Here is a 72,089-nt window from a genome sequence, read left to right on the forward strand (position 1 = left end):
TGATAAACGCACCTGTTGTATTACTTTCTATTCCTTAGAACAATGCTACTACAGTTGTATGGTCTGTGCCTCCCATATGGCGTATTGCCATTACAATAAATACAAAAATAGAATTTGCCGAAGATGAAATCATTAATTTTTTTTACAATACTGACTACTGGCAGACAAATTTTCTAAATATTACTGTTACAATGCCCATAGTGATAACTGCTCTTCTCATGGTCGACACTGTCTTGTTTTCATGTACAAGTTTTCCATGTAAAATGTCACTTTTTGCTATATGTTTTCTTTATATAAAAAGACACCTGAATAGTATGCCGAACACTACGATTTCAGTCATCTAATTCATTGCCTGTTTCTTTCTTACTTTTCTGGCCTACGTTTAACACGTGGTTTTGACAGACATTTTGGGACGAAGAAAAGTTCAGTTCATCGCATAAATGACAGTATCGAGATGGAGAAGTACAGTAGCAGATTGAAACTTCTGCCATGTCGTGGCATAATGATTGGACCCCATAGAATCGTTTTACTTACTCAAAGAAAACACAAACCACAGAACAATAACTATGCATAATACGTTCTTGTTTTAATCAATGTCGCTGTCGTTATTATTTTTAAACGGGTACCACAATTTACACCTGTTCGAGATATCTACTGTATCAATCTGAGGTGTGTTCTGATCGTTAGAGACCAATTACTGAATAAGGTTCCGCATTGTAAATTATAGTACTGAAGCCCATCACTTCTCACTACCTGGCATGGTCTCCGTTAAATTGGTACGATAAATCACGATACATCGCAGGGATAATCCCCGATATTATCTTCCATCACAATAAATATATCTAACGATAGATTTAAAAACCAAGTTGTTGCTGAGGGGAGGGATAAATTTGCGGAAAGGTGTTGCTTAATTAGAGGCGCGTGCCAGTGTTCCGCGTCCTCCCCCTCCTTCGTTGTTACATATCGACCACGCATATGAGCTCCTAGTTGTCAAATTAAACTATATGACGTGTAATCAAACACCCTGACGGTCGCTCATTGTGACAGCGCTGCCGCACTCTGCCATTAAATTCCACTTTACGTAGTAAGTCGACGGATCGCTTACACTTGATGATATGCATTAATTAACGTTATAGTCGAGGAGGGGGAAAGATCGGACAGGGGGTAGCTACCGTCCATATGGAACGCCACGCCCTCACCCTGTGCTATTGGAAAACAATTAATTATAAAACCGGAACGAAATCTACACTCCTGTGTGAACAGTCAGGGACCGGTGTCACCTGAATACACATACCATTTATCTACCAGTTGACAAGTATTAGAGGATATGTGGGAAATATCTGGTTCCTAGTCGTCTATGTTCGAATCATGGACGCATACAAATGGTTCCACGGAACAGGTTTTCATGACTCTATGAAACTACTCTCTGCCCAAAAACAACCGTAAATATTATTCTTATGAAATAAGCTTTGATGTCCATTGTCATATATCTAGTACTTTTCGAATACATAGAGATAAAGATAAATTGTTGTAGGGTTAGGAACCAGGACCCGTCAGTAACGAACGATATACTTAAGATCGTCACTAGAAATACTTGTCATTACATTTCCCTTAAAAGAATATGAAAAAAAAAACCAATTTCGGAATTTGGATTTCATCGTACTTATGCATTACAAAATATATCTTTTTGTGATTTTAAATCAGCGAGAACTGATTCCCTTGTTCACGGTGTGATGAAAGAGTCGCTGACACGTCAATAGTCAGGTACCCCTAACCAGGAGTCACCGGGGAGTCCGAGAATCGGGCCTGCAGTATGCATTATCGTTGTAGGCGAGATTTTTTCTCGTGTCTTCTGCCATGGAGATATTGCAGGGACCCAGTGTCATTATTGTGATTCTTGGAATCTTGATATTTTCCTTTCTTTCCTATCTGCCCTTTCTCTCCTGCTCTTTATTTCATATTCTTGGTGTTCTTCATGACACCAGTCCTCAAATGACCACAGCTGTTGCAAAACCCGTACAAATAAAACAAAAGAAAACAATTGTTAGGTAACAGTTTCGATGGTTGAAACAAAAATCGGTTAATCGTGATGACTTACCAGGGACAAAGCGATTTCCTGCAGTGTACTGCTACAGTCTATCAGGTAATATGTAGTCATATGGTTGAAAGTCAAATAAGAATGTGAAGCGCAGCAGTATTCGGTTACTGCATATTTCGGAAGATGATCTGTTTTTTTCATGAAAGACGGTTGTAGTGTTTATGTAGGTAGGGTTTTGCGGTAGTATGTGGTAGTATTTACTGGGAAGATGTGGGCATGTATGACAGGGGTTGGTGGTTGTCTTTGTCGGGGGTAAGAGGTGGTGTTTGCAGGGGTTAGGTGTTACTGTTACTTTGCCGAGGGTAAGTGGTAGTTTCGTATATGACGTCAGTTAGAGTAGATTGTGATATGATGGAGTAAGCGTTAGTTTTGTATATCACGTGATTGCCGTGTTATATATACTGTGACGTCAGTAGATGATAATCAAATGACGTCACACATTCGTAGATTACATTATGACATGAAGCGAAAATGATTCGAAGGAAAAGCATTTTTGCTGTGCTATTTGCAAAATTAATGGTTTATGCCATTAAAAGAGCTTTTAATTCGTTTACAATTTATATGCAATATAAAACCTCGCCAGAGGCTCACAAATATAAAAAAATGATCTGAAGGTTTGTTTTAAATATCACATATCAAAAAGAAAACCTAAGATCCTATGAATGATAAAGGGTAAAGTGGATGTATTCGAATTCAGTTTCTATCCGGTGTTTTTTTTAATTTAAAATAGAAAATCTGGAAGCACAAAATAATTTTTAAAAATTGGTGTATTGGTAGTACATGTATATAGCATTAGAGTGTAGTGTATACGGCGGTAGTATGTGATAGTATACGGCGTTAGTAGGTGGTAGTATACGGCGGAAGTAGGTTGTAGTATACGGCGGTAGTAGGTGGTAATATATGGTGGTAGTAGGTGGTAGTATACGGCGAAAGTAGGTGGTAGTATATGGTGGTAGTTGGTGGTAGTATATGGTGGTAGTAGGTGGCAGTATGCATGATGTATGGCCCTCGTTTGAAGGAAAGATTGCCTCTTCAACCAAGGCCATATTGGTTTAAATACCAATCATATTTTCTAAGTAAAAAAAAACACTGCATTGTTTGGTTGTTTGAATAAATAACATTGTAAATAGCATAGACATTCCTGACGGAAACACATCGTGTCTTATTCATTGTTCTGAGCGAGTACTTGTCATTTGAAGCACTTGGTTGTTTGATTTTGTTGATAAAAGATTCTCTGAAAAACCTCATTGAAACACTTAATTTTTAATTTCTTGGTATTATGTGCGTCCTTGTCTGAAGAATCACCTCAATTTCCATGTCTTCAACATTGTAACATCGCTTTCTTGTTTGCTGTCTACCAATACGTAAACAAATAGGAGAACGGCAGTTCTAGTGGAATATGTTCAACATGGAGACAAGCTATCTGGACAGGGAAAACGATGCTTTATCTCCCTGTCAGAGCTTATAAACCAAATATAGTGATGCTGTTGCGTATATACAGATAAGACTATGGCTGAATTAAGTGGTAGAACGTGACGAGAGTAACTGGTAAACACGTATATGACATATTTGACGGTATTAAGTCACGGTATTGGACGGTAGTAAGCCACTGTATTGGACAGAAGTAAGCCACTGTATTTGACGGTAGTAAAACACCGTATTTGACGGTAGTAAGCCACAGTATTGGACGGAAGTAAGCTACTGTATTGGACGGTAGTAAGTTACTGTATTGGACGGTATTAAGCCACTGTATTGGACAGAAGTAAGCCACTGTATTTGACGGTAGTAAAACACAGTATTTGACGGTATCAAGTCACAGTATTGGACGGTAGTAAATTACTGTATTTGACGGTAGTACGTGACAGTAGATGACGGTAGTAAGTGACAGTAGTAGTGGTAGTATGTGACATTAGATGACGGTAGTAAGTTACAGTAGATGACGGTAGTAAGTGACATTAGATGACGGTAGTAAGTGACATTAGATGATGGAAGTATGTGACAGTAGATGACGGAAGTATGTGACAGTAGATGACGATAGTAAGTGACAGTAGATGGCGATAGTAAGTGATAGTAGATGACGGTAGTATGTGACAGTAGATGACGGTAGTAGGTGACAGTAGATGACGGAAGTATGTGACAGTAGATGACGATATTATGTGACAGTAGATGACGGTAGTAAGTGACAGTAGATGGCGATAGTAAGTGACAGCAGATGGCGATAGTAAGTGACAGCAGATGACGGTAGTAATGACAGTAGATGACGATTGTAAGTGACAGCAGATGACGGCAGTAAGTGACAGCAGATGACGGTAGTAAGTGACAGTAGATGGCGATAGTAAGTGACAGCAGATGACGGTAGTAAGTGACAGTAGATGACGATTGTAAGTGACAGCAGATGACGGTAGTAAGTTGTAGTATTTTATAGGATTAGAGTAATTAAACAGCGTTTTCAAGAAAAGCAAAACCAAGAGAAGTGCACTGAATGCAATCTTGAACACTATTTTTTGCGATATCTTATCACATCAAGATCTCACGAGATAAATAATACACGTATACATTTACATATACATCAATTTAAAACAGTTTAAAAGCATGGCGCCATCGTAGCAATACTGTGGGAAAATAATGAGTGCAAAATCTAGCAGATATTTTGTTTACATTCATATGACAGGGATATCCCAGTTTTAGGAAGCTTTACTATCTTCACATTAAATGCATTCGTTTGTCTGTAAGAAATTACGCAAATCCAAAAATGAAACTTGTACGTTATGTGTTTTTGCTTCATGAATTGATGTTATTTCAATATATCTTAGTTTTTCTTGTGCCGCCATCTTGTTGAATTACACCGTATTAAACCAAAGCTCGGTCGTGCACCAATGTGTCGATAGAAATACCAAACCTGATTTACTCGACTGAGATGTGTGTAATCTATATATCTTTGATATTTCTAGAAACAATTTACTGAAATAATGTTGAGTTCGGTACCGGTCCACTTTTGCGGATCCCGGAGGTGTACGTCTGTCGGTGCGGACAGCCTTCGTGTCTCCGTCGAGTCCCAATCGGATACTAGTCTCCCGGAAAGTTACCGCCGACCTTATCTGACCAGCTCGCCGTGCCAGCCGAGATAGCCAGTACCCCCGCGCCCCCTGATCGTAAAACACTGTACATTCTTCTTGATTGTATTATAAACATTACGGCAGAAAACGTTTCCGCATGAAAAGGATGGGGTAAAGTTATAGTATTGAAGTATATTGTAAAATGATATATTTTTTATTTGCGGGCGTACTAAGGTTGATGCATTATCACACGAGCGTCTGAAGACACCCCGACGCGCCCTCGCCATCCATCGCCGTCGTAAATACCAATTCATCCTGCTATTGATCAAAGGATTGGGAAAGCATACAAGTCAAATCAAATATGAGGAAATATATATGTCTGGATTACAGCACACGGTACAGCCAAAAGTGTCCAGGTTTTCCAAAAGTTTCACTGATTAATTCTGTCTGTCAGACTTCACCATGGCCAATATTTCCACGCACAGTGGGTCTTATGTACCGGTGGATTTAACAAAACAAACTGAATACGTATTCGCCTATATCGGTCCATCGGCCAAAAATATTCAAAGTAGTACAATTAATTATTTCATATCCTTATTATGTCACGCAAGTCTTATACAATACAAACGGATGTAAACTAACACATGTATTTTTAACAATAACGGGAATGTATAAAAATATGGAATGCTGACGTAGATTGAATAGCTCCGTGTCTGGCAAGGAACAGGACAACATGATTGTGGCATTGAATTGTGTTAAAGCGATTTAAAGTACATCCTATAATACGATATTGTTGTGTAACGATACCTATAGAAGTGGTTAGGAAATCCTCAATAAAGGTCGCAGTTCTTGCGTTGTCTATTGGGCGTTTCTCATTTTCAGATACAATTCGAGATTATATATCTAATAATTAAATATCATTTGTTGATAATCAAATCAAATTCGACGTCTAAACAAACCGAGATATGCAATAAAATGCCGACTTCAATCATTTTTGTTGCGAAAAAAAAATATTATCTTATTTCTGGCACCTTCTGGTAAAACGCGTGTCAATGCATGTCACGTAATATTCTTTATCGACGTCAACGATGACGACGACGACGACGACGACGACGATGATGATGATGATGATGATGATGATGATGATGATGATGATGATGATGATGATGATGATGATGATGATGATGATGATGGATGCCAATTGTTGTTTTATTGTCCAACACCTGCAAGTATCGGTTTATTAAAAATGTTTAGCAAATATTAAGATTTTGATTTTTTTTTCCATTCCCAAAAAATTTAGAGATTGTAAAGAATGTTCGCGTGGATTGAGCGCGAATATCGTGGAACACTTGTGATGCGATGAAACGAGAGATAACTAAGATTTTGTTTTGAATGGTGGATGGAAAAAATAAAAACCCGATACATATCTCCTGTATGTGTACATTTGTTAAAGAAACATGTATTTGAAGTTTTGTCGATAGAGGTCCGGAGATAAGCACAAGTACCCAGTCAAGTGTTCACATTATGAAATTTTTAAGTTTATAAAGTTTTGCATCAGAGTTGATAAGATAGTCTTTTATATTGCTTTATACTTGCACACATATTTCGTCACAAAGGGGGTACCGTTGGGGGCGCGGCGGGGGGTCAGGCGAGCACCTGTTCCGATGGAGTGCGTATGTGCAATTAAATTTGAGCGAATCCCCGAGGCTACACCTACAGTTGTATAGCAAGCGTCTCTGTGATCCCGAGTCCGTGTGGCTGTTACGTTAACTAGTCCGACTAATGAGTTATAAACATACATCACTATTTGTTAATATCTTATTTTAGTTCTGAAATATTATATAAAAAACGGCATTGTGTGTTCATTATTTATATCCGAGTTAGTTTCAGTCACGTAATCACTTTGTCGTTTGAAATTATTGAATACTTGGTTTTGATTTACGTACACAGAGTATAACCTTTGAATTACAAGGTGCAATTTTGACCATTGCACCTTACAGTCCAGGTTTGTTGCGACAAATATTGACACGTCAACACTTTGGACAATAAGACTTTGAACCCCTTTGACCACAGACTTGGCTATCTAAGTCCAAGCTATGGATCATAGAATGTAAAAATCTATCAAAAGATATTCTTCTTTTGAGAAAGGGGAAAGGTCATTTTCTTAGAGAGTTGATATAAATTGTAAAAACCAACGTTGGAAATATGACCGACAAGAGAATACAAAAGATATGTGAGTTTTTACAATATGAATATTTGAGGTATTTTCAAAATCCCAAAAAAGTACATGCAGAGCGTGTCTTTGATGCTATTAATTCTGCTGAATTTTGTGTCACAGCAATGTCTTGTTTGTCAAACGAGATTCAAGTGGGCCCCAAGGAGATATATAAATACGATTGTTGCTCAAGTTTGTAGTATTATGGGATGTTTCCGTTTTGAGTAGCTGTATTGGGGTCTTATCGTCGGTATCGCGGTCCATCTGGCACGGTCACTTCCTGTGACAAGGGCGTACGTAAGTTTCTGACCCAATTCAAAGGACGATCCGGAACAGAGTGATCGTTGGCGAGTTGCTAACTCTACATAGATATATTTGTGTATGATGTCTACACTGGTTTGTTCGGTATATTAATGTATTATTTATGCACGTAGGTGCATTGACTCAAATACTTTCAGAAACAAATATAAGAAAACTATACATCTCCTACTTACAAAATCTCTTCTTTAGAGACCCGAACATAAATGGAATTTTAAATAATTGCAAAAAGCTTCATACAAATATTCCATTTCTCTTTCAATATATTCTATAACAAAAGTAATGACTTTTCATACAGATAAAATTATTATCTTTAGCATTGGTCATATTACTTGTTTATGATAAAGATAAATTCGCTCCTCCATGTGACTATTTGCAGATAAAAAAATGAACATCAAATTATTACTTCCATTACAATGATAAGTTATACGCCTTATGCCTGGTCCAGTGTCGCCTATCTTTCTCTACCAAACATGAAAAAAAGAATAAGATAAAACAAAAAAATATAGAAAAAAGACTTGAGAACATGATAACACGATTAATGGCATTGATTTCAATTCAAAGAAATTTGTGTTTGAAAAGTTTCAAGTTATTTTCTCGGTCCTCAATATAGTAGATACTGCATTTGGTCATATGAAAAAATATCTAGTAAATTCCAAAAAAGGCAAGATCTGCAAAGCATAGTTAAACAGTGAATACAAAACAATATCTTCACAAATTGATATTATCGTATATTTCCAATGTATTTTGGGTATATTAAAAAAAACACAGCTGTTTCGTCTAGGCACGACAAAAGGAAACAGACGCAAGTCAGGTACATTTTGAAATTTGTGAAATGTGTAAGTTTTGCAGAGGTACTTAGTAGTATATTTTAATACAGTTCCGTATCATGTGAGCCAGACATGTAAGTTTAAATTTCTGAGAAATGTGGTTTTGGTTTAACTCCGGAAGAATGACGTCATCATAGACGTCATCCAACTCGTGAAATATTTCAAATCTTTATCAAATGCATTTCGTTCTTTAATTTGATGAGTGATCATGCATGCACTGTAAGTACTATTCTATATATTACATCAACATATGTGTAAAATATGAAGTGTAGATTAAGATACTTTGAATAATAAGACCCGCGATGTCATATAAAATATATAAAAACTACGAGATAAATACACATCGACTAAAGGATTCATCTCTGCAATGTTAAATATACTTATTGTACATACATAAGATTTTTGTAATCTTGATATACCTATATATGATTCAGAATAAGCACGGCCAAATTATGATGATACATTCAAATAGTATCGTAGTCCAATTACGACGTCATAGGAAATAGAGATCAGGGAATTCATTTCAGCGATACAACAATCCTTCTTATCATTTTTTTTCTTTAGATGTTTGTCCATAATTTATGCATGTTGATATTAAGATCAAGTTTCCAATATTGAGACTGCATCTGTGTTGATCGATCACCTTTACGTTGTGAACGAGTTGCTTCCCCTAGACAACGAAATTTAGTTATCGAGGATTAAATTTATGACAATTTCCAAAACATTAAAAATGTGTGTATTTGCTTTCCAGAGTCAACATGTTAAAAAGCGGACAGTTCTCTGTAGCTTATCTCTACATGCATATCTTTTTTTTTTTTGCAATATTTCGCAATAATTTTTTTCATATTTTCATGCACGCTGCTTTTATTGTATACTATCTCATCTTTATATAATCGAAGGATATACCACTGACTCAAATAAACGAAATCTATATATCTCACGACGATCAGATACGGTTTTGATACTTGATAAGTTCCTGCCTAGATATATTCCTTACGCAAATGTTAAAATTTTAAATAATAAACCTTACCGTGAAATATTGCTGTATTTATATACGGCACGTGAAATACGTGTCACTAACTGTGCTGTAAGATTGCTACCCTAGGGTTTCATAGATCGCGCTCATGATACAGCCCAGGACTAAGTTCTTGCTATCTTTCCCGTATCGGGACCTGTTCCGTCTTGGGAGGGGGTTCCTTCTGCCTTCTGAAATGGACCCTGCAGTATTAACTATACAGTAAGGAAACTGACTTATTTGTTGTGTTATGACATGGGCAGACAGATTAAGACATCAAGTACCGTCAATTTCTTCTCATTTGGATCCAATCATGTCACATCGACATTGCCCGCCGGTCCGTGATAGCTCACCCTATGCGCCCTGTGTATCCCGGGGGCAGGGGCTTATGACAAACTTATCATATTTAATTGCTCGAAAACGTCGATTTCCTCTGGTTAGGTGAGGAAGTAGGATAGCCTATCAGTAGTGTACATGATTTTTCACACCCCAAGTGAGAGATAGCCTTGTTACCTGCTCTAATAATCATGTAATTATTCTGATTAGGTGCGCGACAAATTGGATGTAAACCTAATCAAAAATGGTATTTATAGGACATCTATTTCAGATCATCATCATAACATACTTCTCATCCAGTGTGGTTAGTCGTCTAATTCTCCTCTCATATATCATCTGCTATCGATCAGGTAAGATTTCTACCAACCCAGTAGCCTACTTAAAGCCATTAAATCACATCCTCTAAATTTATTCTCGAATACATAATATATAAATAAAAAGACAGGTGACATATTGTATTACACCTGAATTCATAACAACATTAGTGAAATACATTAGCAAGATTTCTATTCGTTACATTAAATTCGAATGCATTATTTGTCGCTAGTAATTCATAAAAATGTATTTTATGAGTCCTTTTTTGTGAGAAAATTATGAAATTGTTTGAATAATTGTGACTCATTTTTGTATTTAAAAGCTAAATAAAATTTTAAATGACTTTTTATTACTTTGAGCATTATCATTATTTCTATCACATAAAGTGTGCATTAATCTTTAAATATTCGGCATTTTGTTCAATTTTGCTATTTCTTTTTTGTTTTTGCTTTTGTAAGTCCATTAAGCCGTGCCAGAGTGATTGTTATTCTGTTGATAGACCGGGAAACTGTTTCGTTATTAATGAACAGCTTTGTTTCGTGTGTCAGTGTGTTTTTCTCATATGACTAGAAGATGAAAGGCTAGAGAAATGTGAAATTTATTTCTGTGTAGGGGTCCATCATACATAAGTCACAGATGGACAGAACGCTGGTGGTGAAACAGTGCATTCTGTGCAATAAAACCTAATAGTAAACAAAATGCATTCTAGTCTGTCACTGTACACTAAGTACAGGAAAACTTAAGTGACGTTTTGCCTTCTAAAAACCTAAGCTCATTGATTTATTTTTTGGGGTTTTTTTATCATATTTACTAGACTCTGACGTACGATGTGATGGAGTGGTATTGTTAAAATGGTGAGTTCCTTAGTATATAAATTTTCGATATCCGGGAGGGGCGCCGTGAAAGATGGCAAATAATGATCTGTTTTTGAGGCTTATCATCAGTGATAACAGGCGAGGACCGCGCCGGTAAGAGCTAAAACTGGCCCCTCTTTTGTAATTATTCAACGGAGGGTGGACGCGAGCTTAGCGCTCTGTTTCCCTTGTACGCGTTTATTTTCCATCTCAAGTCATTTTACGTACAAAAACAAGTTGACATTAGCATTTCAAATCATTCACTTGAAATAAAAAGTTGAACTATTCATAATGCTTCAACATGATTATGGGCGTGTGTAACTGTTTCTTTTCCCTGTGTAATGATTGGTCTGACTGAAATACACTCTTATGTTTATTGTAAATAAAACTCCGCCCAGAAGTTGTTAAAGAGGAAGGCGTCTTGCAATAGAGCCGTACCATTTATTTGATTGGCAAACAAAATTCTATACATGCACTCATGTGTACCGTGTGTCGCAGCTTAAGGGCGTGGCTTAGGGCGGAGTTTCAGCATACGTCAACCGCAACAATGAAACGTGAGCTGTGATTGGCCAAACGATACAGTTGTCGCGCCACAGCGGTCTCTCCTTGGTGTAATGACCGGCGTCGTACAATTGAATATGTTGCGAATCTACTCATGAAACAACGTTTACTCGTATGCGGATCACATTTAACATCGCTGTTGAGCGGACAAAACTACTATTTATACATACAGGACTTGTCGAGCAAGCGGATGATACATATCTTGTATACAGCATGGTGCAGCGCATTGGAAAACTTACATTGTTCATATAGTTTTGAGCTTTTGAAAATGTGCGTATTTAGATCTATATATTTACTTTTATCACAGTGTTTTATTAATCCCTAGGTATACGTATGTATGTATGTATACATACAGCACGTGGTTCGGCTATATGTTTATCATACAATCACTGATACATACAACATTATCCGTGAACCGTCATTGAGTGTTATCATCACCATGTTATCTGCTACTGTTATAACGGGGGCCTACCCAACGGTACCGCTACATTGACGATTTCAGATAAAAATAGGATTTTTTGGATAATTTTACTATTCTATTTTTTATCTTGCATGCGTAATGAGTGATTATAAAATTGTTTACTTTTAAGAATTTAGGGATAAAAAATGTTTGTTTATTTTTCTTATGAGGTTGGAATTTACGGCGTGTGTTAACCGGTATGATGACTCTGTGATAATATTATATATTGTCATTGAAATTATTGTATTTTATTGCAGATAAACTAGTTGGTGATAACGAAATATTGGACAGACCACGGGAGAACTCCCTATTATACAGATCCTCGTTGGATTTTACACGGCTACTCAAATCTTCATCCGACCATTTCGGGAGATAAGCGATCGGGACTTGAGAGTAAATTTTCACCAGTTGTTGTGACTTAACTGTGTCTATTTACGATGGAGGTAACCAGTGAACAACACGCTGCCTCCTGGTTGCGAGGGCCCGAGGCCCCACGGAACTATCCCGAGAACACCTCCGGATTGCTGCCATCAGAAGATATTGGGGACATGTTCACCCCCCATTTTTTGGACTCTAACGGGGGTCACATGAACCCTGCGGGGTATTACCCCAACCCCCGGGCGATGGGATACCGACCTTCTCATGGTAAGAAATTCCACATAAAATTGTTGTAATATCTTAATAAATAGAAATTAACAGGACATAAAAAATGCGATAAATAACAGTTTATAATTTCTGAATAATTCATTAAGTAAACAGATGTCTTTTATAAAGAACCCGACACACAACAAAGATCTTCATGTTTCAGTAAAATATTAAATTGATCAGCTTAAGGAAGTCTACCTGTTGTGGACGATTTTAGAAATTTACAGGAAAGTTAAGGAAATTATTGCTATAAGTGACTATATACAAATTTTCATTTAATTTGAAATTGAAACCTAAATTCTTCTCTTGGTTACATATATTATAAATGTGTCAATGAACACAATATATACAGTATTTTCGAAATATATATCTTTCATTTTTGTATTATTTATTTATATATACACACATACACCCATGTTATACCCAGCTCGGTGTCTCCCTCTAGAGAACTGTAGTTTATCCTTGGTCTGCCAGTTAGTTTCGAAAACGTAAACATTTACATTTTTGTGTCTCGTTTCACGGTAGAAATATTCCTATGATATATTGTAATTGAAGCGAGTTAAACCAGCGGTGTAGGAATTAAAGTATAATCTCTTTTTAACAAATCGCGGAAAGAAAAACAAATACTAAATCGGATTGCAGTATAGTCACAGAGACTTTTACCTGTCTCCGACATAAAAACATACAGACATTCTCTCAGACAGGTGACTTTTGATATTTAGATATACAAAATGTTAGGATGTATTTCTGAATCATTTTGACATTATACGGTGTTCAAGACTTCTATAATTCTGGTGACAAGTCCTACTTCACTTGTGTCCAATTTCGGGTGAAGAGACTGTTGAAAAACGGAAGCTATTGAACAGGATCTGGTCCATGTATTAGTCTGAACTCTTACAGTAGTCTCCAGAAGTCCTACAAGTGTAAACGATCGGTCGACTGCTATATAATTCTCTTTTTCTTGTATATACGGTAGGTCTCTAATTTCAATATAGCATGATCAATAGTAATTTTTGTTTCAAGCGTAAACTTCTCTATGAAGAATAAAACGTGTAATTGTTTAAAATCCAACCAGAAGCTACCTACCAATTAACTTCACTTGATTTCACGGCAAAAAAACTTATCATTTTACAAGACTATAAAAATTATGTAAGCTTAATAAACAACATATTTTTCGGTTAAAATTAAGTTATGAAGTAAAGGAGACAAAAATAAAGGAAACAATTACAAGGGGCATTTGTTTGTAATACAAGTAAATTGTCATTGGAAGAAATATAAATATCATTTAGATTTTATAATGTACAAAATAATTTTTCAATAAAAGTTATTTAGAAATCACTGTCAATGATTTTTAAAACTTTAAAACAACTGACATTTTCACAAAATGTGTTGGTTTAGCACCAAAAAAGAGAAAATCGCTGCCTAAGATAATTGTGTTAATTCGTTGCCTATTTTCTGTCGAGGAAGTATGTGATAATTTGCAGTCCGGCGTCACCAGGGTGTATATTGTCAGCACAACTGTTTCAGCTTCTGACTTCTAAGTATACGCTCACTAACTGCCCCGTCAGGAGCATGGGATACCGTTTCATTTTCAATTTCTCCGACAATTACTCTCAGATTGTTTTACACGGCAAATTAAATACGTCTATATAAATATAGCTGCCTTTAAAACAATTGACATATAAAGGGGTCAATTATGAATTCCTCAATATTCACGGCGACGTTTTCCCCTCGTTCATATAAAACATTTTCCGCGGAGAAATATATTTGGTGTCTGTTGATTTCACTGCTGTTCTAAATCAAAACGAACTATATATAAAACTACCAAGTTTTGCTGTCATTTTCGTAGCCCCTTTCGATGTATTAGAATTAGTTTATTAATTACACTCTCCGGAATTCCAGATGTTTTTGCTGCCAAACGTTTTTAGACGCTGTCACAAATTACTGTAGGTTGTGAAAGTTTTGACTGTTTCAGCAGCGAAGCGATGGGTTTATAGTGCCCAATTGGACCCCCGCTGTATGCTGGTTTCTCCTGACTCCCTGGGACCCAGCAATCTCCCCATGGGCGGGCCAATTAACCCCGTCCCCGGCCTGTCTCGTCCCAGCTCCCTATATCGGGCCCTGACCACGGTACAAACCCGTCTGGTACTCCCTCCTTTAATCCAGACCCTCTTCTGATTCTAATTACCCGCCAATTAATTTAATTGAAAGACAATTTGCCTCAATTTAAAGGTAGAAATCCTACAGTAGAAATGTGTTCCTACTTTTCCACTACATTTCTCAAGCTGCCTTCTCGCTTGTCTTGTACCAATTGAAAGGGAAAAACACACAACAGCACCATGATATGCGCTTCTGTAGAAAATGAACATGAAACCTAAAACCAAGTCATGGAGCGTGGGATTTATCCGTCAAGTCCCCCTTTTACACTCCCCATGTAGGTCAAAAATGAAAAATCTCAAAAATGCCACATTTTTCATGTAAGTGCGAAATATGACTCTTACCAATTAATTTAGTTGGAGAACTTGTCTAAACACTCTAAGGATAAATATTTTTGTGATATAAAAATCATAAATATTAATCATATTTTTGGGGAAAAGTTTTGTGTCAGTGAAAAATGAATATAGGCATGTGTACATGTACCTTATCACACGGTTAATGTCGAAATAAGCTATCTCGAATTCAATAAATATTTTCATAATATTCACAGAAACAAATTTGCTACCATGTACAAACAATCAGTATTGATAGAAAAGTTTGATATCCCTCAGACACGCCACACTTCAAAGCTAACAGACGGAATAATTTGAATTTTTACAATTGTACAAACAAAATAATGATAGAAATAAAACAACATTTACAACTAAATTAATTCTAGGCTAGAATATAAATGATTTGTTTCCACATTCATGGCTTCTTCCACTCGAATCAATTTTTAAAATAAAAATCAACATGTTTTATCTCAATATGTATTACATATATCCCCACGCCATGCAACAATGTAACAGGGTAAAATAACATTAATTGACAAAAACCCAATAACACTAAAATACCTTAAATGCTTGATATATGTTTGTTTTAAATTCCATAGAGTGTTTGCTGTCATTGTATCACTTTTAGATAATTCTAGGAAAAATCTAAATATTATTTGATTTTATAATAAAAAAAGACTTAATGAATCAGAGATAGAACCATATAATACAATATAAAAAAGAAAAAATATCATTACACCTTACGGAGACACGAAATTACTATCCCGAATTAAATTTATAGCTTTTTCAATTGGATTTATATTACATCAGTATTGCAGACGCTAGATGGAAAATGTTGTATTGTAGTATTTAACAAGTGTAATTCATGTTTGAGAAATGGGTTTGAAGGGTCATCTCATATATGAGTTCAGCCTCATTTGAAATGTAATAAAATTTTTAAAAATACATTGTCATGTTAAATGTATCATTTCAAAGCGTTCGCATAATTACCAGCTATATCTTTACAAAGCCATATTGATGTTTCGAATAAAAATATGGCTAGGATTACAAAAATCTATAAGTACACGCAATTGTTTACCATTTAATATGTAAATCAAGAAAGATGTTAATATTTTTGTTTTGATCAGTTACAGGTGGGAGTCAGGTGTGCAGACCACATTTCCACAACCCCCTCCACAGCTGGTTAACTGACAGTAAATCCATGGTCCCCCACGCCGCCCATCAGTGGATGAGTCCCTTCGCTGGCAAGTCACTCTCACACCCAAATCCGGCCGCGCCCCTCTCTGTTCACCCGGCTACCTCAAACGCTTCCAGTTCCTTCAACTTCCCACCTACTCCACCCAAAGACGGTACTCCTGAAAATGTTGCCACATCTACAGAATACACCCCGGAAAACAAACCGTCACAAAAACACGACTCCCAGGAAAATGGCTCTTCCTTCTTTGGTAGTCACGGGGGAAGCCACACCGCACACCCAGTCCCCACGTACCCCTCCTTCGGGAGCTCGGAATACCCCAGCGGCCCCCTCGGTTTCCACGCAGCCAGTGTTTTTAAAGCCACCTCTGCACTATCCCGACCCCGCACAAAGACAAGATCAAGTGCAGGTAACTATACTTATATTTTCAGATTTCCTTTCATATTTGGTATGGAAAAAATATCGTTTATGTAGTATATTTAGGAAGGTTATCGATGCATTTTTTTTATTTCGATCTCAGGGACATATGATTATTTTTATCGTGTTTTATATTCATAGAAACACGTTAAATTAAATGTATAAAAATGAACTAAGATTTTTTATAGCCATACTGGTAATAAATGTCTGCTTTACAACAGTACATGCGACAACAGATCATTAAAGAAAGCTGTAGCAATAATCTACAGATACATTCATACATATATAGTAGGACAAAAGAATAATTCTGACAGTTTAAAGTATTTATAACATGTGACTGTTGTATTTTGGAAATAATTTAGACTTTGATTCAATCTGGAAGGACGTCTTATTTAGTGGTGCATCAGATAAAGCTTAGAAAATTTCCTGTTACTTTTACTTGGTATTAAAGTCCTTGATCTAAACATTGTTGACAACACTCGAGGTGTTCCGGGTTGTCCGGATGACATACGGAGCGACCGGTAGTCGGTTTGATAAATAGTATAAACCTTGGCCGATGTAGTACAACTATATCAGATAACGCGATCTGAAAATATATATATAGACGTAAAAAAAATATATATATATATATATTTTACATCTATATATAATAATATTCTTTTTATTATAACCATGAATGTGAAATAAATTTTAATCACATCAACAATAACAAATGCAATTCAAATGTGATTATTCTTTAAAATTTTAATTGAATTCCCACAGCTAGTCATATTTCAAACAGTCGATCATAGGAGTTCTTTAGCGGGCGTGGCACTGTTTTAGTATCCAACTTTATTTCAAATGATTGTTTTAGCATAACCACCATCCAGCATCAGGTACATTATGAAATATCATGGTGGTGGTTTTATAAAAAGCATATGTTGCCCGTTAGCGTGAAGTCTGTTTCTAATTATGAATAAAGGAGAAAACCGTGTTTACAAATGAATGTGCTTGTGAAGGCGAGATATACTTAGTCAGATTTCGCCTCATAACGCATAAGTGGCCTGTTAATTGATTAACATGTGTAGAAATGTTAAGAAGAATCCCCAGTTAGCATATTACTGACAGCATCAAGTGGCCACTCCTGCAAGACATGCCCGATATACATCTGTTTTCGGATAACAATTATAAAATTACATATCATAACCCGAAGATATTTTATTGTATTTATCGAAATTGATAAAATCTTTTTTAGAAAAATTATTTTGATTTCGACCAGGTTAATATGATTCCACCCTTGTCTAGTAAAGGCCAATTACAAGGGAGGGGGGGGGGGGGGTGTTAAAATGTATTGAGTAGTTCAGAGTTGAACTGACATGGACAGGCGCCCTTACACTCCTTGTCTTTAGTCAGCAGCAAATCCTGTTCTTAGGACAACATTTTTAATTATTAATAGGAACCCATCATTACGCTTCCAATTCTCACAAGGCGTTGACGCATCTGCTGAATCCGATGTTTCTTTGAAATTTAAGTTTAGAATCAATAATTATGAATCCCAGGCGTTCACAGTACAGAAATATATTCCCTACAAATAGTGTAAACGATAGACACACCTCAGTTTTCTAACTGTCAATGGCTTTTTGGGTTTGTCTTCGGAAAATTCTACAAATAAGCGTTTTATGTAAAAATGAAATATAAGTATATGGAGACAATGTGTTAAAAGTGTTTCAATCAATACACGTTTTCAAATATGCACAAGATACACGCGGGCGTTTTCGTTGGCATTTGTGTATTCTGTTGCAGTAAACACGATGAACTTGTGTTTCTATTTAACGAATAGGCGAATTTATTTAATCTAATGAAAAGAGGATAAAGGACGAATTTTGTGCAATGAAAAGGTGAAATTCCTAAAAGTGCTGAGAGTGCTCCTCTCATACATCATTTACTAATTGGCCGATATGCTAGTTACTCTGGTTAAATAGGCGTTTATGCAATTCATTTTTTTTTCTTGAATGGGAAAATGAATTATGTCAACATATCTTATGATGTGATATATGCCCTTAATTCTTTCATAAATCATAAATGTATTGCGCTCGCTGTAGGGTAATTCAACCATGCACAGATTAAACAAATAACTCTTAAATTCTACTAAAGAGGAGTCTCGCCAGGTTTTAAAAGTATTATTAAAAACACCTGTTTACTACTGCTTCTTTATTGAATGGGAAACACTTGCTCTAATGAATATTTAGAATTATTTATAGATATTTTTACTAATCTTATAATAGTAGTAGATTTATGTTCACTGACTCTGGTCACAGTAGGTGCCCATGTCCTGAATTCACTTCCCATAGAGCCCGTGCCTCATCGTCTGACCCGTGCCTCAGTGCGCGGTTGGGTGTGACACCTTCACTTTTCAAAAAAAAAAGTTGAAAATTCAACATAGTGGTCGAGCCGTGAGGCTTATAACTATGGGCCTGCTAATTAGGGAGAGTAGAAAAAGAAATGTATGAGTTTGTGTTAGTGCTCTGTGGGTCAAGTACTACTGGCGACAGGTGGCTGTCAAGACGGCCAGACCTGGCCACCCTAATACAATCCGGACCCGCCATCCGGCTCCGCTCAGTAAAGTACTTATGACTGGTTACGTGAGCCATATGATAGCTTGCCTCCTTATGAGCACAGCAATTAAATGAATACACTCATGATTATATACAAACTGCTTCTATATTTTACATGTACATTTACCGACACTCTCAAGTACTGAACACTTTGTCATAATGAAAAACGAGCAGTTATTTCTCTGATAAAATCGTTTATGTACTACAACGTTGTCAAACTATCTGTCTTTTATTTACAATGTTTACTGGCTTGTTGATATACCCAATTACAGAGGTTTTACCTTTTTCAGTATTTGTTTCAGAAGGAAGAGAGTGCGTCAACTGTGGGGCTACATCCACGCCTCTTTGGCGGAGGGACGGAACGGGGCATTACTTGTGTAACGCCTGCGGTCTCTACCATAAAATGAACGGTCAAAACCGACCCCTCATCAAACCGAAGCGACGTCTGGTGAGTAATTTATTAATTATTATAAACTTGCACACATGCACACACATCCAGGATACACTCAACATCATGATGACTGAAATAACACTTATTTTTATTCATCAGCAATTTTATCATTTCCCCTGCGGTTATTCTAGTTCAAAAACCGAGTTATTTTTCATGGGCTTTAAATTAATTGTTGTCCGAATATAACGCTAATTACGTCAATATCAGTAGAGAGTTTGGAAATATTTTAGCTACGAGACCTAATAATACATTTTTTGGAGGGCTTATGTATACTTCATGTAAATTTAATGATTAGAGTATAAAACATTGATTTATACGTTCCTAGTTCATATATCCCTGGCTCAAATTCATATACCGTAGCAATTGTTAGAAAAATCATAACTAGGAAATACTGTTACGCATTCTCTTTGAGGACACGTCCCGCTGTCGAGGTACACTGTAATACTACCGGATACAGTAAACCATGCAAGTGGAACCCGGACGACAACGGGAACTAGAATTTTAATGAATATGCTACAACAAAGTATTTCCCTCGAGTAATAACACGCATGCAAGCGAGACCATCTAACAAACATTAAAAAAAAACATTTTCACACTTGCAATTATAGCGCGATCGAATTTTTTTTATTATGACGTCATTTACGTTACTTGACGTTATCATTTTTCCGTTTTGGAACGTTGGGTCTAATCAATTGCATGTGTGTTTCTAACGCAATGTGTGTCAGCGTTTGTGGTTTCAGAGACACTGGGGTGTAACTTTATAACGGCGAGACATCCTATATTCCCCACAGCTTTTAACACCCTGTCAGCTAGAAAGCAATATGTTTATTTTCACTCGAGTTTATTCCTTGTCGAGATATGCATGTCGAAAAACGCCCCATTCGTTGAACAAATCGTCAAGACTAACAGGAGAATTTACATACGGCTGATCGATCAATCAACAGCCCAACATTAGCCATTTCTTCATAAATATTTCGTTAAAGATAAGCACTGTTTTCTTTTAATCTGATAAAAATGAAAAGAAAGTTCTCATGTCTCCTGCTACATTTTTACTTTGAGAGAAATCAAGAAAAAAATATTTGGAAATGTTTGTGTAGGGGAGTCAGGGGAAGCGAAGGACATGTATGAAAGAGAAAGGGGATTTGGATGTAGTAGGCTGTATAACACGTAGTAATAGGTACACAGGCGTCTGTGCTTTTTGCTTGGTTGACTGAGGAATTCCCTTTTCGTGACAGCAGGGCCTTTACACGAAAACAGCGGTGGGTGGGCGCTCCTGTCTAGGACTCTAGTCCTGGCGCCGACCAAAAGTCGGATTTACTTCAACACACTCTGTTTGGCTTTAGGGTTACAAGAAAACTTGCTGTGTTATAAAAAAGCGAAATATATATATATGATGACCTCTGGTCAGATTTAGACGAAATGATAATAATGCTGGACATTACAGTCATATCAACGGACACTTGTTAACTTTCTATATATAGATACAATAATCCTATATCGGTTCCCCTTTTCTTATCGACCAGAAGTTTATTTCTTAACAATATATATTTTAACACTTATTTAAATTTCTTTTGAATGCGATAACGGTAGCTAAACGGCACGTGCCATGAAGAGTGTTACGGAGAATGTATAGATTGTATTGATATAAGGATTAGTGAGGAGATACAACAGTAAACGGAACTCTTAATACGGCTGTAGGTTCAATTTGTTTGGTTTGATGTGATAACACAAATAAATCGAGTCCTTAAGACGTGTTCTCTCGGTAGTTGTCAATGGAGGTGGTCTAAGGTGTATTTAATCTCTCGACCCAGCTCGCTGGTAGAAGGCGTGTCTACACACTATCGTACAATGAAAACTTGATATAAATTCATACCGTTTTTATAAAGTAATTGAATTCCACTGAATCGGTCATACGAAAGATAATTCACATGTACATACACACTAATCGCTAACTAATTGTGTTAAACAACTCCCCCATCGTCAACACGTTAACATCGGCATATAAATTCTTCCACAAGTTTTCTAATGCAGTGATACCTCCGGATGAACTGGTCAAGTTTACAAATACATGACTGTTTGATTTCTTTGACCAGCTGTTTACACGTACCCACTCAAATCCCCGTCTCGGAAGTATTTAATAGACTTTGCCTCTATTTCCTTCATAAGTAGAAACTATTTATCTCAAATGGAAGCTGAGCTGGTTGGCACCGGCCCCAACACTCCCCAAGATTCATAACATGCCACAGCGACATAGGAGAGCATCACTCAAATCCTCAGGTTGTTGCCAGGCATATATATGAAACATATATATGATTATAGCTAAACCTGCCCCTGATGTATGAACGTAATAATATTTTTCTTGTCTCTAAAAAAATCTATTAAATGAATAATTTATCGATATGTATTTTAAGAATGATGTGGTGCATGTTATTAAGTGATAATGTAGTTGTTACTCCAATAACAAGTGTTTGAAAAGGCCGATTCATTGTACGACGGTTGTATGGACGGAAACAATATGAATATTTAAACTGTCATAGACGAAATATATATTTTTTTATTTTCCATATCAAACCATTCAATACGTTATTATCAACAACACGTAAAGCTCAGTTGTGAATAATTCAGCCAGAGTTAAAAATTACCGACTCTAAATTTTTTGGTCTTCGAGTGTTTGTGTAAACTCTATTTTTATTTCATAAGATAGGAAAATTATAAAATAAAATATTGCGCTGCAAACCATTAAGAAAGAAAAAAAAAGATGAAAATAATTCATGATATGCAATAATAACATGGCTCAGCTTTATCTTAAACATCTTATCAAATATTTATATATCAATAAAGTATGTCATGTTGACCTGCACGATAGTATCAGTGCCTGGTTAGGTGTCAATATTCGCGTCTTTCTTGTGACATAACAAAAAATATCTCTGTGATATATGCTACAATATATTTTAACTATACATTCAGGGTGAATCTTTGATTCTTTGTATTTCTCTCAAAAAGTCGGAAAAAATCAAAGAACTGAATTTAAAAGTTGGTGACTATTGTCCTTGAGGCAGAGTAGTGTTTCGTTATGTTGGTGTACACATCTGTATCGTATCTGATCAACCCTTGGGCAGGGAATGCATCGTCTCTTTTTAATTTCTCAACAGACAGAGTTCAAATTATAAGGCCTCAGGTTATGATTTATAAAACCGTATACGTATTGTAACGTGGCCCCGACCAATATGCCAACCTAGTGCCATGGCGAAGCACATTTGTTTGTCTTTCTAGATAAATATCACAGTAAGGAACAAACAACATCGTGTATGAACCTTAAAATTTATCTCTAATATGATCACAGCGAAACGAAACAAAGAAATATTTAAAAACAATAGAAATAAATATTTTGTTCCGTTCGACGGGTTAAATGTCGGGCATTTTATTCCTAAGAGATAATATGTTTAAAACAAGACAACCGATATACATTTGATCACCTATAGTCAATTTTCTTTAGATTCAACGTTGAGCAAATACAGTATTGAATGCTATTGTTCCAATTTGATCAGCTAGAACAACGGCTTTGTACACGATCTCTTTAGCAGAGACCAAAGATGGCATATTTACCGATCTAGATTCGAGATTGGAGGTGCAAGATTGGGCGATAAGAAATGGAGAAGTAGACTTCATGTGTACGGTCGACTTTAAACAATCAGATAGATACGATAAGGTGGCAGTTTAAGGCCCAAATCATATCGTTTTATCTAGTGGGACATTTTGATACATTCAAAAGAAAGAAGATACTAGGGTTGTATATATCACAAAATATCCATTAGAAAATACTGAAACAGTACAACGACACGCCATGAGCCGTGACGTTTTCTCGTGACGTCAGACAAAGCACTCGCTCGAGCTTGTTTGAAGTAAATTATGTCATCATAGACGTCTTATCTTGTCCCAATTTAGATATGGACTAAATAATATCAACTAAATCTAACTAAGAAACACACCACGATTTTCAGCTCCAGTGATCAATGTTTAAGAACGAATACAAATGTTTGTTTGTTCGTTCAATTTAAACAAAAATGTAGATGAGGTTCCAAGCAACCTATGAGCCGTGCCATCTGATTTGGTCAAATCGAATAATTGAGATCTGTCTATGAGGCAAACTGTAATTTAAACTTACACAACGGTATCGTCTCGGAGCTGTCAGGAACGGACAATCGTACAATTTGTCGTTGATATTTTTCGATTTTAGATTGTTAATTGACGATTTGAACAATTTGGTATTAAATTATCGTTTTGATTACACCTCGATTGAAATCTAATCATATGATTTTCTATCATCGTCCTTAGTTATCGCTGTAAGCCCGTGGGTGGTATATTTGATGAGGTCTTCAATCGGAGCTAATAAGAAAACGTCAACACTATGGCATAACACAACACATAAAAATAATAAAGAAAAAGTGATAACATCTATTCTAAAACGCAAAATTACAATTTTTTGTATTAATTAATTCTTCATAAAACATACCAAAAATTTTGGTCTGACGTGCAATAAATTTTATTTCAAGTCGGTATTTATTTTTTATCCTGAAGTTAAAATATTATATTTATTATATATATGTGTGTTTGATTTGGGAAATCTTAATACTTTAGAAAAGTGGAAACTATTAATTATCCTTTCACTACTTTCGGCCTTAGGCTATTATAAAACGCTCTGATCAGTTTGTGCAGGCTCCAAGACGGAATAATGCCCTTCTACAATATTAGTTTGTTAAACACGCCGTGTATGGAATACAGCGTTCATAAAGCCCTGAAGAAGTTGAACTTGATAAACAGGCATTTAACAGAATACATTGACACTTTGGAAACAAGGTATAATAGCTGTGTGTAGCCGGTTATAGCCCCAAACAGTTTACCTCTCCTTTACCGGTGGGAATTTGCCAATTTAACGAAATGAATAGTGTTTGTCTTCTTGTTGCTTTAACAAAAATATTTTGGTTTGAAACAATTCGTTCTTTGTGATGCGCCTCCGTACAGCGTGCACCCTACCCGGTAGCACTCCACTCATATTACGCCGCATTACTGATGTGAGCATAGGCCAGACAGGTCACTGTCAAGAATTGTCTTCTTCCGTCACAAAACAAAGATCCGAGCGTGTGCGTAAGATGGGTTTTGTATAGTTATATGTCAAGCGAGGGTAAGAAGGCGTGCGGTTTCCGTCTTCTTTTGTTAAAAGCCATGTACAGGTAAAAGGCGCCGAGTGGTTTGAAGGTTGTATACATTTTACTATCATTTTACATACGAAATTCAAATATTAAATTTTTTTATACTCTGTCACACAGTGGGCCCGGAGGGTGCTCATGTCTTTCTCGAAACAGCATTAGGGGCGCCATGAGTGTCAGCAAGGCGGAGTAGTGATTTTAGTGATATGTTGTAGCTAAAGGGGTAGAGCTCGCTGTTACAGATCATTGACTCTCTCTGAAATGTACATTGAAACGGATATATCCAATATACCACGCTGTATTGTATACATACATACAGAATGTATAGCCGTGGGATAACTCGGCCACACTGAGTTTCCTTATTTTCTTGTTATTTTGTACTGTATAAACTAACACGACATTGCTATCCGCGAGGCAGGGACTTTGTGTGTAAACTTAGATCCAGATCCGCTATGTCTACTGCTCTATAATAATAAACCCGACTCGCATCTCTCTCTCTATCGGACTTAAACCTTGCTATCACCACCGTTCATTAGACAAATCGACCCGATCGTTATAAAATGTTGATGTTTGTTTGTAACAGATGTGAAGTCCTAACGTTGGGAGCAAACCTATTAGGAACAGATTGTACTAGTCCTCCCTATACACCAACACAGTGATTCATAAAATATAACTGTATACAGCTGATCTGTTTTATTTCCACAATTTTTGTCATCATCCATGTATTTGAAATACAAATCTATGATAGTATCTATACATTTTAATGAATCATCCGGCTGCTGATGTCTCTAAATGTGTGAAGTGTTTATCGACAAAATCTATCTTTATTTCTACACATTGTCGTCGCCACAGCCATGTTTTCAAATATTTTTTTGTGATAGATCAAACGGGTACTGATGTGTTATTATCATAATGGTGATTTGATGTTTTCTGTTACAGTCCGCAGCTCGAAGAGCAGGAACAAGTTGCGCCAATTGTGGAACGTCAACAACGACGTTGTGGCGACGTAACGCCAATGGTGATCCAGTGTGCAACGCATGTGGTCTTTACTACAAACTCCACAACGTAAGTCTAACCTTTAATAAGGGCTTATAATTTCTAAAACTGTATTCCAATATTCTAGTGGTATAAATTGGTGTTTCGGACCAAGTTCGCAACTGAGTCAAATTGCCAAAATCAGAAGGCATTCTTGAATTAGGAAGTGGTGGGTGTTAAATTGGCAGAAAGGGTTGGAAGGCGGCAATACATGTTTAGGGTGTGTATCCGACAATCCTACACGAGCCTATAAGGCCTTACTCATTGCTTCAGGGCTTCATCCAAAACTGAGACATAATCGAAGTTGACAAAAGCAAGGGTTGTATTGTATAATCTACAGCTGTGCATGGCTCAAGGTTTTTGTTTTATCGCTCAAATTCGTCGGTGAGTCAAACGTCTGGTGTTCTGTGGTCAGTTCCTGCAGGGTTGATACTGACCATCGGTCACTTATCAGCCTCGCCATCAGACTGGCCTCCAGAAATATGTAATCTTGTTTGTTTGAAAAGATCCAGATATGTCATACACGTCCAGTTCTATTGTGCGCTTGACTGGTTCCAGGTTTTTACTTTGTTTCATGGCGTAGAATACATACCTAACGTCATGCTAAGGAAACAAACATTTTTATCAATTAATCCAATTTTCTTTTAAATACATATGCTAATTTATTTGTCATCATAACTCATTTTGTAATTTATTTATAATTATAAATTATTTAGAAAATTATTATTGTATACTGATCGGGTATGTAATAAAAATAGGTCATTTTTGGCAATTTGAAGTATTATAAATATTGTATATATTTTTTCTGAACACCATATAGATATTTTCTACTAAAATCCATTAGATAGATATCAGCAATACACCTAACGACTTGGCAGTACGCAATTCAGTTAGGTATTAGGGATTCACAAATTTTAAGGTATATGGTTTGTGCATTTAACACTGTAAATATTTCGCGGGGAGAATACAAAACACACATTAGGATATAAGAAATATGAAAAGTATACATCTTGCTCGCTCATTCATGAACAATGATTACTGTCACTTGTCATAAAATTCGAAAAAATACTGCTTACAATTTTAAAAAAAATCTCGAAGCAATTTTATCGGAATATCTGTGGTACATAGCTTTTAAATTAATCGTATTTCATTAAAAAAATACAAAGAATTTTTTACTCATATTATTGGCTGATCAACTATCGAAAAATTTTGATTCAAGATTTCAATTTTGATAATATCATTTCGCAATTTTGTAAAGTTCATTGGAGCAAAAAAGTGTGTTTATCTTGGGTTGACTTTCAATTTTACACTACTATGACGAACAAAGGATTTGTACTCAGCTCCGGCCCCTGTCCCATTAACAGCTCACACTTTCACGTGGGCAAAGATTCGAAAACTAGGAGGTTACTACAACGTTGTAGATGAAAGTGGTGTCGCTATTTTCCGCGCGTAATCGGGCGTGACAGTGCGGCCATGAAGTCATTCTGCCGTACCTGGCACTTTCGGTCCCTCCTGTTTCAAAGCATATCCCCATTACCATTAACTTTTGTCGTTAGCTATGTCGACAACCAGTAAACTTTCCAAAGTTTCGCTGCGAGCTAAGATTTCTCTAGCATTATGTTTCTAAAGAGACATAGCGTGTCTCTACCATGTATTTCACGGACCGAGCGCCATTCCTCAGTCGATCGGGCTCTGGGCACCAATTTTCTTGTCAAAGTTGATACTAGTGACAGACGGGCTTTCATGTATTCTTCCTATACCTTTACATGCGTTCAGTCTAACCGACGTACGTATTTCATTAATAACCATTTTACTTGCTCCTAGTTTTTTTGTATTGGTGTCGGTATACGCATTGAAAATATTAATTTGTTTATTTCCGTGTATACTCATTGAACGGTTATGTCGATCCTCGCCTCCGCCTTGTACCATTGAAAAGGCCTTGCATGAATAACAAAAATAAATTCATGACCTAAAAAAGCGCTGTAATTCATCATTATTGGCTGTAACTATCTGTTCGATAATGACTTCTGTGCTCTGTGTAGAAAACTACCCCTGAATTCACCTAGGAGTTGGGGACAGTTTACAACTCTGGAGAGACAAGCTTCATGCAATTCAGACATGGACTGTTACATCGCAAGAAATTTACTTGTATTAATTGATAATATCGTGAGATTCCGTATAAAGAATGTTATCGTTATGTCTAGTCTTATCGCCTCTAACATCGGTGACTGCCGGATCATAATCATAAAACATAATACATCAATAAATAAAATGACAGGAAAACATAAGACACATCCATTTTTTATGTTAACTTGTACTGTGTTTTCCTGGTCTCGTACGTCTGGCTACAAAGCCCATTTAGTAATCAAATCAGATGTGTTGACAATACAAAGCAGAAATCAACGGCAACTGAGACATACCAACAATCAGTATATATACCCCTCATTATCAACGTCCACCACTAGCTCGCCAGTCATTTGTAAGACAAACGGTGCAGGTAAAAATTAAAAATGAATGAGATCAATAATAGATAGAGATCGATGATCGGTCAGATGGGTTGGTTGGTGGGCTCTAGGGACGGACGATAGAGCGGTGTTACCGAGACTCGACTCACCTGCCTACAGAGTGGCAGGCTGAGCAAGTTAAATGAGCAAATATGATTTATATCTATATTTCTGAACAGGAAGAGTAACACTAGTGGAATCCCAAGGTTGTTTACAGAACTGATAAGTAATTCGACCACAACACTGATACAGATAGATATAAGACACGATAGATTTATAGACGTTCGCAAATGGCAATCTCATGCTCTGATTGGTTCGAACGTGCCGCAACAGTTGTTGTAAACATTTATAATCAACACACATATTGCCGTACGTCTGGTAGCCATTCCACTGAGCTATAAACGCGAGCATCTCATTGTTTCTAATAGCGCAGGTTCCATTAACGCATTAACATTTAGGGCCTATATACAAGTATAACATTATCCATTTTCTACATATCTCGAGACCTGTTATATACGACTGGCTGACGGACTATAGGAAGTGACCACTAGGATCTGAGAATGGAGACAGACAATAGCGTAGCGGGTTTATTCGACCTTAGGTCGGATGGAAAGCGAAACAGACACAACAATTAAATGTATTTGATTTGTAATATATAGAGTTAAATCTCATTTCATTAAATAAGTACAGAGAAAAATGCCGTACCGAAGGTTAAAGTCGCCACCTTTTAAAAACGTGGTCCGGATCAAAGGAACAAAATTCCAACATAAGTATGTACGATAGAAAGTAACAGACTCCTTGGAGTCGACATAAATATTTTACATGGTCGATTGGATTTCAATTTTCGGTCTCTTCTCCATTTAAGAAGGGAGCTCTCATTTGCCCTTGGTGTACATCACCTTTGTACCTTTATTCTCGAAAGAGTTCTAGTTATTTCCACCCCAATCATTGCAATATTATATTTACTACAAACATGCCTTAGTGATCAGCTTCTATAGGGAATATGACATAATTACACGATGAGGCCTTTTTTGAAAAGCAACAGCCTAGGGGTATTAGTTTCCCTTCATACAACCTGTCACAGAGTACTAAATAGTCGAACCAGTTTTGTCGAGAGCTTGCCTTTTCAGTTTTGTCTACTTTTAAATTCAAACAACGGTATTGATTTCTCTACATTGAAGAGTTCACTAAGGCCAACAACTGCGGCAGTTCCGGTTTCAGCTCTGTGGCGACATGAAGTACATAACTTGCATAGCTTTTCAGAAAATGTACAAGCAAACTTCTCTCCGTTTACATCGTTCTATTATGAGTGGGAATTTCATACAGAAGCATTTTTGTGTATCGGATGAGGGTTTTTTTTTCTACTTTTATAAATAGAGAAATAAAATCGAGTTAAATTTACAACTAGCGTTCCCATGCAATATATCTGCAGTTTTACTACACGATATGGAGGTCACACACCCGATCTGATTTAAATCTCGTGTCAGTCTGTCATTACCAGACTGTCGATGCATTCCCGAAACACGGCATTCACGATCTACCATTGATCTGAAATTAAATGTAATACATGGAACAAAAACACTTTTATACTTTAAAAACAAATTTGTCGATCATTTAATTCGGCACATTGAACAGGTAATTTTAGTTTCTTACATAATTATGTTCAACTTATATCAATCTATTGTGGAAGAGAAAGTTATTCACGGAAAAGCTCGCTATTAATTACGTTATCAGTTAGTTTCTGCTAATTATAGCTCATCATGGTTTCACGGTCAGAAGGTTCCGAACTCATTGGATTTATTTCGAGATGTTCCCGATAACGAGGCCACCGGCAGAGAAAGTACAGTTGTGACAGAATAGGGACAGACACTGTCTCGACTCCGGCGACATATACACGGCTAGAGTGAAAAAATTCAAATGTTTTGAAACTCATGCTTTCAACTAGAACATTTATCTGTAAACATTTTCCCTATCCTTATATAAATATTCCTTATTTACGAGTTCACAATACCGAATCCCTGGTTATGATTCAGCGGTACGTTATTATCTTGGCACAAATAATTGCTACAGTGGTTGAAAGGTTCTTCTCCATTATATCATGGCAATCCTCTTTGGGGTTGGGAAGCAAATTAATTGTGGCCCGTGCCTTACACATGTCTGTGAATAATGATTGTGAAAAATGTCGGTCCGACCAACAGGTAACACTGAGACTACAGTTAGAATTGACTGCTCGTGGTCCGTGTATAACCGGCGGCCGTAGGAACAATACAACTCGTATTGATTCTTATAGGGAAAACCATTGACTTTTCCTGAAAAAAAATAATTTATCAAATGTGACTGGCAAGGTAGAGCGCATTAACATGCAGACATAGCTTTGGTTTTAAGTCGGTCGGTGATTGGTTTTCGATTCACAGTCTAGATCATCAGCGATATGTTACTATTACTTACATATCAGGCTTTGTCACGACGAGGGTTTTATGTTCAGGGGATTAAAACCAACTATCATGCCAATATTTCTACCCTTCAGAATCAATCAGGATCTTCTCCATATGGAATATTTGCAACTTCAGGCAAATGACCAAAAGGAATGTATAGCACGGTAACTTAAAAGCTCGGTGATTTTTCCAGCAATAAAAATTAAACCTGGATTAAAATGACAATCTGTGCTCCCACAGGAGGAAGGAAAATGATGTCTCTTGGCAGAAAATGGCGATCGTTTATTTTCTATTCAGTCAGTAACGATTTAGGTATCTGGTGTTGCCTTCCTTTGTCCACCCGATATAAACACGACCCGGACTGTCCTGATTACCGCACCATGAGGTAGCGCTACCTGACAAAGCTAAATGGCTGCTCATCGACAATCGCGCACCGACCACACGTTAGCAGAGGGCAATCAGCTAACATGATGATCACTTAAGATAATTAGGCTGCGGATCTCGTACAAAGACGGGGTTTTGCCTCTAGTTACCCATGACAGCTTTGTGCTTAGTTACTGCAAATGTTGGTTTAGGGACATTGTATCAGCCTTCTGGTTCAATGAACAGACTTTTTCCGTGTGTGGCTCGGATGAGGGTTGTCACTGCCCCACTAACAATCTATGTGACAAATCGCATTACATCAAGTCGACAGAGTCCAAAGATCTTCCAGTCAAAGTGACAACTCCCTGACATGGTATACTTTACCGTGTGTCTCCCTCACCCCTTATGCTCCCCACGAGATGCCCTGACATTGTATCCATGTTTTTGTTCCTTTGTAGACATTTCAGAAAGGCATGTCGGGGTAATTTTTCAGTGTAGTTCTGGCATCGGGCCCCCGTCGCTTCAGATCCTCCTGACTGTTCCCTTGTTTATGTGAAACGTCATTGTCTTCAAAAGTAACCACAAATTAGCGTTTTCCTGACGTAATTGGTAACGATTTCAAGTTTCAAATAAAACTAAAATATAAGTCTGATTCAATGTTCGTAAAACTGCATTGTACTAGTACTGGACGACAGGTCCGACATGTGGGCTGGCCAGGAGTGCCGAGAAATATGTTTTAATTACCGTGGGGCTGTATGTGAAGAATCTGACCGAGTTGGCAGTTTGACTCTTTGAAAAATGGTTCGAACAAACGGAGCTGTCAGGAAATAAAACAAGCAAATTGATTTGGTGTAGAATAGTTCTGGTTAGCGTTACACTCTGTCGGTGTTATATGAAACTTGTCATTGTTCTTCAGCGTTGTGTAACGGAAACCGTCATAAATGTAGCCAGAGATGAGATGGGTAAATATCACTTGTGAATAGGGCGATGGTAGTCACAGACATAGTAGCTAATGATTTGTGTGTTTTATACTTTACAGGTTAACCGACCGCTCACTATGAAGAAAGATGGTATTCAGACGAGGAACAGGAAGATGTCAACTAAAAGCAAGAAGAAGGGAAAAGGTATGCAGATGGCCGACTTCCTGAAACCACTCGACAAAACCTTCGGTGGATTTCATCCCAACATGAATGCTATGCACGCCCCAATGCCAACATACATGGGCGGTAGCTCGTCGCTTGGAGGGTCGTACATCTCCCCGGGATCGTCTCACATGCAGGGAGCAGGAGGTATTGGACATGGTAGCCTTGGAGGAGGATTCAATAACTTTTCATCATCCATACCATCAAGTTTTGCATCATCATTTTCAAGTATTCCAAGCATTTCGTCGTCAGGCTTTTCCTCGGGATTAAACTTATCCACGACAACAAATATGGTGGGCGCGATGGCGTGAAGGTGATCGGTAAAAAACCCGCCGATAAGTGCACGTGAACAATAACGCGCAAACTCCGGTCAGCACAGGCCGGGGTCAATAATAGCGTACTCAGGATGGACGGCGCTCCGGCCTCCAGAGGCCTACGCTGGAGCGTCAGGGTCTAGTGGGAAAGTGTGTTCGTTAGATCGTGAACCGGTGCGTTTTTTCTTTTGCCTGAAACACTCTAGCTAATTCCCTTGGACAGAACACAGTCTGTCATACGATACCCTCGCTCACGAGAGGTAACGAGAAAAAATATACGAGAGCTGTTTCATCTAATCCTGAGAAATGACAACATAGGTGTTTCGAATGCGTGCGAACGTCTCATCTACAGTGGAAGGATCTCAGTCACGAACTACCACTGCATAGAAATATTGTTATTGCCACGGATTATGACAATGCTGGACTCTATCCGGATCTCCGATTTCACCAGCGCTCACCTTAACGTGATTTCTTTGAACAGTAAATCTAGGTAGTGATATGTGTTGTCGTCGTGAAGGTGACATGGAGGAACTCTCTCGGGTAAATCGACCCAGTGGTGCCTCATAACCACACAGGAGGGTCAGCTCGCGTCCCGACCTCAGCATTTCACGTTTCATAGACTATGGCGGACTGCTGTAGGTCTCGATCACTCCAGACTTTAAAAAACACATTTTGAATTCTTGTGTTATTGTAGAGGGATGGTAAAGGACTGTTGTTGGCCCTGTACTTCGTCAACTAAATGGTGCTTGTCCTAATAAACACTGTGTGTGGATTGGTTGAATAACTGTTGCCTAATATGGGATTACTGTAGTATGGCTAGATCACGCGACATTTGGGCCGCTAACCATTAACACTAATAGACTGCGTTCAGCTAAAGTGCAGAATTGTGTTTTTGCTCAAAATGAGGAGAATTTTTCAATTAACAATATATATAAGTAAACTGACCATTGTTTTCATTGCATTTTCAGATTTCATGTCACTTGTAAATATTCTATTTATTATCGTTGGTTGAGAGAGTGGTGTGCCGAAGAAAGACAGTGATTAACATAACATTTATAATTATACTGAGCTCGTTTTCTAGTCCCACAAGTCTGAACTGGTTACGGTTATATAAAATTTAATGTGTTGTAAGAATCAGGCATATCCCGAGTGCTAGACTAGATATAGAGTGACGTCATCACGATGACGCATTTCACTTCCATTAGTGAAGTGACGTCATCATGATGATTACTCGCTCCCGTTTGTTATTGGTGGAAGTGTCACAGAAATTTTGTATGTGTGCCTTTTAATAATAATGTTGTACATTAAAGAGAGTAAAAAACCGGGAGGGCAAACTCGTCCTTCAAATATACTTCTGTAGATGTATTTATCCTTGAACGGATCTACTTGAAATCCAATGTACAGTAGTAGATTAGTTTGTTCTCAGTCAGGGTACATTCCATGTCGAAGGCGGACAGCACTGGCGAACTTACTACGCAGCTTTCGTATGAGGAATGTTGTATGTCTAGCATGGTCAAGATTGTACTTCAACTACATCAATTTATAAAATATGTTCTTAATACAACAAATTTATGTGCAATATTTTTTATCCATGACAAAAATCAAACGCAAATCCCATCCATTCAAATATGATTCTGTTTTATTATTTATTTATCAGAACTCCGGTTTGATAATTGAAAATCAACAATGTTTTTGTTCAGTTATATCAGTTTTAAGGAATCGTATGATTTGGCCATGTTGTACATTTCTTCACTATTGTGGACATAAAAAATATTGTTAGCTATTTTGCTGTTTTATGCCGTGTATAATTAATTGAATGATAATGTATAATTGAAAAAAAATCAGAATTTTCCATTATGACAAATAAAAAAAACAAAATAAACAAAATGTGCACTCTTTGTATTTATTTGATAGACTAGTGTGTCGTTTCACAGGAACAGAATGTAACCTAAATACAACAACGTACATATGGTTATGATACAAACGTACAATACATATGAGACATTTTCAGTAGGCAAGGGTTCTGTTGTGTAAATATAAATATGCATTTTTTCTGCATCCATTTTATTACTATGGCAATGTTTCATAAATTTTCAATTTTGTTAATTACGTTTCAATATTTTACACCATGAAATATGATAATTGACGTCGTTACAATATCAATTAATAATATTAATTATGATAAAAATTCATATATGAAGTTTCTTTATATCACATAAAAAATCACCTATTTGAAATGTGATTAATGACTTGGATATCTAATGTATTGATTAAAAACGAAACCTACATTACAGAGATACAAATACACCATGAATATACAGCACAAAGTAATCTGTGCCCAATCCCTTTGTTATTCTGGGCAATAAAATATGTTTAAATCAAACAAAGTAATCGTGATATTCTTCACTTACTGCACTTTCACCTGTAAATAACTTGTCGTGTACAGGTATCGAAGTATTTGACGATTTTATATGGGTGCTGTTAAACAAATACTACAAAATTATCAGGTGAATATTGTTTAAGTCCGTAAGCAAGCTATATATATCACGTAAAGGGATATCTATCCTGCTTATGGGATTTTACTTACTCAATTAACAGAGTAATGTAATGTTGTCCCATTACAATAAGAGATATTGAAAAAAAAAGATAAACAAATATTGTAGAATAAATAATTAATGTGAAAGAGTAAAAATTGTAGAATTTATAGGTCATAACAGATATGACCCAGTAAGTTATATCAGAGACGTGTAACATATATTACAAGACCTTGAGTAAGTTAGTGAAATATGTAAAAATCGATGAATACCATGAATTTATAAGTGAATATTAGAAAAGAAGAACTTACAAATGTGAATATATTTTCTTTTCATTTTCCTAATAGTTATGTATCAAATTAGGAGGAAATTAAAAAAAAAAAAAAAACATTGAATAAGACTTTAGATAAATCACATCAATGTAATTTGTCTTTCTACACCAACAGGTGTAACAATGTTTTGTACACTTCAATGTCAACATAGTACTTTTCTTACCAAGGCACCAGTCTGGTGGATGATGTGCAGCGTCCAACTTCCCATTTATTGATATCTATTTCAACGAATAAGAATATTGTATCATCTTTTCTCATGTTTGACTAACATGAGGATTTTCAGATTACTATTATACATATATATATTTGTGTACATATTAACGCATGGTTTTATCTGCACTCTATCTCTACAAACAATACATACAAATGTGCCTACAATGGACACTTGAATACAGCTCGATCGCACCGAGGCAACCTATTTAGGAAGAAAGTACTTTAGTTTTCTAAAATTAGAATTCGTCGTTCAAAGATAGATGTGTCTAGTTATAACGATCAGTGACATTAAGGATTCTGCTTTATTTCCCACGTGCTCAATGCAGACCTTTATTAATTTGTCCATATTTAGTAATGCACGTCAAAGAGCGGATTTCCGTGCTTGTGGAACTCCCAAGTCTCCGTCTCCTGGTCCAGTGCTGATGACGGGTATCGTGCAAGGCGAGTCATGCGTGTCTGGTGAACATTTAAGAACAGTGTTCCATATTTCATCGTTAGTGTGTTCCTACATCTTAATCTGTAGCGTTCCGTCAGTAACGCGTCATTTAACATTGATTAATCAACGACATTCAATTATCGTCGGCCATTTTCTTCTATATTTATAGCAGCTTATAGGAGTAGAGTATCATATATGGACGGCACACGGTATAAATCATCAACATGCACGGCCCTGCTCGTGTAAAGTATGGCCTAATGATCTAGTGAAATGCATATTCACAGCATTCGCTTTTTATATTGGTCATTGTTTTATTCATAATATCCCTGAAAAAAAGTCGTATCTATTAGAAAAAAAAATAGAAGGAATTGTTGAAATATAGCCGACGGGTGATGTGTGTGCATGATGTCTGATATTGAAAACATTGAAAATGCAGACTAAGGTGATTTTCATGCGTGAGAAGAACAAGCAAGGCTGATACAAATCTCTTCTTTATAGCCAATGCATTAAAGTCCATTGTCGGACTGAATCTACAAAGATATAGAAGTACAGCCGTTTCCTTAACCTCATTCTAACTTCAACACTTTTGGCCCTTAACACCACCCAAGTTTCATAGAAGAACGAAACAGTTCGGTGAAGTTTTATTAATTAAATGTGGAATTCACTTCATCTTCTGATATATATATGTTGTAACTTCTTCTTACTTGTGTGTCCTTTGTACAGTTATTGAAGGACAATTCAAAATACCAAACTACCATGAAAACGGACCGATATATCACCATATCAACATCGCCGTAGATACGCGAGATACGAAACAGCAAATGATGAAAATCCGACTTGTTTGAATGAGGTTAGATCGATATAAGTCTTTATCATATGATAGCGTCTAAAGCAGGGACAAAAATAACATAATCAATATACAGTTGTTGTTTAATTCTGACCATCTTGTACACGAGATAACGTTTGAAAGTCGTTGTTTTTTCAAGGAGATTTAATAAAAAAAACCATTTGTCACAGATGTCTTATTGAGACAAGAAAAGAAAAGAAAAAAAAATTTTTTTCTGAAGTTTGAAGCATTCAGAATTCATATCTTTGCCAATTCAATGGTATTCTGGGTAATATCTCTCCCCTTTGTTCATTTCCTGTGATGAATTATATGAATTTATTCTTAGTTATGTAATATTTACTATTGATTATTCTCTAAATATGTTATCATTTGAAGCTTATTTGATATATATATACAATCACGACACATGACGTACTTTCTTTTATACAAAAAATTATTCTAGACAAGAAGCGCATATTTCAGTAACGGGGGTCCAATAATTAAGATTTTGTTTAGAAATAAAAAATGAAATCATATTCTTTTTAAAGTTTACAACACGTGCTTTACACAGTAGATTGTAAAGGGGGAAATGATGGTCACGATAATTTTACAAATAGAAATAGGAATTTCTAAAAATATTTTATTTAGCAATCAACTGGCGCATGTATTTGGTAAATACATCACTCACTGCCATCTCAACCCAGACTACAAATAAACATACTAAGCAGTGTAGAAGATAGCCTGTCAAAAATTTTAGGAATGTAATACACGCTAAATATATACAAAAAACTTGAAAAAATGAAATTATTTTTACCTTTAAATATTAATTTTCTTCATGACATATTTTTTATCATTTAAATGTATTAGTTCTTCATTAAGATATTGTATGTAAAACTGTTTACCAATTGTCATTCCCTTTTTAAAACAATTGATATCAGAACATCGAATTTAAACAATTTCATTTTTTTGAGGAACAGCCACGTAACCAAACTCGTTGAACTATTACGAAGATAATTTATGATGGTAACATTTCTCACGCAACCTCCAACCAAAAGGTAAAAAAATGAATGACTGAAATTTTACATCTACTATAAAACTTGAAAATAAAAGAAGTATATTTTTCATATGACTGTAAAAATTCTTCCGAAGCACAAACATGATATAGCAGAACACAACATTACAGACATACGGTTCTTTATTCCTTCTGATACTTTCCTCTGAGAAAACTTCGTGTTCACACAAATGATGAAATTGTATTAAATTCTATTACACCGACTGGAGGTGTTGTACGATATAGGAGAAGCCTGGCGCTTGACGGGAGCCGACCCACTTGGTTATTTTGCCTTCTTCATGTATTCTAGCCGTATAAAACACTCTCTGTTTCACCAACCGATGGGTGTGCCGACGATGGTAGTCGTAATTTGAGAAAAATAAAAGAACACTTGTTTAGGGGGTGTTCGGTTGTGCAGGGGTCACAACCTGGTGTACAATGTAACCATGGGAACTCTATAATATATACTAGTATATATAAACTTACATATCGAAATAAATGTATTATATATATACAAATCGGCAGAAAAAACAGATTTAAGAAAAACATTTAAGACACAAGTATAGAGTTACAGGAAAAGGGGTTAAGAAATAACTCACAGGCGAATCTTTGACCGTAGTAACATTAACCGTTAGGGATGAAGGTAAAAAAGTATATTATGTCTAAATACATGAAAACCCGGATTTTACAAAAAAGTTTACTCAATATACCATCCCCATAAATGATCTACTGTGTTTAAAACCTGACTCGGCTCCCCCTCCCGGCATCTCTCATCCTCCTGCCCTTCAACTGTCTCTCACGCGTGTCTCCTGTCAAGGTAAATGCACTTTCTGCTAAATATTTATTTTCATATCTTAGCGATCTCTTAATCGATAAAGTATTGTTGATGTTGATCGAGTTTTGTATGAATGACATATCGAGACACCAGGGGAAAGTTTGATTTTTTTCAGTCTGCATAATTCAATGGATGATTGTAGCCCAGCATGTTTTGCATGTTTCTCTAACAGAGATAGCGGAGATAACGGAAACTGGTCCCGTGTCGGTGTCACGTGCCAGAAGAGATGTCAGGGGCGTGGCCGACGAAGGATAGAGCCTGCCCCCGGGCCGGGATTCTATAGTATACAGTTACCTAACACTTGGTGGTGGGCAAAACAAGGTAATATTTTGATGTCCATATGCTTAGCATGTCTAACTCGCGACGCACATGTTACCCCTAGGTTATAACTTTGTGACCCCCGCGGAAACAGACATGTCCAAACTTAGATGCCCTGATATGCTATTTTGACAGTAGAAAAACGTTGCAAGCATGACACTTATTTTTGACGATATTTTAGGGATTTTGCAGCATTGTCTTGTGTAACTGTTTTTCTTGACTTTTTGGCGTGTCAAATTGTGCGTCATATTGATGTTTGCATATGTCATGTGTTTTATCACCGAAATCTATGCTTCAAAATCAACAAAGATATTGTCATAAAATAAAAACTTGCTAAACCTGATGCCATCGAATGATGCAATGCAAACACAGACCTAGGAATGAGATAATTCATAACATAAACATTACTAATTAAGGACTCAATTACATTATATCTTAAACATACACTCGACTCTTGGAAAAGTTTGAATTAAAAAAAAACTGATCATAGATTTGCTATAATACAACAGGGTATAAATTTGAATTTTTCAAATTTTTTGTATCATCAAAATATTGTCTTACCTGAGAGAATGATTATCTTTCTATAGTTATCATTGTCCATTTTATTCACTGCTCTACAATACACTCAATATGTGGCACTTAGTACACCTTAGACTTCGCTTGTCTACATACGGTTCTCGATAACACGATATAACTTTTAGCATTGCTAAATGTTTCCGATGACATTGTAAAGAGTTAAAGTGAGTGTCGCTTGTGACATTAAAGAGAATTTCATTTAACTTTAATGAGTGTCTTTAGAATGAAGTTAAAGTAAATTGAATGACAATATTGACATTATAGATGATATAACACAAAGAATTCCTGTCGACATTATGTTTGTTGACAATATAAAGAATTCCTGTCGACATTATGTTTGTTGACAATATAAAGAATTCCTGTCGACATTATGTTTGTTGACAATATAAAGAATTCCTGTCGACATTATGTTTGTTGACAATATAAAGAATTCCTGTTGACGTTATAGATGTTGACAATATAAAGAATTCCTGTCGACATTATGTTTGTTGACAATATAAAGAATTCCTGTCGACATTATGTTTGTTGACAATATAAAGAATTCTTGTTGACGTCATAGATGTTGACAATATAAAGAATTCCTGTCGACATTATGTTTGTTGACAATATAAAGAATTCCTGTTGACGTTATAGATGTTGACAATATAAAGAATTCCTGTCGACATTATAGATGTTGACAATATAAAGAATTCCTGTCGACGTTATAGATGTTGACAATATAAAGAATTCCTGTCGACATTATAGATGTTGACAATATAAAGAATTCTTGTTGACATCATAGATGTTGACAATATAAAGAATTCTTCTTGACGTCATAGATGTGGACAAAGAGTTCCTGTTCACATTACAGATAGTAAACAATTTCACTGATTTTAGTTAACATTATTGATATAACGGAGAGTTCACGTGTCCCTGTTGACGTTATAGAGTTCTTGTGAATATAATTGGATTGTTGATGTTGAAGAGCCTGTCGTTAACGTTATTGAATGTTCTTATCTACGTTGTCAACATTACCAAGATCTCTTTCATGTTAACAACTATTTCATGTCATTGATGCAGCGATCATCTTATTGTAATTACGTGCCTCTATTGTCATTCAAGAATTCAGGTTAACATTTCCAAAGTATTCCAAGATATTAAAAAAACTCTCAAATATAACAGAATTTACTTGTTTACATCAAGAAGTTACGGTTTATATAATCAATTCTCCATGATGATATTGTAAAGCTGATGTTAGTATAGTGAGACGTCCTTGTTGACATGAAGGGTATATTTTTAAAATTGTATGTTACAATTACACCCAAAGAGTTCACCAACATGGGAAGCTTTTCAGTGATGAAGTCCCTTTGGGTGTCCTTCTGGACAGTAACCTTCCTGCTTCCTTGGCCTCTGATGTACATATATATATATATATATACATATATATATATATATACATGTCTCTGTTGATTAGATAATTTAAGTGTTTGTTTCCAGTATAACGATTTCTGTGTAAGATATCGGCAGTTGATAGATAAAATCTTAACTCAGGGTTTCGAGGTAGGTTGAAAAACAATGGGGAAGTTAAATGGTTCAAGTGACCACAATGATCCCTTCCATTCCTTGTGCAATATGTAGTTAGATGTGTTCTATGCTTATTAGTGTGGTTGGAGGCTGTGTTGTTGTTAATCATGTCAATTAGAAAAGTGACATTTCAAACTTGGATTGACAAGGATTTATGAGAATGCCTTCAATGAGGCAAGATACGCCCTACCTTCCGAGACACATGGTCTTATTACCCTGGGGCTTTTCGGGGGAATATGCAATCTTTTCTTTTGGTCAACTTTTTGATTTGGTTAGTAAGTCGATATTTTGTTGTCCTTTTACTACACATAAATCTGTAGGATTTATCCCAATTATAGTAGGACGGAAGACCAGATACCGGATACAATTTAATCAACTTAATATAACAAAGAACATGTGTTGCCTAAATTTCAATTCACTCAACAGAATTAATGCATTGATATCGATGTGAACAATTGAAGGAATTGTTTTTAACCGAGACAAGTATTTAAATAGCTGGCGTAATGTGCAAGTCATACTTACTTTTAAGATAAATGGGTTTAGCCTGTAGAGTGTCAGCTAACCTGATTGGCAGTGAGTATAAATATCAGTCATATAATAAACGACTTACAGACTACTCCATATCTGTCTTCTTTTTTTCTAGCATTTTGAAAGTGCTGAATAAAACAGTGACCATTTGTTTCATTTTTTTAGAAGAAAGTAGAAGTTAACGTTTATCATGAATTCTAATTTGAATTTGATCGTGATCCCGATATCTCTCGAGCTATTTCAAAGGTTCGCAAGAATAGGGAATTACCGGAGGATTTTCTTAAGAGTATCTTAGCAAAGATTTAAGCAGACGGAAGGGAGTTACGACACGATAAGAAAATAATTTAGCATAGAAATATCTAGGATTGTGATATGCAAAAGAAAGTCATCGAGGACACTGTTTGAAATAACAAAACCACGCGTCCTTAGGTACTTCAACACAGTAGCTTTTGTTCCGTATCAGCAGGCAAACAATGGATGACCTAACTCACCAAAAATGATAAGGCCAATTTCCAGTGAGCAACAAACACGGAACTTTTCATGTACGGAAACGATTTTGCTTCCGGTTTTCCATGCTGGGATGAGCGACGCTTAACCGAAAATACAAGCGAAAAATATGAAACAGACTGGATTCAGCATAAAACTGGTGATCAATGAAAACAACAATGTTTATGTCAATCTGGTGTCTACGTTTCTAAAGAAATACTTATTATTATTATTATCAAATCAATCGGATATAATTACCGCGCGCGCAGCCGATACACCATTGATCAATGTGACCAGATGTCGGTGCACGCGGGCTTTAAGCTACAACCAAATGTTTATTTGTTCTCATTTTTTTTTCTAGCCTTGAAATTGTGTTTCATAGATGTGTAAAGAACAATTAAAATAACAGCTGTAGAGTTCAAATTAAAATAGAGCCGTTCAAGGCTTAGATTACAGAAAACAACCGGTGTTATTTTGTCATCTGTGTATATTGATATGTCAATTAACTATTAACTAATACATACGAATACTTCATCTTTAAGGGAAAAACGTCGTTTAAAGGTTTGTGGTATAGATTGATTTTTCCTACAAACTACGTCTGGTTAGTTTAAGCTTATGTATTATATAAAGTATTGTCTAGTTATGGCAAGGCGATATGAAAACGAATTAGCAATAAACTACAATCAGACAAAAATTAATATTTGTTTTGTAGATTTTAAATAATGCTTACCGTTAACATTAAAAATCTACAAACTATGAGGTAGCGTATTTAAAATGATTTTGTTAGCGATAAAATGATTTACACAAAGTGTCTACAATTGTAACGGAATACTTCCTTTCTCGTGTGATGCACTCACACATTTCCGAACACATTGACCAAACGAAAAGCGTGACTATCGCGTTTGTGTAACTCAAGTGTCCACTTAGTGGATTTTGAATTGTACAGTTAAATCCCATTTTATTCTGTTTGTTTTCCTCTGTTCCAAGTAAAATCGAGCGTAAGTGGCTTACATAGAGTAAAAACTAACACACACAGACTCCCGGGGATAAATATTGATCGCTAAAGGAGGAAGCTGTTTAATTTTTTTGTTTTTTTCATTTTTTTCAAAAGCGTTTTAAAGGATTCGTGGAAATGAATAAAACCCAGTATACGCTGAACCGGATCCGCACAATAATTCTGCAACGAGAGGTTTGCTAACATTTAACACATGTAACATTGGACGGGGAAGTAAAATAAGAAAACAATTTTTTTTATCTATATATAGAGCCTGCTTACAAAAACCTGTTCATGTCAAATTATCACCCATTGTGTCATTTCAATGTACTTGAAACATCCAAGGTTATATGAGGTGCAATAAAGTGGAAACATAGCGCTTTGAAGTTAAGACAGGAAAAAGAAAAATAACATAAAAGAAAAATATGAAAAAAATAGTGGTCTCCGGTATCGGAATAAGGAAGGAAACCTATTTCGGTCTCTTCATTGTCTAAATATGAGACACAAACTTGACGTTGTTCCAGAATCATCAGATGTACCAAAATTACGAATTTTATTGATTTTATTGGATTAGAGCACCTCCCAATCTAGATTTTGACTTTCATTTCGTTCAATTTAGATTTTGCTTATCCACCCATGGGCTTCAATTGTTAGGTCGGTAACATCTACTGACGAGTCCTAGAAGAACGAAACATATGTAAATGCAGTTTAATTCATTGTTTGCCTCTACTGTATCTAACTTTAAATTTGTATAAAATGGTGTTATTTGCTTGTGTATCTTTTACACAATCTTGATTCTGTGAAAGGGCCAATTTTAGCCATTTCCTATCACTGAAGACGTTGAGAGAGAGTGCGCATGGCTTATCATTTGTGTCTGTTTGTCTCTTTGTGTGTAAAACGTCGCTGGTATTTGTTTGTTAGCGTAAAGGTAAAGCTAGGCTACAATAAGCTGACTCTAGCGACATCCCGTGCAAGAAGAATTAACACTTTATGATATTTCCTAATGTTATATTTTAAGTACATTTTGCATAATTAGTAGTATTCAATCTCCAGCATGCGAAAAGAGCCGAAAAGCCACAAGAAACTCCAATCAGTTCTCCAATAAGACCATGGGAATGGTTAAATTATATGATATTTTATAAAGTACAGTGCAACAGGCATGCTGCCTTAACACATTTTCTACTAAAGGAGCACTGATGCTAATGAACATGAGCCGTATTGAGTAACACTGGATAATAGCATCAGTTTAATGAAACTTTAGAACAGGTTTTGGAACTATTGGTATTATAACATAAAAAGCTCAAGGGATTGATTTTGGTGATTATAAAAGCTTGTGAATTACACAGATAAAGTTTCCGTGTGTGAGTCATGTAAAGATAGATAACACATGTTTTCTTAGGGTTGACTTTTATTTGTACATAGCTAAAAACAGCTCGATTTTAATTAGTAACTTGCGTTATAAAACCCATTCTTTATTTCATCAGCAAATGTAACTGTACTGTATATGGTAAAAAGAAGTTAACAATGTTTACTTGTATCCTTGGAGATAGAAATTAAATCACCAATCGGAGAAACTCGGACCAATTAAACATGCAGGTCTGAACTTCCGCTTATAACCTCGGGACACAAGGGCCATCATTACGCGGAGCATTAACGAGTGTTCTATAAATTATGAATCGGTGTAAGGTAATCGGTAAATAAAATGAAATCAGAATTTGACAGACAAGATTTATGGTTAAATACCAAAAGACGTCGGCTGATTTTAAGTGATGGGAATGGGTTTAAGGCTCAAGCGCTAATGCAATAGGAGACACGAGAAAAATTTAATTAGGAAATAGACACGTTAACGATGTAATTAAAAACTTATAACAAAAAGCTTGTACATTTTGACGAGATGTATATCGGTCTAAAAAATCCGATATATTTTACGTGCTTTCGGAAAAGATCAAAGGCAAACGAAAAATCACAGGTAACTCTTAAGAAGAAATGGATCCATGTTTTGTGAATCCTCTTTTATAAATAGATATCTGATCTGTATTTAACATAATAAAACAACTTTGGCCGCTAAGTGTCAGTAGCTCTTACTGGCGGTGTGCTGATAGCATCTCTCCTCACTTGTGCACTTGGGGTGCAATGTCTTTGCCGCTTCTCCGATGTCGCTCGTAGAGCGGCCTCAGGTAAGCGCCGCCGAATCAGTTTACATCGCCCGGTCGTGTGGACTACTTGGCGATAATAGCGAGGAGAGGATCGATTGTTAAAGCGATCCCTATATATCTCAGGTTGAAGTTATACCGAGTCAAGGTTAATAACTACATGAGTACTTATTTGTATCGCATCAAGTTTGCATGAAATACACATGTACTGATTAAAAAGGAAAATAAAGTATGAGACACTAAATTTAGTCCTTATCAACATGAAACGATGAATATTTTATATCACGTGCTTTAATTTATGTATATATATATATATATACAAGTTAATTGATCGATGTTAATATCAGAATATTTTTTTTATAAATCAATTAATTGCTAGTACAAAGATTTCACGGAGATTAGAATAGTACATTAAATTGTATACCCGTCATGAATTGGTTCGATTTTTCAGAAAAGCCAATGAGAAACATTATTCTTTGCCTTACGATCCAATGGCAATTTCACAAATACTTCATATCGATAAGCTACTGACAAGAACAACAACAAGACTTTATCTGTCCATCGTCTTGAGTAAACACAACCCAATCGATACAAGTACAAATAACACATTACAGAATATACTAAAAAAAAAACCTAAATATATGTTGTAATTTGAAACAGTATTTCATGGCTAGATCTTATTCATCATTTGATTGTTTGTTTTTTAAAACCACATAATCTCTACCCATTGAGATAATATACTAAAATTGATTGATTATGTTTTTAGTATATATATATTTTTATGTTTTGTTTATACATACTTTGACAAAATACAAGAAATTTCATCCTTTAAGAAAACTTCCATGAGGAATTAATTATCTGATTACAATGACATACATTATCTAACACAGTTGCTTCGCAGTTATCCATCCTGCTGGTTTACAGTCACTGACACTAATCCCGTAATATTTGTTTACTCAGAGTTTCTACAAATCAACAACATGCGGGGGGCCACAGTTGTGTAAATGTTGTCAGGTTTTGACCCCCGCTATCGTGGGTCCATAACTGGAACACCACCAATTGGTTCATCTCTGACTTTGTCCGAGGGAAATTTTATTATATATAGTAACATCTGTTCATGTTTTAAAGTAAATAAAACATTTATGTACAAAAACAATCGCTGGACTATTGAAAAATGAAAACAACAAAACAAAACAAAAACAACACAGCTGAATGGTGAAAAGATGCATACAATGATATAGGAAATTGGTTGTTATTGGGTTATGGGTGAAAATGACGACAGTGAGAGAACAGATATTTGCAGTATGTAAGAAACCATTTGCTTAAAAAACGCTTCTAAAAACAGGTTAGTGAAATAATAGAACTTTTGAAAATAAGAAAAAGATGAAAAACCACCAAACTTTATCTGCCAGAACAACAAAAGAGGAATCTCCATTTACACCATGACTATGTTGTGTATTTACGATTGGTTTGTTTTTTATTTGTAGTTTTTGTGTTTACACGAAATACACGGATAACCCCGAAGAAGTTAGGTAATAATACAGGATGGTGTGATAGCTCAATGTCAATAAAGTTAACATTTCTAACATTTCCGTTTCAACTGTGAATAGACGTAGGTTAAACATTTTCATTTCATACCGTTTTGAATGAATAGATAAATCAATATAAAAAAATCATTTAAATTTCAGTCAAATTTGATAAAACAAAACAAAATCTATTTTAACATACAGTAAGTCATATCCATATATATCAAAATGTCAGTGATATTGGAATCCTGTAACGACAGCGATATTTTAACATAAATATTACATGTAAGTAAACAATTTGATGATTTCAGTAGGTATACACATATACATATATCTATGTGAATCAGAATGTCTAAATTATTGCTATCAACATATATAATTCAAAACAATTTTTTTTTACTTTTATGCATATATTACGAATTGTTTCAGGATGCCCGGGAGGACATTGATTCGTGTGAATTCTTTGGGGACATCTATATTAATAAACGACATTATATAGATTGGTTTGATATGAATATACCTAAACAGTCGTCTGGTTAGCCTGACACTGGCAGTTGAATGAGTAGTGGCATGCAAACGAGAGACCTTGTAATCAGAATGGTATTGTTTATGATATTGAATCTATAAATATTCAATTCATTACGATGCAAAAACAAAGATGCCCCAGGTATTCACGACCCCTTAAACACCATCAGACCGAAAAGTCGACCGTAATATTATCAAACTTCATTAATATGTCATAACTCTCTCAAAATAAGACACAATTAGCCGAGGAAGGTGACATAAACATGTTTCTAAAATAGTTTACCATAAATAATAATATTAACTTCCATAAACTCACAGCTAACTTCACATCTCGATTATTTTCGTTCAGAAGATATATTTGGAAAATTAAACAGTCCACGGTCAACACAAACGGACAGTAAACACCTACTGTAACGAAGGCAGTATCATGACACCAAGCTATTGAGTGCGAGGAACATTCTACACCAAACTACCCATCCATTGTACCAAGCTAATGAATGGTAGCCATTATCTACAATAAACCATTCCACTTTTACACCTTGTTTTATATTGCTCAGAAATGTTCACCATTCCCAATTGTGTATCTGACCATAGAATGCTACAAGTGTTCTTGAGTATTGTACCTCGATAGAATATTGCTAATGCACTTTCTACACAAATCATTCTACAATTGAACCACACTTTATACTGCCAAACCTTCTCTACATCAAACCACTCCACCATTGGACCACACTATAGAGTGTTAGGAACTGTCTACATCAAACCACTCCACCATTGGACCACACTATAGAGTGTTAGGAACTGTCTACATCAAACCACTCCACCATTGGACCACACTATAGAGTGTTAGGGACTGTCTACATCAAACCACTCCACCATTGAAACACACTATAGAGTGTTAGGAACTGTCTACATCAAACCACTCCACCATTGGACCACACTATAGAGTGTTAGGAACTGTCTACATCAAACCACTCCACCATTGGACTACACTATAGAGTGTTAGGGACTGTCTACATCAAACCACTCCACCATTGAAACACACTATAGAGTGTTAGGAACTGTCTACATCAAACCACTCCACCATTGGACCACACTATAGAGCGTTAGGAACTGTCTACATCAAACCACTCCACCATTGGACCACACTATAGAGTGTTAGGAACTGTCTACATCAAACCACTCCACCATTGAACCACACTATAGAGTGTTAGGAACGTTTTACATCAAACCACTCCACCATTGAAACACACTATAGAGTGTTAGGAACGTTGTACATCAAACCACTCCACCATTGAACCACACTATAGAGTGTTAGGAACGTTTTACATCAAACCACTCCACCATTGAACCACGCTACAAAGTGTTAGGGACTGTCTACATCAAACCACTCCACCATTGAACCACACTATAGAGTGTTAGGAACTTTCTACATCAAACCACTCCACCATTGAACCACGCTACAAAGTGTTAGGAACTGTCTACATCAAACCACTCCACCATTGAACCACACTATAGAGAGTTAGGAACGTTTTACATCAAACCACTCCACCATTGAAACACACTATAGAGTGTTAGGAACTTTTTACATCAAACCACTCCACCATTGAAACACACTATAGAGTGTTAGGAACTGTCTACATCAAACCACTCCACCATTGAAACACACTATAGAGTGTTAGGAACTGTCTACATCAAACCACTCCACCATTGAAACACACTATAGAGTGTTAGGAACTGTCTACATCAAACCACTCCACCATTGAAACACACTATAGAGTGTTAGGAACTGTCTACATCAAACCACTCCACCAAACACACTACTCCACCATTGAAACACACTATATAGTGTTAGAAACTTTCTACATCAAACCACTCCACCATTGAAACACACTATAGAGTGTTAGGAACGTTTTACATCAAACCACTCCACCATTGAAACACACTATAGAGTGTTAGGGACTGTCTACATCAAACCACACCACCATTGAACCATGCTATAGAGTGTTAGGAACTTCTACATCAAACCACTCCACCATTGAAACACACTATAGAGTGTTAGGAACTGTCAACATCAAACCACTCCACCATTGAACCACACTATAGAGTGTTAGGAACTGTCTACATCAAACTCCACCATTGAACCACACCATTGAACCATTGAAACACACTATAGAGTGTTAGGAACTTTTACATCAAACCACTCCACCATTGAAACACACTATAGAGTGTTAGGAACTTTCTACATCAAACCACTCCACCATTGAACCACACTATAGTGTGTTAGGAACTTTTTACATCAAACCACTCCACCATTGAAACACACTATAGAGTGTTAGGAACGTTTTACATCAAACCACTCCACCATTGAAACACACTATAGAGTGTTAGGAACTGTCTACATCAAACCACTCCACCATTGAAACACACTATAGAGTGTTAGTGTTATTGAACCACACTATAGAGTGTTGTCACACTATACATACATCAAACCACTCCACCATTGAACACACTATAGAGTGTTAGGAACTTCTACATCAAAACTCCACCATTGAAACACACATTGACCACCATTGAACCACACTATAGAGTGTTAGGAACTTCCTACATCAAACACTCCACCATTGAACCACACTATAGAGTGTTAGGAACTTTCTACATCAAACCACTCCACCATTGAAACACACTATAGAGTGTTAGGAACTGTCTACATCAAACCACTCCACCATTGAACCACACTATAGAGAGTTAGGAACGTTTTACATCAAACCACTCCACCATTGAAACACACTATAGAGTGTTAGGAACGTTTTACATCAAACCACTCCACCATTGAACCACACTATAGAGTGTTAGGAACGTTTTACATCAAACCACTCCACCATTGAACCACGCTACAAAGTGTTAGGGACTGTCTACATCAAACCACTCCACCATTGAACCACACTATAGAGTGTTAGGAACTTTCTACATCAAACCACTCCACCATTGAACCACACTAAAAAAGTGTTAGGAACTGTCTACATCAAACCACTCCACCATTGAACCACACTATATAATGTTCGGAAGTTTTTACATCAAACCACTCCACCATTGAACCACACACGTTTTACATCAAACCACTCCACCATTGAAACACACTAAAGTGTTAGGAACGTTTTACATCAAACCACTCCACCATTGAACCACACTATAGAGTGTTAGGAACGTTTTACATCACCACTCCACCATTGAACCACGCTACAAAGTGTTAGGGACTGTCTACATCAAACCACTCCACCATTGAACCACACTATAGAGTGTTAGGAACTTTCTACATCAAACCACTCCTCCATTGAACCACACTACAAAGTGTTAGGAACTGTCTACATCAAACCACTCCACCATTGAACCATGCTATAGAATGTTCGGAAGTTTTTACATCAAACCACTCCACCATTGAACCACACTATAGAGTGTTAGGAACGTTTTACATCAAACCACTCCACCATTGAACCACGCTACAAAGTGTTAGGAACTGTCTACATCAAACCACTCCACCATTGAAACACACTATAGAGTGTTAGGAACGTTTTACATCAAACCACTCCACCATTGAAACACACTATAGAGTGTTAGGAACTGTCTACATCAAACCACTCCACCATTGAAACACACTATAGAGTGTTAGGAACTGTCTACATCAAACCACTCCACCATTGAAACACACTATAGAGTGTTAGGAACTGTCTACATCAAACCACTCCACCATTGAAACACACTATAGAGTGTTAGGAACTGTCTACATCAAACCACTCCACCATTGAAACACACTATAGAGTGTTAGGAACTGTCTACATCAAACCACTCCACCATTGAACCATGCTACAGAATGTTAGGAAGTTTTTACATCAATCCACACCACCATTGAATCACGCTATAGAATGCCAGAAACTTTCTACATCAAACCACTCCACCATTGAAACACACTATAGAGTGTTAGGAACGTTTTACATCAAACCACTCCACCATTGAAACACACTATAGAGTGTTAGGAACTGTCAACATCAAACCACTCCACCATTGAACCACACTATAGAGTGTTAGGAACTGTCTACATCAAACCACTCCACCATTGAACCACACTATAGAGTGTTATGAACGTTTTACATCAAACCACTCCACCATTGAAACACACTATAGAGTGTTAGGAACGTTTTACATCAAACCACTCCACCATTGAAACACACTATAGAGTGTTAGGAACTGTCTACATCAAACCACTCCACCATTGAACCATGCTACAGAATGTTAGGAAGTTTTTACATCAATCCACACCACCATTGAATCACGCTATAGAATGCCAGAAACTTTCTACATCAAACCACTCCACCATTGAAACACACTATAGAGTGTTAGGAACGTTTTACATCAAACCACTCCACCATTGAAACACACTATAGAGTGTTAGGAACGTTTTACATCAAACCACTCCACCATTGAAACACACTATAGAGTGTTAGGAACTGTCAACATCAAACCACTCCACCATTGGACCACACTATAGAGTGTTAGGAACTGTCAACATCAAACCACTCCACCATTGGACCACACTATAGAGTGTTAGGAACTGTCTACATCAAACCACTCCACCATTGGACCACACTATAGAGTGTTAGGGACTGTCTACATCAAACCACACCACCATTGAACCATTCTATAGAGTGTTAGGAACTTCCTACCTCAAAAAAGTCCACCATTGAACCACACTATAGAGTGTTAGGAACTGTCAACATCAAACCACTCCACCATTGAACCACACTATAGAGTGTTAGGAACTGTCTACATCAAACCACTCCACCATTGAACCACACTATAGAGTGTTAGGAACGTTTTACATCAAACCACTCCACCATTGAAACACACTATAGAGTGTTAGGAACGTTTTACATCAAACCACTCCACCATTGAAACACACTATAGAGTGTTAGGAACGTTTTACATCAAACCACTCCACCATTGAACCACACTATAAAGTGCGCGGTAATTCCTACACCACTCCACCATTGAACCAATATATAAACTGGTTGACACTAAATTGATATGCATTGCCATATGTTAAAACCTTTTTGTAAGATGTTTAATGAATATGTTCATTTTTGTCAACGTAAAATATCTAGCCAACATGAACACATCTCTTTGTCACATGTAAATTACCAACAAGCATGTGTTACCGCGACAATGTTGGGAAGTACCAACTAATCATGGTCTCTGTATTCTCGATATTATCATTTTAGCACAAGTAAAAATCCTCAAAAGTAATTGGTTAAATACAGAATGGATACAAAGATTTATATTTTCAATGAATAATTGCTTGATTTGGAAATCAATTTATTCACAGCCAACTTTAAACAAATGTACCGTCGAATCATACAATATAGATAGACTTTGACGCCAGATTATATTTGACTACTTATTCCTATCCATCACATTGGGGACGATTCCGGAAACCTCTTTGTTCCCGCCTTCGGCTTTTGTTCTGTTGTTGTGTTCAGTAAATTTTCAGTCAACTTTATCAGGGAAATACATCATAGCAAGTTTATGGTTATCTAGGTCTGAATCGGGAAGTCGTGTTCCCCGTGGTCAAATTTCAAGGGTTAAATATCGCGTGTCAAATTTCCCGTTTTTTGAAAGTGGATTTGATATGAAGCGATATCATTTTGGGGTAAACTTCGTAATTTATTACATTTTCGTTTCACATTGTAGAAATCCTTGACCATAGTTAATAATTTGAGTAGGATTTCAAGTTAAATATTTGATTCTGGAAAAACAGTGTTTACTTAAATCAAATTATATTAGATATTGTGTTTGCTTTACCAGGATAAATTTACACTTTCCCTTTGAGGTGTAATCACTTTGTTCGATTTTATTGTTCATAACGTTTTCAAAACAATGTTTGAATATTTCCTAAACATACATTAATATCACAATTCATTGTCTTATATAATTTATTCAAAGCAAACCAGAGCTTGTCATGTTTATATCTACAAAATATTACCTTTAAAACAGTAAGTAACTCGTCATATACACGACCTTCGATCTCATGCAGTTTTTGAGAAAACGTTCTGTCACAAAGTAGGAAAAAGAATCAAATTGGGCAACCGTAATCAGACAGACATTAGCTCAGTCAGACGCTTTTGGTAGTACAAGGGAGATACATGTTAAGTACATGGGGGTAGGTGGCTATTGGTATTACGTTGGTGCTATACCGGGGTGTGAGCTGACTGCTTGTAACAATGGCTCACCTGTGGCCTGGACATACTTAACACCCGGCGTACAACAGGTAACGGCCAACGATGTGCAAATAAGGTGTGAGGACATGACTATTTGTCTGGAGGACATTATCATTGGCCAACGGTTCCAATACAAAATGGACGCTTACATCACCTGGGGAACTATCGGCGTCGTTTGAAGAAACGACCACCATTTTATGACTTTATAAATAAATCCAACTTGATCCATGCTGTCTAGAACATAATTTATACGTATTTTACACCTGCGGCGTCAATTTGGCGGTAACTTAAAATGTTTCTTTCATATTTCAACTTTTAAAGACAACCGTCATTCCTAGAAATATGAAGGTATTGTGTAAACTTTAAATGCTTTCTTTTAATTCCCTTCAGCTATGTAACAAAAGAGATAGACAGCAATCAATCATGCAACTTCTACAACATTTCACTTCATCAATAATCTAGAGATTTTAAGTTTTAAAGTTAAGGCTATTAACCAAACCACAATAAACGATGTACTTTATATGCAAATGCTATTTTAATGTTACGACTATAAAACTAAAAATCAAAAGTGTTGAATTTCCGTTTTGAATTAATTCAGTTTTGAATAAAATTTGTGAAAAAACCATAAAGACACACTTCACCAAGTCGTTTTTACGACACAGGAAATGCGGTTATAATACCGGATACAGAAAACATTAAAACCTTAACTGTAATGCAAATGAAAAAAAGTGTCAAGCATACCAAGCTGATTAAAAAAACACAGAAATATCCGTTATATTTTGGCCGCAATACCCCAATATTTTGTGTATTGACAGAGACGAATCAATCCCATTGGATAATAAGAACATGACATTTGCAGATAAACAGTATCCAATAATGTTCCTTGACTAGCTGAAACATCGGCATACCTCACCTTGAGTTACACGTGAAAGTGACTCCTATTCACAAACATATCTAACCTTTAGTGGTAAGAACTAATTCCATTTAGTGATAGTATGCACACCGATTGTGACATCTATCAAGGTGTAGTATAAATGTAATGTTACATTAATGTTAATGTACTGTAGTATATCTGTAAAGTGACACCTGACAATAGGTATGTCAAGGTTAATGTACTATATTGGTGTTAATTCTTGTTTTGTCCTCGGCCGATATTTTTGGTCGTGTTGATAAAATTACCAATCGACCTCATCAAAGGTCTATAATTGTATATAGTTTGACTGTCACATGCAATAAGATAAAAGACATTAACATGAATGCATGTTTCTTCAAAAATGTTCTTTCCGAAAGTTCCTGAAATTTGGATCCCGCTAAGAGATATTAATTCTAGCGCCACATATCAAGCAGCAAAATCATGACCAGATGGTTCAATGTGATTAACTAACACCTTTGTTTCAATGTTATGTAGCGTTCAGGGGTTGTCTCCTGCGATACATTGTAGGTTCAGTGTTTTTCTGGTCTGTAACTACCGTTCTTGTTTTCTAGATACACTTAATAACCTTTTAAAGACAATTTCGTACCAAAACATGTTTAATGCTTTTCATCTCCAGAAATAAGCTTTTTGTCAGCCATACGATGACGTAACTGTAAATCAATACATATCGAAATTCTTTAAAGAAAACAAAACAAGAAAAAAAGATGTACATAATTAAGCATATGACCTTATTAGGAATATAATGACATAAGATATAGTGTATCAACCTCAAGTTAACATGTTATCTTAAATGGAACGTTTCGACGTTACCTATTTTTTTATAACAAGAACACGTGAAAAAGAATTAAGATTGTTGTGATTTTATGATAAATGTAGGAAAAAAAGATGTTTTCAATGCACGTGATTGAATAACGTCTTTCCAGAATTGATTAGCCATGTCAACTCAATTTTCTTTCTTTCGTATGTTTTTTTCACTATTTCAAAATCTCACAATGGAAACATCTCAAATACAATAAACATACATAGAAATATTATTATTGTACAGATAGCTGAAGGACATTTCTACATACTTAATATATATATATTATGTATGATTCGCATTTAAAAGATTTTTTCTAGTGATATATTTAACGACCCCGGTCATACCATGCCATCATAGTAGTTAACCTTAGTTTATGATGAATACAGTGGTGTAACCTCGGGGTATGTTACCAATGTCTTGCCTCTGAAATTGCATAGTGTACTGATAATATGTGGTATAGAACAACTGTTACTTGGAAATTCTACCATAACAATATGTTCATACCTTATTAGAATATTTACAACTGCATCCACAATAAATCAAAATCTAATAATAATAGCCTTCACGTGGCTTTGTTCTTGTCTCGACTTTACAAGAGAGTCAACTCATCACATTTACATAGAGTACAAACATTTTATAAACATTTTATGGAAATTTGACTTCCAAGAAAGGATGGACCAACTTTGCCCCGAGGACAAAGTTCTTAATTTTATAGTTCTTTGGTTTCCTAAAGATGTATCCACGTCATGTTGGACGCCATGTCTGATGATCTTTTCCATTAACATTTCCGGTAAGGTTGAATGGGCGTCAAGTTCCTAACCTATTGGCTTCTAAGAGGATGTTCAGTGACTGTGGATGGATGAAATTTATTATTTATCGAGCATGACTTTGTGACTTGTACTTTAAAACCTATGCTTAGGTTTTGAAGACGTCTGAGGTATAAATTCTGTATGAGTTAAGTGGAATTGTTATCATCACCGACACTGATGAAAAGTTGATGTTGTTAGCACATATGTACTACTGTATAAGGCTTCTTTAGTATTTCTTGAATTGTGTAGACAAAAACGGCGCCCATCTATTTAATAACTTTATGACCGACTTTAGCATAGTTTTTTCACCTTAAGTGAGACCGAAGCAAAGAAAAGAAAGATTATTTTCTAAACATATGAATGTCAAATTATAACAAACACTCTTATACTCACATCGATAGTTATGAAATAATGTGATTTGAAATTTGAGTTGTAGAAAATAACAACGCTTACTGCAGAATGTTACTGAATGAAAAATAAAGAAACAATATCATCTTATGATAATCCTGTTCCTTGCCTTGTTGACGAGGAAAGCTTTATAACAACGAGGTATATTTCAACATCAACTTTGTTATCGAATAAATTGTTATTGTTTTCTAAATTTTGTTTATAATGAAGAATATGCTTTAAGCAATGCGAATTTATGTTTGTACTTCAAGTACTGGTCTGCTTCTGACAAACATTTGAAAGTGTGCAAGATATAGGATGTTTCAATGTTTCAACGCTTGACTGACGATAATACGTCTACAGTGGTCTTTAATTCATACACAAGATACACGTATTTCCCCCCTTAGTATTAATGTTTGTTGTCAAACCTCTCCAGGTTTGATGCAGTCATTGTTATTTCTATGCTCTGTTTGAATATATTTTATTGACAAGATCGAAAACTGATATAGATATATCAATTTTTATTTTACTGCAGTTAGTATTTTTCTGTTCTAGGTATGCTGTACTCTACATATCTTACCATAGATTATTTATTGCTTTTCCGTTGAGCATGATTGAACATTGGTCGTTGAACTTTAAGTCTGATTGGCTACTTTAGTCGAAAGTGATAATCTGTCCATTATCACCTCTGTGATTACATTTCACCACTAGAAGGTTACAAATAACGTATCGGCTATGATACTTTCCTGGCCATTTACATCTATTTTTTTCATCGTCAGTGTTCTTTACCAATCAACATAGTGCTAATGTTGATGTCTGCTCAGTGCACTATGAAATGTCGCCCCTCTCCTCATTAGTTGAAAGAACGTCAAGAAAAAGAAATCAAAATGCCAACAGAATCTAAATAAGACCTTTAATCAATGAACACCATTGCCGTTTCAACAATTTGTATTTGTGCAGCCAACATTTGCACATGCACTCATTGATCATTGCAAACGCTATTGCAGTACTTCCGGTCATGTTTTGTTGGACAGGATGTACTAAATTGTACTCTTTGAAATAACGAGTCGCATCTCCGTTGCTTAACTTAAAATGCATGCATGTAGGATTAGACTTTTTGAGCATCTGAATGTTTGTTTTCTTTAGACAGACGTACAAGAGGTTTTGAAAACGTCGATCAGGATGGAAGTTAAAACCGAAACAAGTATCAAAGCACCACTAAAAGGGCTTATAGAAAGTGATACACACGTGATGATTGATAATTGATGATCTGCGCTTTTTATTGTCGTCTTGCATGGATGGCTACATCAATTGTATAAATTCCAAAGCAGCTTAGTATGTCAGACGGTATTTGGTGTATGTCTATGTAATCAACCATGTTCGAATGAAAAAGCTTTTAATGCAAACTCACAATTAAAAGGATGTAACATATCGTATTTACCTGAAATCATGATGAGGTCAGCGATTTTTGTAATTCGTTTATTCAAATTAATGGTTTGGTTGCGTGAATAGATATTACACAAAGAATAAGCATTCTTAGAAGTTATAAAAAATCTTTTTGTAATCCCAATTAATGATACCATTTATAATAATGAAATAATTAAAGTTTACAAAAGGGAAGAAGAACAACAACAACAGCAACATTTTTGTCGTCCTTAGAATTTGTCAGAATTCTAAACACCGTATTTCTACCGTCTTTTTCAGACCGTTAGGATATTCATGTGTTTAGATAGTGTTCTAGATGATTACAATTCTGTACAAAACACCAATAAACGCGTTTTTTAGCGGTACTATTATTTGATTGTATCAAGTCTATTGTCAATATTTTAAATATACCTGTAACGTTCAAACTCTATATCTAATTCCATCTGAATTTCAAAACTTTCGTTTAAAGGCATTTTAAAGGGTTTTAAATATATATTCTCACTGTCGTAATGATAAAAACTGGTAACCGCGTCGTAATGTGAGCACACCTACAGTATGTTCAAACACGTTTTATTGTTCACTTATTTTGTTCTTTATATTAAGCATCAATATATTAGACCAGCATCCAGTGTTTATGTTGTAAGTATTACTTTTGTAATTGATATCTAAATTGGACATTAGCCACCATTAATACAATACATCGTATCTTGATATTTTTGTTCCTACACAAAAACAAATCATCATTATTATTACGAGAACATGTTCAAACATTTCCCTCTTTTTCGAATACCAACATAATCAGTAACTGACAATAGGGTTAAGCTATTTCTTTATTTACTTTTTGGGGTATTTCTCCGTCTTCATTTCGACCTTTTTGTAGTCTCATCGGATTTTCCTCAGTCGTCTCATAGGCTTCAAAATTGAGGCCCTTATAATCACTGACGAGTCCTATAAGGACGAAACAGCTGTATGATGCAGTTCATTGTTTGCCTCAACTGTATCTGACTCTAAATTTGTGTTGAAGGGTGCTTATCACTTGTGTCTCTTTTGTACAAGTGGAAAAAGTTTTATTGTTTTCCTCACTTCAGTGTTTAAACTGCACAATTTCTGCAATATGTTCATGGATGTAGCCTTATAGGAGTTTGCAGTTTCTGTATACGTCTGGTATGATAGCACTGTTGTCCGTTATGGACCATGGCCTTGCATTTGTTGATTAAATGTAAGTCACAAAGGACCAGAAATCTGTCGTGGCAGTCACGAGGGGTAACGTCGATGAGGGTGGTAGATCGTAAAAACATATAGTCGTTGCAAGTCATTTCAAGATCTAGAAACAGAAAAACGGGAGGTACCAAATTCTGGTCGTTTGATGCCACATCACAGCTTAAGCCAAATCGCGCACGTGCATCGGCCGTCAGGGGGACACCTATAACTAGGCATGGTTAAGATCGGAGCTGTTATATAATAAAGTATGGATGGTGTCTTTGCCCTCGTATAATTATTGCCTTTGTAGAAAGTCTTAACCTCATTAAAAAAAGTGATTAGACGAGAAAAAAGGCCACGGGAGCGTTAATCATATGATTAAATGTTGATATTAATGTTTCATGAAGACGATTTGTCATTTAACACTGTAGGGCATGTAGCTGACTCTACACTAATGACATATAGAACATAAGTTTCATTTTGGAAGGGTGTTCCTGAGAATATTCATAATTAACTTTTGATGACTTATTTGCTCATTGAAGATAGACTTTAAAGGACGAGTCCCTGTTTTGCCTTTTACACCCACGATGATTTTCAAGAGTGATGAAAACGTTGTACTTTTCATTGTTAATATGTTTCCGACATGACCAGTCCGATTCTGCTACAAGTGGTATATGTACTTTTAACTTTAACGAGGGTCTGTATATGAGGATTTCGTGTGAAATGGCCATTAGTGGCGCGCCAGGTCACCGAGAGACCAAAATACAACATATTGGCGAGTTAGAATAAAAAGAACCATGAACTGTGTTGAGAGAATTACTTGCATAACTGGAACATTTATTGCGGTAAACGTTAGTTTGTGGTTCTCACGTATTTTTCTCATAATAATCTCAACACAGCATTTAATGGCTGGCTTGTAAGATTCGCTGATCAAAGATTGTCAAAGAGAGATTTTATCCTATATGAAGTAAGCATAAAACTGAAGAAGCACTTGTATATACATTGTGCAAATTAACATGTAATTATCTCTAAATCACCACTCAAGAGATATGATTACCTTAAAGTATAACACTTACTTTCATATGTCAAAAATCTATAAAGCAAACCATGATATGTCGAGTATTAAACTACCAAAACGACACTTAACTGAAAATCTTTTGGATACAAGGAAGGATTCAAAACTGAAAAACATATATGATGGATACGAAGAAGAATTTCAAAAAACGGAAAAAGACTTCTATGACTGGATACTTTGATCCCATTCAGATACTGAAAGACAGAATGTTGATCAAATACGACTTTGTTAAATTCGATTCTAAGTCGCGAAATTTTACCTTTTGATACAAAAAGTTTTCAGAATTTGAAAGGAAGGTTATATACATCTTAATGACGTAATATAAACATAATTTAACCATAGGTTTTGACAACAATTGAACGCAAAATTTACTTTATATTTGCATCACACACTAAAGGGTTCTTTTTTTTCAATAAAAATTCTAATTTCATTACTATGCATATTTCTGGATAACGTCCAAATAAAAAGATAAACAAATAAGGACTCTTCATACAGCTGTTTCGTCCTTCTAGGACTCGTCAGCAATGCTACACCATACAGATGTTCCATCTTTCTAGGACTCGTCTGTGATACTGCATCATACAGCTGTTTCGTTTTTCTAGGATTCGTCAGCAATGCTACATCATACAGCTGTTTCGTCCTTCTAGGACTTGTCGGTGATGCCATTGGTTTGAAATGTCAAAGAACCATATGCTTTTAGTAAAACTAGTTATAGCGTTTTTCTTCTCAGGATCAGAATAGCAAAAACTTTGTTTTTGATATGTAATTGCCACAGATCAATCAAATTGTGATAATTTCGTTTACTTCCTAGGTTGAATTTAGGAAAATAGAACCGTTCTCAAACTACTAAAGGTACTGTGTGCTCATATAAAGTACACATATCAAACATTATTCCAAGTGGTATACGTGCGTTGTACATAAAGTAAAAGGGCGAGATCTATCAAATGTTGACGTATAAGATGCTATCCTCTGAATGGTTTCTGCGTCATTAACAAAACGGAAATTGACGTCGCCTGTTCAGCAATAGGTCATGAAAATATAAATGTTTACATTTTCATTTCCAATACATTTAAGATAGGGTAACGGTAAAGTTTTGGTAATGTATAATTCTCAATATATCCTCTCTTCCTGTCATAGTAAAGCGTAGATATGCCATTTGGATCGATTTTTAATGACGTAAAACTGTAATTAGTCAGGTCAGAGCAAATCAAAAAGCATTATTGAAGAGACGCCCTTGAAAATATGAAAAATACTATAATAATTACATAGCAACTGAATTACTGAATTAGGGATATGTACAATAAACCCGATATTTTATCAATAATTACTTCAAGGCTGTGTTTGTGAATGCCTATCAAACTTTGATTCAGTCCAGATGTCCACATAAGGTGTCTTAAGATGAATGTAAATGTCTTTCCTACGTAAGACCTTTGAAATTAGAACTCATTTATTGAGGCATTTAAAAAATCTTCTGTCACAGCACACAATAGACATGCCAGTGTGTATAAATATATACTAAATTTTTAAGTAAGTAAACAACTGGCTGTGATTTACAGGAAACCTTAAATTGCTAATAAGATTGATTTTGCTTTAATTAAGGACAGAAAACATAATGGCTGCAAAGCCTACTGCATTAATAACACATATAGAGTCTGTTACATACCGTACACATGGTAATTTTCGCGTGTCAAAATTAAGTTATATCTTAACGCATCAAAAATTTCGTGCTCTGGATGTGAAAGGACATCTTATACACACGTTTCCTATCATTTCACTTCCTACATTTTCGCGATCACTTTAATATATCGCGAAATAGCGAGAATACGATTCCCGCGGAAATTAATCGGTTATATGGTGTAGATAAATGCGAGATAAATTGTAAAATTATACATATATATTTGTAACTGGCTATTTGGACATAGTTTAACATACATTTCCTATGGACAGTTCCTAAATAATTGAAGATGTTCGGAATATTTACATATTCTTGGTGTAGAATAGTGTTTATCAGAAGCCTCTAATGAACTTGAAAATAACCAACTACACATACGTTAACCTATCAAAATCAACGCGAGCATTTGATTTTTGACAATTTAATGAAGACCTACAAACACTGACTGGGTATCGATATACCGTAAAAGATCTTTTTCGACAAAATTTCGTCATATACACATCACAAAAAACATTCGGGACGATTTTATTTCTAAACTTCACCAAATAAGTCGTTATCATGACTGTCATAATTCGTAATACTTTCGCGAACTTGTGTTTTGGTGAAATTCATGAAATTACTTCGCACGCGAAGGACAATTGGTTCACAGTAAACATCTGATTGTCGAACTTCGGTAACCTATTTTCCATGTTTCATACCAATACTAATTAACAATATTGGATTATTTACATGTCGACAGATCGATGCTTTTCTATCTATAACACAGCAGCGACCGTACAAGCATCATTTCTAACAGATTTTGCAGCTGAGATCCTTTCGTGTGGCATTCACTAATGTTAAAGCTATGTTCACACATACACGAAATTGGGAATTATTTAATTGGTTACCGCCTAGTATTTTTGGTAGAATTCGCCTATATATGTTCCTTTTTTGTATGTGTCGCAAAAAGTACTTTCACAACCGTTGTTTTTCTAGTGTGATTTCATCTTGATCAGAAAAGAAAATATATGCCGTAAATTTGAGACAATTGAAATATTGTATTTATACCAGTTTTTATGATTTGACATTTTTGGATTCCAATAATTCTAATGAAGGATATCAGACATGTTACATTTTTAGAACTATTGCTAACGCCTTGTTTTTCAAAAACAAGAAATTTTTGACCACGTCCATCATATATAGCCACACAATTGGAAATCAAGGACACGGCCGTCTCTTCTAAATCAATCAGCTGCTTATCTCGAGCTTTACATACCAACAGCTTCCCACCAAGCTTTATGATATGCCTGATGATTTCAATTTCCTAAATTGAATTTCCTATTTCTGTATAGCAATAACCTTGCATCACCAACATATTGTGTTTATATGTCGCAGCTAATTCGATATTCAAGGGCATATCGCATTATCACGATCTTCGTGCAAGAAGTCGTCACTTGTCGTTAGCTTGTACACATGCTTCAAAAATATGCAGGTTGATGAAAATTATGTTGTATTGGTCGTCATGGTGATCTTATGAAGAAATGTTCTATTTCCTTGTGCTATATGAAGCTCGGCGTGTTTGATGCTCGTTAGTGTGCTTGTTTGTTTCGTTTTTGTAAACTTGTTCTCATTTGAGAACCTGACATTGCTTGGATTGTCCACGATTTACATGGTGGGTGTCGTCGATGAAACAAAAGACGCTCGCTACTCCGTAACACCAGGTCTTATATCTCTGGTACTTTTTTAGGAGTCTCCGTGTAAATATTTCGTTTGCTCAAATTTGATTGAATTAGAGTTTGGATTATGATTATGTTGACATGTCAGTATTTTTCAATAGAAATTTGCAGGAAATTATATTTGAATATTTGTACCAATATTAATTTTCTTACTAAATGAAAAAACGTTACAAATATTAAACTATATAAGGTGACATCAGAAAGGAAATGCTTATATCAATGCAGAGCGTCGTCATCGTTAATAAATAGTGTGAGTAAACCAGTACTAAACTTCAAGCTAAAAACATTTAAACAAATTTCATGGTATAATTTAAACTAAAAATATCTGGAGTAGTCTCCCCCTAATGATCAATACTTGAGTACACATGAAAGTAAACACTGAGGCAATGTGATGCAATGGCGATGTTGATACAGACGATGTTTATCAGTAAATTTCCTATCTGTACATACTTCGTGTCGTTAATACCGTTTACGGCCATGCTTACAAACATGCCTTGTCAATTCACGTCTGTACGGTAAGTTTTATGAAGTTTTAAGGGAGAGATTGATGCCGATCGAATGTTTCAATTAGTGTTTACGATTTTCCGTTCTGTCACTTTCAGTACTGTCAGCATGGTCGTGCCAATAAGTTAGTCATCAGTCCTAAAGTAGATTTTCATAGTCAATTTATAATTGATAGAATCAGGTAGATACAGTGTTTTCTTTACGATGCTATTACTTTCTAATTTATATGTAATCGAATGAAAAATTTAACACTGATTAACCATGACTTTGCTTTTTATTTGAAACGTTTTTATTTGTACAAATAGAATATTTAATAATATATATGGAGAACTCCAATAGAAGAACATAAAACAACGCCCTTTGTGGATGTTGTTGATTGAACAAGTACCCAATCATACACGCAACGACAATCGATCATTACCCGTTATATGTTGATATGTTTATTTACCCAGTCCTGGAGTGGCAGGCCTTTCTCATGCATGTGAGCATATCTTTGCAATCTTATCTACATCAAGTTTTATTTTTTTTTGCATTTACATACATTTGATTTATTAAGATAACATAACATTAAATAACTTAAAACACTAAATGCCATAGACTAAAAAAAATCTCACACCAAATATCTTAATTAGCATACCTTCCATGATTACTGACACGCCCCCTTTCTTGGCTACTGATAACATTTGAACCGACTCCCACAGATGTCGTGGTGGCGGAGACGAAAGACATTCAACAGTAATTTTATCAATGTCAAACGTCTCTAAATGGAATAGCCAAATATTTAGCTCATATTTAAATGTGAGTGAGAAATGTTGAGATTTTCTTCGTGTGGGACTATCCAAAGACAGTGTCACACGGGAGATGCTTTAGAGTGTGGAAAGGAGCCGGGAACCATTCGGTATGGCACTGCGATCACACAGAGTGGGCATGGGATAGAAGATGTTTGTGTTACACATGCACGGACTGGCGTTATAGTAGTATACCCAGCACGTGAAACAATTTTTACAAGGTGGCAATTAATATAGATTGAGAAAGGCATCGCGAGGGTGATAGATCATAAACCTCCGCCGTTAGGGACTTTGTGGTTCAGCCTCTATTTACACTTCTTCCCTCGGGAATTTTAAAAAAGTGATGGGAAACTTATTCCATTGATGAATTTCAAGTATATTGGGAATAAGGATAATGGGATTCGAGATCAGAAGAGTTGATATAGCATAGGAAATATCAAAATAAATTTAGTTGAATTCACATCTCAAATAGAGTTCAGGCGCGATTGTTTGTTCAGTTGCAATAAAAAATGGTTACAAACGAGTGTCCATAACTATGCGGAAGTTTGACTGCGCATGATCATAAAGGGGGAAGTAAAGTCAGCGTTTGGCAATTAGAAATAGATTCGTATAAATATCGATAATAAAGATGAATACAAACCAAGTGTGCTCGACCTACTTTATATTGCCATTTCTGTCGACCTTTATTGGCTTGAAGAGACGGCAAACAGGTGGAGCGTTGCCGCCTACTAAATATTTCCACAAATATTGGCCTATTTAGTGATCTCGGAAAATATAAAACTCCAACACTAAAAGAACAAAGGACAGGAATGAGAGAAATGGACAGATGTAGGAAGCAACTGCCGACGAAATGACCAGTTTAGTTTTCTTTTGAATGCATTTTTCCTCGAAGTTAATGAGCCCTGAAAATTGTTTTTTATATTCGTCTTTGACTTGTGTCTATTCGTCTTTGAATTTCCTTTCTGCATGTGGGCGAAACTGTTCAGAAATATATTTTTTTCTTTGATATCGTTGTTAATTCGACCCATGGGATTTGACAAGGAAGAACTAAAACGTTATCAATTAAAAATCTGAGATAAAAATTAAGCTTAATAACTTAGGTGGTCCTTACTAATTTATGATTCGATGTTTAATCTGAAGAAATTGTGAATAATTACGAATGATTTATTTGATAGCTTTTTTATACCCCATTGCAATGTTATATTTTTTTCTTTTACAGATAATCACAGGAACATGGGGTCTACAGTTGATGATGGCATGCTATACATGTGCTTGATGAACCTACGACCTTGAATAGATAAGGCGTCAGTTATTTTTACTCAAACAGCCACGCAACGTCTGACAACAAGGTCACACAACCAAAACCAATGACAATTTAGAGAGTTACTACATATGTTAAATTCGATAAAACCATCTACTTGTGAGTTGTGTTAAAATATGATGGCAATTAAAGGGAATTAAAAAGACAACTGGACAAACAATCATATCTGTTGCTTTTTTTTTGCAACGGTTTAAATAGTGAAGTTAGTTATATCATACTGTGTGGTTGTAATACAGAAGAAAAAGTGTTTTATACTACATCAAACTATTCTCATAGTGTCATGACTTTACACAATAAAAATAAATATCATCTTATCCATGTCTCTGGTCTTTCAGGGCTTATGGTATCTTATCTACTGACATAATATCTTATACTATAGACATTTGCAATTAAAAGAAACATATCTATTTCGTGTGATCATACAGGTTCCTGTGATAGAGACAATTTTGATGTGGATTTAAACCGATTTACAAAGCTAATTTCCTGTGTTTCATGGTTTTGATTTTGAAATAAGAAGTTAAGATGAATAAATGTTTTTTGTAGCTTTCAATTTTGCTATATTTGCATAAATTCATCTGAGTTACAAATATCCACCCAGATAACTTTAAGGAACAAACAATGCTTATAGAATTAAGTGAATATACATTTATAACAATGGTGAAATATACCGAAGCGTCAACTAACAATGGTGAAATATACCGAAGCGTCGACACACAGGGAAAGTATACCACAGCGTCGACACACAGTGAAAGTATAGCCCAGCGTCGACACACATAAAAATATACCGAAGCGTCGACACACAGTGACAGTATACCACAACGTCGACACAGTGAAAGTATATCACAGCATCGACACACAGTGAAAGTATATCACAGCGTCGACACACAGTGAAAGTATACCACAGCGTCGACACACAGTGAAAGTATACTACAGCGTCGACACACAGTGAAAGTATACCACAGCGTCGACACACAGTGAAATATATACCACAGCATCGACACACAGTGAAAGTATATCACAGCATCGACACACAGTGAAAGTATATCACAGCGTCAACACACAGAGAGAGTATACCACAGCATCGACGCATATATGAAATATACCACATTTACAACACACAGTAGATATATCACCTAATACCATAAGGATACAATGCCAGAGAATCAGCATCTTTCATACATAAATATACAACAGTAACAAATATGGTAGTCATTAACAACTAAAACAACAACAACAACAACAACAACAACAACAACAACAACAACAACAACAACAACAACAACAACAACAACAACAACAACAACAAATCAACGTTTCATGTAAGGTGTACACTGAACAAATACACGTGCGATCAGAGTCTCCAACAGTAATTTTCATTTACAATGTACATGAGACAATGTCAGTAAGCTATTTTATGACATTATCATATACATGTCTTTTGTTTTGTAATAATTCAATTTAGATCATATTTCTAATTGGACGAGATTAAGACGATCTTTCGGTCATGCTGATAGGATACAGATTGCTTTCACCAATAAAAAAAGCCCTGTTGTTGGTCTGTTAATTCCATCTAAATAGAACATTGGTAACGGTTGTAGCTCTATTAAAACTAGATATTGTTTATGTTTGTTTAACCATGTTTATTTACATTAAATCTCCTGATAACCCCCAACTTAAAAACTCCAGCACGGAGTAGGCACCTGTTATTTACATCTCATCACGTGTACTTGAAACACATGTACTGAAGCACGTGTTTTATCGTCATTAAATGTCGGTGTATAATCGAGGGACCTGACACACTGTTCGAATCACAAGCAACTCCTTAATGATGCGAGTATCTGTCCTAACACACCGTAAAGTAATATACTTCTGAGACCTCTAGGCTTTTTGATGAATTCATATAAAGATTCTTTGGGTTGAAATTGCTGAGAACTTCTATTACAGTTATTACAATTCAAACCACATAAAGGTTACAGAGCGTTGGACTCATGAGAAAGTGTTGTGCGCCTCGGCTCCAGGCCGAGTTGGGGTGGGGAGTTCTCACAGGGAATCCCCAGACCTGCTGACAATCAGCTGTTTGGATGTAAATGAATTCCTACACTTGCTTGCGCTACCTGCCAGCCGAGGCTCTGCCAATAATAAGGAAACACACCAAGGCTTAAGTAGAATGTTAAGAAGAAGGTGGGGAAGGGGTTTTGTAGAGTCATGAGTTTTATAGGGGCCATAGATTATTCAATTAGGCACCCGTCAGGAAAGATGGTGAGAACAATTATATACATAGTAATAATCATGTGAAAAACTGGAGTTAGCCCAGCCGCACAAAGAACTCTATAGCCATAGGCACAGCGAATATTTTCACAAGGATTTTTTGAAAATAATAAGGAATTATTTTTATGACGTTCACGTTTGTTTCTGTTCTTATCCATCAAAATGTCCGTCATTCTATTACTAGAGACTCACCTCCTCATGTTTTGTAGACTGGAGTTTCTAGTTAAATAGAAATTGTTCTCACACCACACATTTGTAGTAAATAAAAAGAATTTCTTTGCGGGAAGTGACATATAAAAATGTGTGAATATAATCAGTTAGACTCCCGTTATTAACAGGTGTCCTTGATAGATAATACAACACTGAAAACATTTTCCATAGCAACATCAAGATCTCCTATCCTTTTCGTCATGTTATTGAACATAAATCGATATAAATTTGGCAAAAAGACGTGAATACCAGGAGATGGCAATAGTTAACATTGACTTCAAATAATTCACCATCTTTGAAGCAGTTGAATGTTCCAAACATCAAAAGCTGAATATGATAATCATTAATGAGATAATTGAACACTGGGTAATTTTTTTTCAAAATATGATTTCTCACAGGAAACGTATTTTAGGGCGTCGTTTAATGAATCAAGCTCCTGAAGTTTAATAACTTTAAACATTTAGCGACGCTTTCCATATGGTCTACCATGCTCGTTTACTGTAAGTTAAGTAAACTTTAATTATTAACACATCATGTTTCTTTACAGACGAATTAAAATGAATTGCTACAATATACATGTATATTTTTATTCCTAAAACGTATATAATCGTTGTACATTTATATGTAGATGGTACGATGTATATATATATATATTTATGTATATTACATTAATAACAATTACAACAACAGAATACGCTCTTTGCCATATTGCTTATTGATATATTCAGTTATTGATACGCAAGGTTATAAATAGCGCACTGACGAAGATGTCAAGGTCACGCTGGCAGTGATCACGTTGATAAAACAATCCAATATTTCAAACTTTATCAACAAAGTGAGGATTCCTGGGTATCTACACAAGTAGGCAGTTCACATCTACATAGTGATTCACGGCATCACATATTTCACGTAAAACACTCCGAGGATATATGTGTGGGGATTTTTCTGATTAAATCACGAAACTTTTTCTCATGACAAATACATGTACCTGTAAAATCAAGGAATATTATTTAGTTTACTGGAATGTGGATGATAATTGGATAAAAAGTGATACCATTACTGGAGGGACTTGCGCCAAACAGGTAATTCATATTGTCAACGTTATCACAATTATGTAACAACATAAGACAAAAAATATCTGAAAAGGGTTTTCTTATTTCTTACTGCTAGCTTTTATCATAAAAACACAGTACTAAAGAGCAAGTGAGATTAATGGATGAAATAAACGTATATGAAGCTATTTACTACAAGTCTACTGCAATCACAAATACAATGATGACATTTTTACTCTAACGCTGACAAATATTGCATATAGTTACTCATGTGAACACAAGTTTGCGATTTAGAAATGAGATAGTTTAAACATGCATTTTAACATGCATTCATTATTGTAATGTTATATGCCTGTAGTCGGAGAAAATGTCCTGTAACCTCCTCCAACTCCCCATACCACCCCTCCCCTTCACAAAAACAAAAAAACTTCGCATTGTGTGGCGTGAAGCACGCGCAATGCCATTTGTGAGGTTCCAATATCAGAAGTCTCGCATTTTGACGGGTATAGAACCAGCTTTATTGTTTGAACTTGGTTTCATATAGCCGAACAGTCATTGTTTGTAAACGGCACGTCACGCACGTGCAGGGGTACGCCATCACTAACTTTGCCTCGTTCTGACAAGCTGTATGTCTTTCACTGAGACATAAGTCACACATACTTTATGTCTCAGTGCGGTCCAGTCGTCATAAAGCTTCGGAGGTACGTGTTACTTTCAGCAGCCGAACTTTCGGAGGAGTGTTAAAGAAATAATTAATACGAAATAAACGTTTCAGAGGTCATTATTAGCCCCATATCATACGCTTGTTAAAGGTTTTCTATCAATACAGATGGGATGTTTGGACATTGTACACCCGGCTAGTCCCCCGACAGAACGATGTTATCGCGAGCCCGGGCCGGTCAGCCAGGTCTAATGGCTGTCGTGTGGTGGGGGCAACCGGGCCTGATCAAAGACCCTGTGACTGTGGTGTGACTTCGGACTAAACATCACTGGACTCTAATGAATCGTCACCATCGCGAGCCGGAGCAGAAGAGGACATTCATTGCTCATTCACTGTATGTAATAACAGCCCCTACCGCCCAGTTATTGCGGAGGGTGGGTTGAGTTACACAGTCCGGACATCGAGTCTGCAACGCTCTATACCCTCGACCACAAAAGCTAATATATAAACATTTTATATACGTCTGATGGCCTACCCCAACAGGCGATCAAATGACGAGGGGATTGTTATGATACACTATAAATTCTAATATACAGGACCATCTATCATAAAACCTTTGTATTAAATGGCGAGTGAGAAAGGCATTTAGAGTCATAGTCAACCCGATTGAAAAAAGAGTGAAAATAGGCAAAAGAAACATAGACTGACAATGGCTAATGATTTATACCTGGGGCTGACAGGTGTTTTAGCCGTGTGTCGTCGCTCGGGCTGGTTCAAACTCCATTCAGAACGTGGAAAATGATCTGGACAATTACCACAGCATCATCTATCTTATTTACCTTTACCTGGAATGTCTCTCACAATCAATTAATTACTACAAGTTTACATTAAAATGTTCTACAGATTCCAACCGTAATGGATAACACTAAACACCACGCCCTTATAATTTAATTTGGAGTATCAACTCCTTTTACCAATAGACTACAGTACATAATTGTTACGAACGTCTCTTCGCAATGACCTGTTACATATCTGCGGTCAGTAGTAAGACCTCTGTCTACACTTATGTGGTCGGTAACGTAATTCGATTTCAAAAGTCATCAATTTCCCATTTCTTACTATCGGTGAGCTTGTCCTACAATAAAACTAACATATTACTTCACCTGATTTTTTTCCGTTTTTTTTTATTCAGAAAAAAAAAAATAAATTTGGAGACAGTTTCAAATCTTTTGAGGCTTTTCAATGTGTA

General features: G+C 35.9%; 1 protein-coding gene across 4 annotated transcripts; it reads left to right on the forward strand.

The window, feature by feature from the left end:
* Window positions 1-11,734: 11,734 nt before the first annotated feature.
* On the forward strand, window positions 11,735-34,654 carry LOC132549280 (transcription factor GATA-3-like). Of its 4 annotated transcripts, none has more exons than XM_060213196.1 (6): window positions 11,735-11,868; window positions 12,316-12,703; window positions 16,320-16,796; window positions 19,689-19,846; window positions 25,996-26,121; window positions 32,433-34,654. In XM_060213196.1, exons 2-6 carry the CDS (start codon window positions 12,496-12,498, stop codon window positions 32,844-32,846), a joined length of 1,383 nt encoding a protein of 460 aa, XP_060069179.1. In that variant the 5' UTR covers window positions 11,735-11,868; window positions 12,316-12,495; the 3' UTR covers window positions 32,847-34,654. The 4 variants fall into 4 exon arrangements, with proteins under 4 accessions (XP_060069179.1, XP_060069182.1, XP_060069181.1 ...); XM_060213199.1 differs by having other exon boundaries at window positions 19,701-19,846; XM_060213198.1 differs by having other exon boundaries at window positions 16,326-16,796.
* Window positions 34,655-72,089: the final 37,435 nt, after the last annotated feature.

Source organism: Ylistrum balloti, unplaced genomic scaffold, assembly GCF_031769215.1.
Source record: "Ylistrum balloti isolate Yb309-2 unplaced genomic scaffold, AGI_CSIRO_Ybal_v1 Utg370052, whole genome shotgun sequence".
Classification (NCBI taxonomy): Eukaryota; Metazoa; Mollusca; class Bivalvia; order Pectinida; family Pectinidae; genus Ylistrum; species Ylistrum balloti.

Bases quoted from the DNA above. Each gene is read 5' to 3' on its own strand.
- LOC132549280 (XM_060213196.1), top strand. From the start codon at position 12,496: ATGGAGGTAACCAGTGAACAACACGCTGCCTCCTGGTTGCGAGGGCCC. The intron at 19,847-25,995 runs GTGAGTAATTTA...TTTCTGTTACAG, and splicing joins TCAAACCGAAGCGACGTCTG to TCCGCAGCTCGAAGAGCAGG. The intron at 26,122-32,432 runs GTAAGTCTAACC...TATACTTTACAG, and splicing joins TTTACTACAAACTCCACAAC to GTTAACCGACCGCTCACTAT.